This window comes from Ascaphus truei, chromosome 2 (genome assembly GCF_040206685.1).
Source record: "Ascaphus truei isolate aAscTru1 chromosome 2, aAscTru1.hap1, whole genome shotgun sequence".
Lineage (NCBI taxonomy): Eukaryota > Metazoa > Chordata > Amphibia > Anura > Ascaphidae > Ascaphus > Ascaphus truei.
In genome coordinates, this window is record NC_134484.1 from 373,821,739 (window position 1) to 373,893,827 (window position 72,089).

Genomic DNA, 72,089 nt, shown 5'->3' on the forward strand with positions numbered 1-72,089 from the left:
TGTGTACACACAGTGATATCACACAAAAGGACGCACAGACTCTTCCGGATTCCGTCTTTACAAACCCATGTTTACAAACAATGGGGTGAGGGGGACTGCACCTCTGCATTGGTGACCCCTCTAACAACAACAAAAAGTTAAGGTAGGTATATTTTAATTTGCACTTGGTGCACTAAAGATAAGAACGTCATAAGTGCATTTACATACCTTGCACAGATCTCTAAAGCTTGCTTCACCCAATTCTCACACAACATTCAGTGATTAAACTTGCAGGCAAGGATTGTTGGGTGATTCAATGTGCTCCCGAGTGGATGACCGCAGAAAAGTCTTATTGACTTGAATGGGAGTTTCTGCATCGGAGCATATTGAATAACACGCTAACTTTTTGTTTGCTCTCCATTTCGACATGGATTTTTCCCTAGGACAAGCATGCTCAACTTCAGTCCTCAAGCCCCCCCCCCCACCAGGTCAGGTGTTCAGGATATCCCAGCTTCAGCACAGGTGACTCAATTAGAGGCTCAATCGAAGACAGCCTGTGCTGAAACAGGTACTGATTGAGCCACCTGTGCAGAAGCAGGGATATCCTGAAAACCTGCCCTGCTAGGGAGGCTTTAGGACTGGAGTTGAGCACTCCTACCCTAGAACTAGAGCAGGTGTTGTAGACCCATGGAAAAATTGTAATTGCACATACAAGGTTTCTTGTCAATTTTGTACTCTGAAGGATTTTTTTGTCACCTACACTAATTAGTGACCATTTCCAAAGAGATCCTGAAATTCCGCTGCTCCTTTCTATCGATGGCTTCCTCAGTCTGTTTGACCCGGCCCCCACAGTGGTATCAACTGAGTCATGTGTACCAGTGAGATGGCCGAACAGGAGAAGGTAAGTGTAACAGGAAGGACAGATTGTCCTGAGGAAGGAAAGGGCACGCCCTTCTCAACAGTATATAGTGATATCCAGATGTGTGCTATCTAAACAATCTGATATATATGTAGCCCCCTGTAAACAGCACGGGCTATACCTATCTTCCTCCTACTGTGGTAAGTCCTGTTAAGGGCAGGCACCAGTAGTCATCATGGGTTTTCCCCCTTCAAAGCCCTGCCCTGAGTGGTAGACGCAGGCCCCTGACTCTGCTGCAGGCGTGAGACAGAGGGGAGGCTCTGCTGACATGTGGCTGTCTGTTCTGTCCGAGGAGTTGGAGGAGACAGTGCGGTCTCACCTGTGCAGTCGTACAGGAGCCGAGAGAGGAGAGACTCAACCACGTTGAGTAGAGCGGATAGCACAATAGGCCCGGTGGACCAATGCCCCTCACCCCAGTGCCGGGGTGATGGGGAGAATCCATTCCCCACCCAGAGGCTAACCTCTGCGGTGGGCCGCGGGGTATTGCCGCCCCAGCCCAGACCATCCTGTCGGAGGAGAGACTTGGAGGGAAGGAGAGGAGGAGAGATCTGTAAAGGGAGGAAAGTGGAGTGCTAGCAGGACATTGCTGTTGTTGTTGTGGCTGCTGGTCGCCACTACATTTGGAGTCGCTGATCTGACCAATAAAGAGACTATACTTTTATACCAAAGACTGTGTGTACTTCTGGAGCATTCAACCCTGGACCAGGGAGGTTCTTCTATACAGGTCCTATCCCATATCCCTGGGAGTATAGAAGATGGAGGCGCTGCACCACTAAAAGCATGGAGGCTACCACCCCAGAAGCCTGGTCCTGTCTCCCCAATAACAACGCGGGAAGCTCAGGCCCTCCTGTTCCTCACAGGTATGCACCACCACTACGCATGTAATCTGCCCTCACGCACCCTAGACACCACCGATGAGTCTGGGGGGGGGGGGGGGAACAAGGGTTACATATAAAAGACATCATTCGGCAGAATTTAAGATCATTATATTTAAAGGTGTCAACTCTGTTTCATTTAGATGATTAGACAGAGATAAGAGCAGTAACCTCCACCCTAAACTTCAGGTCTCCAAATGTTTACAACCATTGTCAGGATAAGTTGTAAAATTCAGTGTGATCTAAAAGTAATTAGGGGGTAATACGCTAAGGCCCATCGCGGGATTACGCACATGATCCAGCGTTTACTGGCATTGATTTGAATGACAGTACACCCCAAGGTGCGTTAACCCGCACCAGACCCTAGTGAATAACACCCTTAATTTTTGTTTGATATTGCTTTTATTTTAAAAAGCCATTAACTGCCTAGTTTTCGCCTATTAAACAGACGAGCGCCATTAGTTTATAGAAGAAGTCCCGCATTTTTTTAAAAATCTACTGCTGCGGCCAAGTTTATTCGAGCATTTGCCCGTTCTTGGCCGCAGCAGTAGCCTGGCGCGCGCCCGAGAGTGACGGGCGCGCGCCGAAGCAGCGGAAGAGCGCCCTCCGATCGGGGCGCTCTCCCTACCGCTGCCGGGTCCGCCGGGTCCCCCGGAACCCCCTGCCGCTGTCCCGCGATCGCGGGACACCAGGGCTCCCTCGGGGAGCCCCTGGACGCGCGTGCAGGGGGCGCACGCTCCCGAAGACGCGTGACCGCGCGTCTATGACGCGCGGCACGCCGAGGGGCGGCCACTAGCAAGCCGGGAAATCTCCCGGCTTGCGGTACCGGCCACACTCTAATAAAGTGTGTCGGTAGTGTATTCTTTTGTTTTTGCATTAGGGTTCTAAGGAGCTAATCCACGTTATTATTCTGAGCTCCGGGGACTCCCCAATTCCTGAGATACTTACTGGTCTAGTTACCGGTGTTCAATATGGCGGCCAAACCTTGCCGGGTTCAGCGGACCAGTAGGAAGCTATGAAGTCCTCATTTGCAACTTCCTGTTGAATGGCTATTTAAATGTGCATAGCAAATACCGGTAACTACACCGTTATGTATCTCGTGGTCCGCGAGGCTAAAATAGCAGTTCAGTTCCAGAAGACACCCTGCCCGGGTTCCAATGCTGTAACAACTGCACCTTTAACTCCTTTGCCGACAGAGCAAAGAGTGGCTGCCCCCCCCCGCCCCCACCCCTGGCAGCAAATGGGTTAAGAAGGTGACTGCCGTCTCTATGCCGTCTTTTACAGAGCTGCAGAATAGTGTCACACAGCTCACATCAGGCATTTGAAGGGTTAGCACAGCTGGAAATTATATTCTTTAAGGCTAGGGCCATAGAAGGGGAAGCAGGGCTGGACCGCGCTGACGCTGAGGCTCGCCTGCTGAAATCTGCGCGATTTCATGCTCATGTAGGCGAGCCAGCGGGTGCGATCGGAGGCGGGGGGAGACTGAAAACTTTTGAAAACCACAAACACCTATCCCTTTTCAAGGGCTGACTCACTTCTTGAACCCTGACTATGGCTGGAAGGCAAAACCCCTATTTCAATGACCGAATTACACTTTGTGATAGGCAATTAAAGGTTTACCTGCTTCAGCATTCGCTTGGGATTGGGGAAAAGAGTCCATCCGTGGTTTTTGTAAGTCTCAGTGCAGTGTAAGTTTCAGTGGTATGTACCCCTTTAACTCTGCCTCTGCTGCATGAGAGGTTTTTTTTTTCTCAGACTGTTTGTAGGCAAAAAGCATTAAAAAAAATTCACATAAAAATCTCCGGTCCTTTTTAACTACAAAGACACCTCTTGTCCCACCTTGGACACCAAATGTAGACGGACGTTCACAGAGGTACACAATTGGAGTCGTTATATTGTGAAATTATAATAGGCTTTATTGTGCCTTGTCCTTTTCATCAGGACATTATCCAAACAAAGGGGGGAACAAAGCTTCCATTCACTTGGGAGTATTTCTAGTGAAATCCTTGCAATTAGTTTACATCTCCATTAGTTAAGCATTTCTCCCATCCCAAACACATAGCATGAAAATAAGCAGATATAAGCAGTCTCTTAATAATGAAAGTCTTATCTGTTTATCAGCTCTAGAGTAAGCTTCTCTGCTCTCCTGGAACCGCACAGAAAAATATCAGCATCCAGGTTTAGAAGTCTTATTGGGTGTCTTGCAATCAGCTCTGCTGTGTGGCTGGCAGAACTCAAGACATTGTGGTGTCTCCAAAGGTCAGCTCTCAGTCAGAGCTAAAGAGAGTCACTTCCTGTCTCAAAGGCAGGCTTTTTGTAAACAATCTAATCAGGCAGGTAATTAACTACCACACTGCTAGATTAAAGGAACATTACTGAACAGGGATAAGTCCCCTGTTACAGTAATGTTACTGCCCTCAGCGGCAGCGTGAACTCAGCCTAATTTTGCAAGAGCGAGCTGTTGAAGTATGTAAGTATTTAGGCTGCGCTTATAGTGCCGGCGACGCGACGTCGCCCGAAAACAAATGCATTGTCACCGCCGCGTGCGCTTATAGTAAGCGTGACGTGGCAACGCGATTTTTTGAAGCCGGCAATATTTGATTTTTTAGGGGCTGTCGCCTCATGTGACAGCCCCTGAACCAATCAATGGCCTGTTCGCCCACGCCGCCGCAAAGCGAAATACAACTTTTGCTAGCGGTGACGTTGCCGTCGCGGGCACTATACGCGCGGCCTTAGACATATTTGTATTTACATTGTATACCGTTTAATAAAGGGTTTTTTTTCATGTGATTTTGATTACAGCAGGCAGGGGGGGCCCGGGAAATTTCATGGATAAAAAGGGGGGCTCGGCATAAAAAGTTTGCTCACCCCTGCTATAACCCTTGAGTCACCTGTTCCTTTAGTAGTTAGGTAAATAAAACAGACGTGGCTCATAAATATTATCATTACTACTGGCCTCCTCTTAAAGGGGCCATCCAAGGGAGGGATTAAAAAAAAATATATATATATAGGTTTGAAGCAGGGGGGTGTCCGGAATTGAACCCCATTAATTTCAGTTTTGGGGCCCCCTGCTTCCAAGATACTTACCTCCGAAGGGGTGCTGGTATCTCAGCAAAGTTTAAAGCCCCGGGCACATGGGCCAATAAGCCTCACCGGATGATATCACGGCTTCCTATTTGCCACAGGATGGGGGAGCATTAAAACTCCACCATTACCTGATCCCTGCTAGCCAAGCAGAGCGGCTACAGCCACCCCCTATGGTGGTATCTCCAGAAGCAGGGGTCCCCAAAGTTGAAATGAATAGGGTTCGGCTTTGGAGACCCCCTGGTTCAATCCCATGTTAAAAAAATAGTGAAAAAAATTGTCGGCTTGGATTGCCTCTTTAAGCTCTCTTCTAAATGATGTCTGTATTGATGACTAGAACTCAGGGCCGCCAACAGAAATCGTGGGGCCCAGGACAAACATTTTAAGCAGGCTCCCCCACCTGTGTCGGTGGTATTGTGAGCCGTCACTCATTTCACACCTCGCAAGCCCCCTCTCTTTCCCCTTTCGTCTTCCCATGTATTTCTCTCCCTCCTGTCTCACCCCCTCTAACTCTCCCGCCTCGCATGTATTTCTCTCCCCTGCATCTCACTCTTACTCCCTCTTTTCCTCACTCACCCCCTCTCCCTCCGTTAATTACCCCACGCTCACTCATTCCCTCCCCCCTCACACAATTCCCCCCACAATATATACACCAAAAATCTTCCCACCCACCAATGCAAAAAACTTCACATCCCCAAATACTTACAACCCCCCCCAATGCATACAAAAACCCACCTACCCAATACATATTAAAAAACCAATACATATAACCCCCCATACATACATACATACATACATACATACATACATACATACATACATACATACATATACACACACATCATACAAACAAAACAACCCTCCCCAATACATATAAAAAATACTTCAAAGTGAACAACACAAAATCAGAGGCTATAGGCCTGCACATACCTCCAGAACTAGAAAGCGCACTAAAGAAAAAATTCCCAATAAAATGGATGCCAGATAAGATGAGATATCAAGGAATATATATAACGAGAACATACGATGAAATGTACAGAGCAAACTACCCGTATCTTATCAAAAACTTGAAAAAAGACCTGGAATCTTGGTCAAGATACCAGATATCGTGGACGGGTAAAATAATATCAGTGAAAATGAACCTACTACCTAGAATACTTTATCTATTCCAAGTGCTCCCCGTTACGGTTCCAACCTATGTAATAAGAGATTTGGAAAAAGAGATAACCAAATTTATATGGAACGGCAGAAAACCTAGGATAAAGAAAAAACTGATGGCTCTCTCCCAGGCAAGAGGAGGCCTAGGCCAACCAGACTTAACAAAGTACTATGAAGCGGCTAGACTAAGGGCCTCATGCAGTAAGCGACGATTATGTGAAATCGGCAAGCTTATCGATTAGTCATGTTATTGGCGTTTTTCCCTCTCCGTATGCAGTAAGTGCCGAATACATTCAAAATCAACCAGAAAACAAATCCGCCCACTCTCACGATGATGAGCCGATCACACACAGGTGTATCGGCGTGCGTGGCGGGGTGCTGTTAGGTTGCACAATCACAAATCTTGCTGAATCAGGCGAAACAAGCATGTTTTTGATTGCGCGCCATATTTAAAGGCAACGTGTACTGCTAATCATTCTCTGTGTTGTTGGGAGTGAGAGAGAGAGAGAGACGCACAGAGCTGGACGATTGAAGATTTGCATATTGACTGAGAGACTTGTTGTGTATTGGGTGAGCTTTGTCCTTTGTTGTTTTGTTTACATCTTTGTCTTGTTTTATATGTGGAAGTGGGTCGTGTGATTGCCTGTACATTTCTTGTCTGTTTTTTGTGAGTGCTGGAAGTATGCCCGCAAAGCGTGGGAAGAGTGATGCTGGTGGGAGTGGGAGTGCTACTCGTGGGAGTACGCGTCGGAGTGAACGTTCTGTTCAGGGGAGTGATGTTGCTGGTGCACCGAGTGGTGTTGCTGGGAGTGGGAGTGCTGTTGTTGGGAGTGGGAGTGCTGGTGCTGCGAGTGGTGTTGCTGGGAGTGGGAGTGCTGTTGTTGGGAGTGGGAGTGCTGTTGTTGGGAGTGGGAGTGCTGTTGCTGTGAGTGGGAGTGCTGGTGCTGGGAGTGGGAGTGCTGTTGCTGTGAGTGGGAGTGCTGGTGCTGGGAGTGCTGGTGCTAGGAGTGTGAGTGCTGGTGCTAGGAGTGTGAGTGCTGGTGCTAGGAGTGTGAGTGCTGGTGCTAGGAGTGGGAGTGCTGGTGCTGGGAGTGCTGCTGGTGGCGCAGTTGCTGATGGGGTGTCTGGTGGTGGCGTGCTTGCTGGTGGCCAGCTTTTGGAGGCTCTTCCATTGGAAGAAGGAGAGTCCAGTCAGCACCAGCCAAGCTCTGACCCTAAACCTGCTCGGAAAAAACGTGTGGAGAAGCCACGTAATCCTCGCTTCAATGACCAGGAAAATAGGGCTCTTGTCACTGGCATTCTGGAGCACTATGACAGTCTCTATGGACATTTAGTAGGTAAGTGTAACTTTACATTTATTATTCAAATACATGTGATCCTAGGTCATCTGAGTTTTGTTCATATGCAAATATGGGTACACAATATCTTTCTATGTTCATTAGTGTGGAAACACAGCTTTTTATCATGCCTTACAAGGACAAATAAACACAGGCGGTCAATTTGCCAGAACTGCATACAATATGAATGCAACCTTGCTTACATGTATAGGTTTAGTAGTGAATGCTCATGTGCTGCACATATTACACATAAAACAGCATGTTTGCTATCTCTTGGAACAGCTAGCAGTGTAGGAAACTGGTGCTTATATTATTATTAATTTACCTCATATCTTTTATATGTTTTTCAAGGGCGGACAAGTGCAGCAAGCAAAAAAGAAATGTGGGACACAATAGTCATTGGTGTCAATGCCTGTGGGAATAGTGTCAGGGACAAGTATCATTGTCGGAAAAGATTTGATGATATTAGGTCCAAATTGAAAAAGAAAATACAAGACCAACGCGTGCATGCTACTGGCACTGGAGGTGGGCCCACACCACAACGTCTCATATTGACTCCATTGGAGGAGCTGCTTCGGCCAAAATTACTTACCGTCGTCGTGGAAGGCTTGGCTGGTGACCGTGACATTGGAATTTATCCGTCACAATTTCCAGCAGGTGATAAATATTACTGTACTAGGCGTGTCGTTGCTTACAGTTATTTTGCATATTTACACTGCTTTTTATACTGTCTTCACAATATAAGCATACCTGCATCTATATATGTATATGTCTGATTCTGTATATATATATCTCAAAATAGACATATATGTAGTAGTCCTACTAAAAGCAGTAACTAATATAGCACGTGCCATTGCGTGCTCATTTACATGTGAATTCCCAAAATGCATAGCTGCAGTGGAAGCAATTGATGGTGGGCGAAGATGGGGAACAACAGGGTAGTACACATGTGTAACACATGTTCATGAGAAATTATTAGTAGCTACAGGTACAGAACAGAAATATGTATCATATTATTGTGTATTTTATTGATTTTACTCCGACAAACATGACATTACTGCCTATTTTAAGCATGCATCAAAGAAATTGCATGTAACGGCCTACAAACATCACTGGCACTAACACATCTATAGTTGCTTATGAAAAGGTCCATTTTTGCTTTATGTCATATACAGACAGCATAATGAGGCACACGTATCATATGTTATGTCATTGTTTTCATAACTTAAACACTGCAGATGACTACTTAGCTCATCTACCATTGTGTTAAAGCAGCTGCAATTAATATCTCATCACAGCATACACTTCAACAGAGGGGGTGGGGTTCAGCACACACACTAATTACAGCCTCATTTCACGGTCAACTTAGTTCACACCATTTGCACCTGTTTCAAGTCATTGAAAGGTGTGGCTGATTAGGCTTTTTGGGGAAGGGAATACCTTTCTTACAACCTGAATAGCACAACTGAAGTTAATCACACTCATTTGAAAGCTTAACTCTAGCTACTAAATGCCCCAACAACTCATTACTTATCAAACCGTACGTCACACATTAGTTCACTCATATCTATAGTTGAACTACTATGAAAGACACATTATCACACACTGCATGTGTTGTCTTGTTGAGTCACAGCCACATTCAGGTGTGCCACATCTTCGATTAATGTACCACACATATCCTCTACCAAAAACAACACTTTTTGCAATATGACCACCTTCATGATAACCATTGTGAATGGTCATCTCATGATAGTTATGTACATTATGATACTGATATCACTACACAACATATGATTTTTATGTACTCATTTAATCTATTTATCCTCACGCATTACTGCAGAAACATAGTATGTTGTATGTTAGGGAACTCAAAAATTCTAAGTACACAGGCATGTACAGTGTTATTACAACTATTTATGTTCACTTTCACACACATTTTCGGTTAAGGAACTGATGTTGTTAGTTAATCATAAATACAGAACATACAATAAGTGTTTGTTCAATATTTACACATGTAAATGTAAAACTTATGTTATTGTTATATATAGTTGCCCCTGGAGGACATGTGTCACCTGAGATGGAACAAGTGTCTTCACCTGGGTCAGCCAGCTCAACACTACTAGAAGGTGAGTGTATCATTTGCTGGCCATATAATATGTGCTCTTCTATATGTTATGTTGTCATGTGCATTATTTGTTTTGCACATCTTCTTTAAATAGGATTACTTAGTGTCAGTGAAAATTAAGTGTAAGGCAACATGTATTGTGTTAGTGATGTTAATTATCATGTAGGACTTCTGAGTTTAGAGCAACTTTTCATTCATTCATATTTCATACTGAGTCCAAACATTATTCGTAAGTCAAGGTAGTTTTTAATGAGGTTATAAAACGTATGCTAACATGTTAGGTGTTACTTAGGACACAGTACAATTACATAGTAACACAGCATACATTAACATGCCATTTAATAATGTGTACATTTCTTTTTAGAACATCATGGTGATGAGGATGATGAGTATGATGAGGATGACGCCACAGAAGAGACTGAAATACAATCATGTGACCATGAAGAGGTGCCAATAGAAACTGTTGTACCGCCAAATCGTCCATCAACTTCCACATACGATGCAATTGTAGCTTCAGAGGGAAAAATAGTGGACGCAGAAAATCGTCGCCATTCAGACATGATGACAGTGCTGGAAAGGATGATTGGACTGCAGGAAGAAACAGTATCACAATTGGCACATCTCCACAGAGTCTTCATTGAAGTGCCTAAACAGTTGCAAAAAATCAACACCTCATTCGAAGCATTAGTTGTTCAGCAAACACAAGCTAATTACTGGAGAATGACTAATGTACCACAATTCAACACCTCCCAGCCAGGATCTGTTCATGCAGGTCAGTTTTCACCACATTCATCTGATATTCATTCACCAGGCCCAAATGTTACCGGTCAAGTAGCAGACATTGCTGTGCAGGTTCCTGATGACTTCCTACCGCTGCCATCTGTACAAATTCAGCAGCAGACACCTACAAAGGAGGCGACAAAAACAAAACAAGACACACATGAAACAGACCAACCATCACTTGTGCAGTGTCTACCAACTTGCTCACATGTGTCACTGGGCACAAGCCCTGTCCGTGAACAGTCACTACCCAAAAGCCCTGTAGGTGAATCGCTGCCCAAAAGCCCTGTAGGTGAGTCGCTGCCCAAAAGCCCTGTAGGTGAATCGCTGCCCAAAAGCCCTGTAGGTGAATCGCTGCCCAAAAGCCCTGTAGGTGAATCACTGCCCAAAAGCCCTGTAGGTGAGTCACTGGCCACAAGCCCTGTAGGTGAGTCACTGGCCACAAGCCCCGTAGGTGAACAGTCACTGGCCACAAGCCCTGCCCGTGAAGTGCCAGAGGCCACTCAAAGTGGCTCTGTTGTGCCTAAAGTTGGTGGCAAAAGAAAAAGGAAAATTCAAGAGACAACAAGCAGGCCTGTTACTCGCTCGCAAAAGGAACAAAAAAAATAAATGTTATAATTCAGAAAATATGTCTTTGGCCTTGTTTTGTTGACTTCAGATTATCTAATTACTATTGTATGTATGCTGAAGACTGTGTTGTTTCCAAACTTTCAACTATGTTCTTGTACACGTGAAGTTTTGGAAATGTTAACACTCATAATTAATTGTGTTATAAATATTTATGTTGTAATCGTCTGTTCAGTAATGGTCCACCAGGAGCCAGTTGCTAAGTTTAGAGAAGCTGCCATTGACTTTGCAGCAAAACATTGCATTTGGGTGTGTTAATTGATGTAAGAATTGCATATGCATATTAGTCACATGCAATTATTAAAACACCTAAGTAAGTGCAAACATCTTTCTTGTACGTGTACAGCAGGATTATGTGTAAATTATTACTTACCTTTGCCTTGCTTGGCCATTGTAATTTTGTCCTTTAATCAGTTGTGTGTTCGTTTCTATAACATCTCAGAATGTATAATAATATATATACACACACACACACACACACACACACACACACACACACACACACACACACACACACTGAGTGAGTGTGAGTGTGAGTGTGTGAGTGTGTATATATATATATGTATATGTGTATATATATATGTATATATGTGTATATATATGTGTATATATATATGTATATATGTGTATATATATATGTATATATGTGTATATATATATGTATATATGTGTATATATATATGTATATATGTGTATATATATATGTATATATGTGTATATATATATGTATATATGTGTGTATATATATATATATATATATATATATATATATATATATATATATAGTACTATATAAACTGGTATACACAAACTAATACACTTCATGCTTCCTTGTGAAAGCACACTATTTTAATAATACAGGCCTAATGTTTGAGAAATATCCTAAGTATGAGACTCTAACAGTATTGTGCTTAAACAAATGTTTATTACTTCATTCAATCATGTTTCTCACCATTTAAATAGGTTTCATACAAGGTATACTTAATGCCATTAATGTTGTGTGTACTCCTGCAATATAAAAAAAAATAAAATATTATATATAAATATATATATATTTTTATAAGAGATATATTTATATATATATATATATATATATATATATATATATATATATATATATATATATACACACGTATTTAAACTCATGCAGACAGGGAGTTAACCAGACTTTCACATACACACAGAAATGTAAGCGGGGAAAAAACATTTCTTTTTGCAGGTGTGTTTTTACTGATATGCCTGGCTAAGAAATATTTTCACACACTGGTCTTTGTTAGTTTTCAAAAAAACACTATGTGAACGCATTCACAGTCTAGGGATGTTTTTCACAAACGAGATAAAAGAAGGAGAAATGTTTCTCCCACAGTCCCATATCACGAACCACAACTGTTAACCCAATTAGACAAACAAATCCAATTGGCGTTTGAAATAAGGAGTCAAAGTAGTTACTTTTGTTGACCTTGACAAGGAAAAACAGGAGTTTGTTAGCCATTCAGCACATTCATTTTGATGAGCAAATAACACAGACCTGCACACAGCTTTTGTGCTCAGACATGGCTGATGAATTCATTAACAATATTAATCCCCTTTTAGGGTATAAGTACATGATCTGTGAAGCCATCTTGAACAGTCGCGGACAGAAAGCAAGCACACGCCAAATCGATGATTTCATTCGAGCAAAATATCCTTATTACCAAGACCGTAAGCATGCACGGAATTTTAATTCCTCAATAAGATTCACTTTATCAAGTAATGACTTTTTTGAACGTGACCAGGATAAGCTACAACACACCTATGGTTTCTGGAAGATTGCCCCGGAAAAACAATTTATCCTGAAAGACGGCACTTATATTGTCGTGAAAGGCATATTTATTCCTAATGGCAATAGCAATGTATCCGCTACTACTGATCCGTTTGAATCGATACGTGCTGCAATATCTGCAGCCTCCATTCCTGAAACCCACATTGTACAAGAACAAAAGTACTATGATTATGTACCAAGCCTTTCAGCTGAAATTGCATTGGAATGGGAACCGGAAGAAATGAACCTACCTCCCGACCAATTATTTGAAGAAAGCAGTGGCGATTCCTATGAGCGCATCCTGGAGGAGATATGTGCCATACTGGATTCAGCGGTTGGGTTAAGCGTGGATGAAAATGGCTTGCATTTCTGGAGCGACCAGTTGCAGCCAGGCGAAGAGTTAATTCTAGAAGAATGGTAAATATAACAATCGTTATGCGTTGACTCTGCGTTTAAATTTTTTTTTTTTTTGTAACCACCATTTTCACTTTCAATGCGTGGATACAGCGTAACATTGCAGACTGCATAACATGTAGCGATCACAAACAAATTGTTTCCTAATACAATATAGTAGGACCTGAAAGAGTAGTACACATTGCTGACGGAATAAATATACGTACTTTCCTATCCCTTTAAACATATTAGCAACATTTTACCATTACTCTAACACATACCTGTTTTGTTATCATGCAACATCTACAACATTGAAAACCGGGTCCACCACGTATGACGTGGGACCCTTGTCATGGGCCAAGGCGTCCTTAAAAAGGATTAGTGATGTAAGTCCCGCCCCCAAGCGACGTGCGCGCCTCAAAGCCTATTGGCTGTCATGTTTTGTTATAGTAACGGTAACTGCAGTGTGTGATGCGTGCGGCTCAGTGTTTGTAGGCGTACCCTGGGCGTTAGCCGAATGTTAATTGAGTGGGAGGAGTGTTAGCGTGCGTTTCACGCTGGCTTAACATGACGTCACACGTATTGCATTTGCGCATTGTGTTATCGGCCGTGCTTTCTGTTCAAACACGTCTGTTTAAAAAGAATACAGATGTACTCGTTTAGAACGAATGTAGTTTCGTCTTCATTGTATTTGAAATAAAGATGTTATGTTTACTGGTATTTTCAACATGTATTGAACGCACAACGTACGCTTTGTTTTGCGCATGCGCTAACAGTTAGTGGAGCCAAGCGTGAAGTGCGTGCGCACACAAAGATGTGCGCGCACATCTTTCAGTATACAGGCAACGTTCACTTCTTATACATAGTTATGCCTGCTACAAATTTAAAGAAACATTACATACTGATGAACAGTTTTACTTCTAACATATAAGTGAGTGACGTGTGTATCTACACAATCATATAGAGCTGCGTAACGCGTTGTCACGGATGCATATCTAGTAAGGTGCCATCTTTGACCATCATGTGTTTGCTGTATTTCAGAGATGTCGGGGAAGATACAATCGGATCAATGTATGATTTCAGAAGAGTCTACCTTTATATGAGATGATTGTGAGGAGGAGCCACCGACTACTATACTACATATGGAACTAATTTTATATTGCTTGCAGCGCTTATTAACAAACAATTAAAAATGTGATACCCTTATGCCTATATTGCATAAGCACTTAATTAACATAATGATGTTGCAAAAGAGTGCCTCATGAATTTTTATTGAGTGTTCTTTAATGACTACTAACATTTTATGACATGGTGTGTTTTATATATAACAACCATTCCCACTCTGCTAACACATTTGTGTATTCTAATATGTAATGGAACGTATGACTGTCGAAACTATGTAACAATAATAATAATAATATGAGCATGTTCATGTATAGGGCTGCTAGTTGTACGCAGCGATTTACAGACACATGTTTCAGCCTGAGGTCCCTGGCCCGTGGAACGTACAAATGTTTTTTTGCCGCATGAGGCACAGGGAGATAAAGTGACTTGGCCAAGGTCACAAGGAGCCCACACCGGGAATTGAACCAGACTCCCCTGCTTCAAACTATCAGTGCCAGTGTGTGTCTTTACTCAGTGAGCCACTCCTTCTCCCAATGTAAAGGACACTTACAACCAAGTAGCCATTTATTTTTAAAATCTCTTGTTACATGGGTATGTAGATAAAATGGTTTGGGACTGTAGCAAATAATGTTACTGGCCAGATGTTATGGTCCCCTCCAATGCATGATGTTCTGAATATGACATCACCATCATGTTATGAAGTACGTTTCTGTGTATATTTCATTAACCTAACTAACTATAGTTTACTGTGTTTATTAATCGTTTAGAAATACATAGTATAGTCAATATGATGATATAAGCTACCATAATAAAGCTGGTGTTATCATTTGTCGGTGTTATACATGGATCCTACACCAATTGATAGAGACACAAACAGTTGTCTTAAAAAGTGTGTCTATGCTAGTGATGAATGTGCTCCCGTAAGTAAACAAATAAGTACAGTTATCCCCTTTTCTCCAACCACCTCTATATTACATTAATGGAAATTATAAGGAAACATACATAAAATGTGATGAAATGTGAGTAATCATTTTGTAATACAATGCACATGAAAGCTCAAGAGTAGCTAAATGCATATACATGATACAGAAAGTACATATATGTAACATTTGTGTTTAAACCAATATGTTGGGTTTTTAGTTCCAATAATTATAGGAAGATTGAGGTAGCCACATCTTATGAGAGATGTCAGCAAATATACATACCATGATCAGTCATACTGGAGATATACCTATAATGCAAAGGAACAATATATAAATTGCAAACATTGACATGCCATCTTCAGTACCGTAAACAACACAGCAAAGTGTGTATTTGGTGTTAAATGTACAACACCATGTATATTTCATGACATTCAAAATGTAAATCAGCCTGGTGTACACATCATATGGATGTACATGTTACACTGCACCAATAACATTGTATGTAAGCATACTAGAAGCATGAATGATTATGGGCATAATATGTGTTTTGTCTTAGCATAAGGAATAACACAATGCTAAAATATTATTGCTTTGTTACCCAAGTTGTATTCACATACACACAACTAAAGTACAATTGAAGAGGGATTATATAACCTGTGCAACAATAACATACCGGTGCCACATCCCTTTGTGCACACAGCAGAGAAAAGAAAGGTGTGCAACCCATATTCATCTGTGTCCTAACAGAAGGTTATATAAAGAAACATTATTGTTAATATAACATAATTAAACTATAAAAGTAGTACTAGGAACATATGAGTTTGTACTTACAAGAAAAAAATGAATTGATGAGATTCTGTCGTGTCTGGCCACCACTGGCTGTTTGTTCATTTTCAGCAGCTACATGGGTGGGATGCTCGTCTACCAAAGCCTCAGCTAGGTCTGACTGTACATTGTGCCTGAGTGCAACATTGTGCAAAATGCAACAGGCAAGGATAATATCAGACACTTTTTGAGGCTTGTATAGAAGAGCCCCACCAGTTCTGTCCAGACACCTAAACCTGGTCTTGAGTAGGCCAAATGTCCTCTCTATAACAGATCTTGTAGATATATGGGCTGCATTGTACCTGTCCTCTGCTTCAGTTTGAGGGTTTAGCACCGGAGTCAAGAGCCACGGCCTAATTCCGTATCCTGAGTCACCTATAATGAATGGAGCACACATAAGCTGACATTAGTGATCAAATTGTACAATGCCAACATTCCTAAATCAACATGTGTTTTGTGTTAGAACATGTAAATATGTACTCACCCAGCAGCCAACCAGGTTCAAAATGTCCCTCTTCGAACGCATGGAAGACTGAAGAGTTCCTCAGGATAGAGGAATCGTGACTGGAACCAGGGAACTTGGGTACCACATGCATTATCCTCATCGTGGCATCACATACCACCTGTACATTGAGTGAATGGTAGTGCTTCCGATTGCGGTACACATGCTCACTCTGACTAGGTGCAATCAAAGCAACATGTGTGCAATCGATTGCACCCAGCACACATGGTATCCCTGCTATATTATAAAAGCCAGTCCTGACTTCCAGCCACTCTGTCGCCTCTGTAGGAAAATGAATATAATTCCTAGCGCGTCTATTGAGTGCATAGAGAAACTGGGTCAAGGCCCGCGAGAATGTAGATTGCGAGACCCCGCCCACTATGCCCACAGTTGTCTGGTATGACGCGGAAGCAAGATAATGTAATGAGCACAGCATTTTAACAAGCCCAGGGACTGCACGACCTCTGGCTGTGAAAAAATCTAAATCCCCCCTTATCTCCTCATAAAGAGCTAAGATTGCTGCTGAACTCAAACGATAGCGACTTACAATCTCCTCCTCACTCATCCCATCTAACAGGGTTCTCTCCCTGTACAGACGCGGACGAGGCACAAGTTGTCTCCTCTGTCTTCTCCTCTGATCTCCTGTCCCTCTACCTGTCCCTCGGCCTGTCCCTCTCCCTGTCCCTGTCGTATCCGCGTCACTGTCACTGTCCCTCGGTGTGTCCCTCCCTTGCCCTATATGATTGTCTTCATCATCAAGCATGTCATAGAAAAGAATGTTCCTCCGTCTCCTAAACAATCTCAACATTTTGAAATGAGTAGCTGTGAATGAGCAGGTAATGTGCGTCCTTTAAATAGGTATGTGATGATGTCAGGTGACATAGTAAAATGCAAGGTGTTACATTAACATAATAAAGTACTTCTGTGGCAAGCTGTGTGCACTTGTTGTTCTAAGTATTTGTTGTGTGTATTCTGCAGGGAATGATGATATTTGGCAATGATGTGACGTGAAGCTTTGTACAAAGATTGCTTGCAAATAAATAGTTGCATGTGCAATGCATGTAACACTTGTGAACGCAAGAGTCAGTCATGTAATGAGACAAAAAGGCTGAGATTGACGTGGGAAAAGTTTTGTGCAACATGTGTAATTATCCATGTTATTGTGACATGTTGGCAACAATGAATAGTCGTGTGCATATGCATGCATTTGTGTAAGGAGGATAGTTGGTATAGAATGAGTTTACAAGGTGTCCCAATGATGAATTACTGTACATGTGTGTATAAGTTAGGTTGAAGTGCTTGTAATGCAACGGTTACAATGTAAACATGCAATGTGATTGAGCGTCCAATAAGTGACGTCATGAAAATAGGGAGGACCCAAAAGTATATGTAAACATGAGAAGACAGATGTACATGAACGTTTAAAGATGCGTGTCACATTACAAGCATTGTGTAATGTAAAGGAAGATGAATATACTGTGTATGAGTGACATGTGTGACATGTGTGACATCATGTAAATAATTGTCGCTGAGTTGAGTAAAATGTGTGATATGATGTGAGGTTCTCCTTTAAGAGTGTAGTATAGTATTTTCCCTTGCCACATCATCACATGATGAGTAATGTGACCCGCAAATGCTGAAAACATGTAAAAGTCGAATGTTATGCAAATAAGACACATCAGCTGTGACACAATGCAGGGAATGCCCCCACACTGTAATGCAAATCCCCCTTGTATTGTGAGCAATGAAACGTAAACAGTACTATACTGTTATACGTCCCCGCTCCATTGACTTCCATTGATGTACAGAAGATGTTTTTTTTCTAAGTGCCGTTCCGGCAGCCTTAGCGATCGTTCTCCCGTCCAAACTGCCAACTTTAGTTGGCGGGAGAAATCGGCCATAACATCTCAATTTCGTAGTGCCGATCAGCCCCGATAAGCTGTTTTTTTTTGTTGAATCCAGCCGATTTAAAAAAGTGGCGATCAGTGTCGAAAACAGGCTTATCGGCAGGCGACTGGCCATAACCAAATTATCGGCTCCGAAACCTGGCGATATGAAGCACTTATCGGCGCTTACTGAATCTCAAACCCAATTTTGGCTATAACATGGCCATATTTCCCTTATCAACGCTTACTGCATGAGGCCCTAAGTCCGCTAATCTATTGGTCCGCAGCCCCAGGGAAAAAGCCGTGGGTGGATATAGAGAGAGTGGAAGCAGGGACAAAGGAGTTAGCGTCTCTTCTATGGGTAAAAAAGGGGAACAGACAAACAGCCTATAGAGCCCACCCAGTTTTACTGCACTCTCTAGACATCTGGGATAAGAACTGCAAACACAGGCAAATCTCCTCCATCCCCTCACCCCTAACACCCATTGGAGCCAATCCCGAATTTACACCAGCTCACAACTCAAATATTTTTAAGCAATGGGATGAGAAAGGGCTCTCTAGGTTAGGAGACATGCAACGGGGAGGGAAAGTTAAATCATTCATGGGAATAAGAGAGGAATATAACATCCCAACCACACAAATATACCAATACATACAACTGGCCCACTATGTTTCCTCAATCCAACCAAGCGACACTTGGAATAGGCCACTCACCAACTTTGAGAGCCTATACCAAAGAGGTCACTACAATAAAGGAACAATTGCCCAACTCTATCAGGTACTTTTAAAACAATATGACGACCAAACAAGCAAAAACATTCTAGACTGGGAACACGACATAGGAAACCCCCTGGAGGAAGAGGACTGGGCAGAAATCCACGAAAGGACAGCTAAAGCTTCCCGATGCTCCCTAATCAGGGAAACCAACCTGAAAGTCCTACACAGATGGTATTACACACCAGCCCGCCTCCATTCCTTTCTCCCGCTAACCTCCCCCATGTGCTGGCGCAACTGCGGCCAAATAGGCACATTTAAACATATATGGTGGACCTGCCCCAAAATTATTCTATTCTGGGGAAGAGTTAGACGCCTAATAGAAGAAGCAACAGGGGTAGAGCTAACATGGGACATAGAAACAGTGCTCTTATTAAAACCGACAGACGGACTTGAGAGAAAAATAGATTTCTTGATAACGCAGATCCTCTCCGCAGCCAAAAACCTAATAGCAAGACATTGGAAAAAGAACGACCCACCCCCGATCAATGAGGTACTGCACAAAATAAACTACATAATGACGATGGAGAGACTTACAAGCCTAATACACGACAGACACAACTCCTTCCTGACAATATGGGACCCCTGGGAGACCTACATATGGCAGAACCCAATAGGAACCATAAGATAGTAAGGAAACCAGTAATAACTACTAAAGGTTAGGTAGAACTAGACCTAGCATAGGATGTGACAAGTATCATAGAATGTTTGCTTCTTGCATGAAGCCAGTGATGGATGCTACCCCACTGCCCTACCCCCCCCCCCCCCACCCCATAACCCTTTTATTTTCTGTACCCCCCTCCCCCCCACTCCCTTCCCCCCCTTATATGTTACTATGTTTTCTGAAAAAATAAAAATATATACGTTAAAAAAAAAAAAAATACCCCAAGCCCCCAATACATATAAAAATTCCCCCAAACCCTCAATATATATAAACATTCTCCCAAGCCCCCAATACATATAAAAAATTTCCCACGCCCCCAATACATATAAAAAAATACCCCCATGCCCTCCAATACATATTAAGCTACTTGAGATCACTTTTCCAGTAGCGCTCCAATTGACACGAACAAATATATACATATATAATGCAATGGATTTGGGGTTTGAGATTGCTAAGACTGTGTATGTCTTGATGATAAATAACCCTTTGGCTGCAAAGCAATACTGGCCCATCAGGCAGTAAAAGTGTTAAAGCAGCAACTCACGAATATGTAACTTGTTTTCTTATTTTACCTGAACTGTACCAACAGATCTGATGGCATCTCACTGCAGTGGACCCCTCGTTTCCTAAATATGCAACCGTATTTTGAGGCCCATTAGGACACATGCAAATTGTGTTGCTAGAATTTGGTCTGTGATATAATTTGTTCATGTTTTGGTCATTTTTCTCTGAAAGAATACAATCCATTGCCAAATAAATAAAAAGAACAGGTCTAAGTAGTTATAACCACTGTTTATTTCCGCAATTCATAGCGATTTATCTGATGAGTGATCAGAATACAGTTGAGAAGATATTTCCATAATAAGGGAGCCTTTTCTTGCTGTTCAATAAACAGTCAAATTCATCTTTGCAAAAGTAACACACAAACAAATAGGGTTCAAAGGTCTTTTTGTTGTTGAGGGTCCAGGAACACATTGTGTACCTACTATAACTATTTTAAAAATCAGTTGTTCTGCACAAGATTCAAGGGGAAGACACAGTTATTACAGAATCAGAGTACTAAATAATAACTCAGCATCTACCTTTAACTAGGCAGCACAGCAGCCTGTGCACAGTATAATCCTTATGCGTTCATTCAGTTGCCTTTCCTTTACTCATTAACTTCCACTTATAGCTGCCCTGCTTCAAGCAAAAAAGAACTAAAAAAGTTAAAGCATTTACCTATATAGTACTTTCTTGCATTTTTAATGTTGTTTAAAATAGCTTTAATAGATGGTCTAATTTAGCACTGTAAGCCATATTATATGAACAGATGCCAGAACATGTACAATATATGCTGTCATTGCCTGGGGTGCTTGTGTAACTAAGCAATTATTGTGATGCGGTGCAAAAAGATGTAAAGTACATGAATTAAATAGTGATTTGATGTCAGATTGATAATGGAAAAAACCTTATACATTGTTACAATGATTTTACCAGGAAATTAACAAACGCGGTGAGGTTTCACAATGGCATACGCCGTACAGTGTGCAATCAGGATGAAAGAAGCACACTAGTGGTGGGTTTGAGTGTTTCAATAGACTTAGCAAGACTTTGCTTTAACCCAACCTGTGTGCCAAGACTGCAGGCCACATTCTCTATCCCAATGTATGAAGAATATACCTATGAGAATCAAATCGTACAAAGTCATATGGCTCGAGCCACAAAAATAACAATTTGTTCCACTGGGGCTGTGTTATACTGTTCATCACAGCTGCTTTGTTTTACTTATCTTAGCTTCATTGCTTAGCTTCCATATTTGAACATAATACTGGCTCAAGTTTTCATAATCCCATGTCCATAATACTTTTGTTTTAGCTTGTGTCCCTGAGATGAACCAGTACAGTTAAGCTTGGCACTAAGAAACCTGTCTTTGACACATAACACTGCCTTGACATTTCGTACAGGTACAACGCTTTACAACAAATGGCACTCTAGATGGTGGATCTTAGAAGATTCTGTGTAAGAACCAAGAAGATGCAGGTCCATCTTCAGCTTGTCCACGACTACAATGCTTGAAGCTTTTAGTCTTACCAAGCACGGATTAGTAAAATAACAAGGAAAATTAGACACAGTACAGATATTGCAGTGAACAAGAACAGAAGTCCAGCAAACACTGAAGGACTCATGGGGAGCTGGATCTTGGGACTCTCTGCGGGGATCATGTTGGTGAGGTTCAGCATGTAACCGAGGGACCACGCTAAGCTGCTGTTACCAACCTGCCAAGCAAAAAGAAGAGTTCAGACCAGTATTCACGAGATAGGGGAAATAGCATTAAAGCATGGAGAATCTAAGAAGATGCTTGTCTTTATCAGTTTCATTATCTCAAAAAGGAACAGTGCTAATGGAGCAAAGCTTCTTGCTCAAACCGCAAGCAATGCAAAATAATGAAAGGTGCAATTTATGAAAGGACATAAACCCTTTTAGTTTGAACATTAACTAGATTACACTCAATACAATGAGTGCCATATTCAATACTTATACATTTTACCTATTAATAGCCTTTCTCTGAATGTAGTCCACCTTTTGGAAAAGTTCAAAGTTCTAGAAGCCGTATTGGTCCCGAATGTACATATCATAACTTACATTAAATTTAGATATGGAAACAAATCTTGCAGCAGTGATTTAAATGTATAAAAGAGTAAATGCAATGTGATTAAACAAATAGAAAGACATCTTCCCAATGACTGACAGATTACCCACACTGTTTATGTGATATTTGTCTTGCCAACCACCCAAACACAGACCTACTAATTATTTATATCATTCTTTCTTAAACCATGCCTTGAGGACCAATGCATTTGCCAACAAGTGCACATTCTTTGCATAGAAATATAATGTCTCAGAATCCTGGTGTGGAGATTTTCTTGGAGAACCACTGCATTGCATCTTACAAACACTTCCAAAGGTTCATCAAATAACAAACAATCAATGGAGACTTACACAAATAATCGTACATGGTAACAAAAAATCTAAGTGCAGGAGAAATACAAAGTGAAACAAATGTCAGCTCCAATCTTGGCTCTAGTGAAAGGCCTACTTACAAACTGTAAGGATATCAACAGCAGTGTGTAATCAAAGCTTTAGGCAGTCTATCCAAGGTGAGTGTCAACTCAGCACGGATTGAGGGAGAAGCAGCTCCAGTACTCAAGAAGATGTAGCCCCAATATATAGAGAGGAAAAAGCTACATAGCATAGTTCAACCAGGTTTAAAAGGTTTTAATCTAAGTGTAAAAATCGCACTTACAATATATCAATAAAAACCGGGCATATCACACTGCAATAGTGTATTGAAGAGACAGCTTGGCACACACCAGCTCACCGTCCTGCAGCCACCATAAGATCTCTGTCTCCAGCCTTTACACCATCATGTCTCCGCGGGTCTAGGCGTCTGACGTCAGATCCGGTTTTTCTCAGGTAGTAACTTCGCGGCCTGCGGCTCCTCTCCAAGAATGCTCCGTATGGTGAAAGGACACCCACTAGAGTGGGAGAGGAGCCACAGGCCGCGAGGTTGCTACCTGAGAAAAACCGGATCTGACGCTGGAGTACTGGAGCTGCTTCTCCCTCAAACCGGGCTGAGCTGACACTCACCTTGGATAGACTGCCTAAAGCCTTGATTACACACTGCTGTTGATATTCTTACAGTTTGTAAGTAGGCCTTTCACTAGAGCCAAGATTGGAGCTGACATTGTTTCACTTTGTATTTCTCCTGCACTTAGATTTTTTGTGCGTTTGTGTTTTTTCCTCTATGCTCCCCCTGGAATCTGTGAATCTACTGCAACACTGAGGGACAAGTGAAAACATATCCCACCAGAGGGTTCGAGCAGGGGGTTAAACCTTATTATTCTTTTCACCACATTTTTTGTTTTTTATATCTTCACAATATTTATGTGTAATATACTATACGTGCACTTTAATTAATTAATTTAAAGAGTGTTGTATTCACTTCACTGAATTTACAGTGATCACCTATTAATTTTTTTGCGCCGTTTTATCACTTTTCACCAGTATGTTTATATATATATATATATATATATATATACAGTGTTCGACAATCCTATACATTTACACGCCCGGGGCGGGTGGATGTAACCTCCGGGCGAGTAAATATTGACCCAAGCAGCACACGTGTTTGTTTTTTTAAATTTTCCCTGCTCGCGCTGAAATTTCCCTGCTCGCGCTGAAAAAAAACCAAAAAAAACCTCCCCCTGCCTGACAGCTGATTGGCGCGCGCTCCCAGGCTTTGTGGGCGTGCGGCCAGGCTCTATATGAGCCAGCCCCCAACGAGCAGCCATTCTTTTTCCAGATCGTTGGACACGGTAAGTATCCTCTGCCTCCATCCTGCTGCCTCTCCATGCCCCCTGCACTCACCCCCGCGGCCCCTCTGCCTCCGTCCTGCTGCCTCTCCATGCCCCCTGCACTCACACATGCGGCCCCTCTGCCTCCGTCCTGCTGCCTCTCCATGCCCCCTGCACTCACCCCCGCGGCCCCTCTGCCTCCGTCCTGCTGCCTCTCCATGCCCCCTGCACTCACCCCCGCGGCCCCTCTGCCTCCGTCCTGCTGCCTCTCCATGCCCCCTGCACTCACACCCGTGGCCCCTCTGCCTCCATCCTGCTGCCTCTCCATGCCCCCTGCACTCACCCCCGCGGCCCCTCTGCCTCCATCCTGCTGCCTCTCCATGCCCCCTGCACTCACCCCCGCGGCCCCTCTGCCTCCGTCCTGCTGCCTCTCCATGCCCCCTGCACTCACCCCCGCGGCCCCACTGCCTCCGTCCTGCTGCCTCTCCATGCCCCTTGCACTCACACCCGCGGCCCCTCTGCCTCCGTCCTGCTGCCTCTCCATGCCCCCTGCACTCACACCCGCGGCCCCTCTGCCTCCATCCTGCTGCCTCTCCATGCCCCCTGCACTCACCCCCATGGCCCCTCTGCCTCCGTCCTGCTGCCTCTCCATGCCCCCTGCACTCACCCCCATGGCCCCTCTGCCTCCGTCCTGCTGCCTCTCCATGCCCCCTGCACTCACACCCGCGGCCCCTCTGCCTCCGTCCTGCTGCCTCTCCATGCCCCCTGCACACACACCCGCGGCCCCTCTGCCTCCGTCCTGCTGCCTCTCCATGCCCCCTGCACTCACCCCCGTGGCCCCTCTGCCTCTGTCCTACTGCCTCTCCATGCCCCATGCACTCACACCCGCGGCCCCTCTGCCTCCCGAACACACACCTGCGGCCCCCTCTGCCTCCCGAACACACGCCCGCGGCCTCCTCTGCCTCCCGAACACACACCCGTGGCCCCTCTGCCTCCCGAACACACACCCGCGGCCCCCTCTGCCTCCCGAACACACACCCGCGGACCCCTCTGCCTCCCGAACATACACCCGCGGCCCCCTCTGCCTCCCGAACTCACACCCGCGGCCTCCTCTGCCTCCCGAACTCACACCCGCGACCCCTCTGATTCCCAAACTCACACCCGCGGCCCCCTCTGCCTCCAGCCACTCTGGTGCTCCACTGTCCCCTCAGGTCCCCGCTTCCCGTGTCAGACTGCGTGGCGGGAGATGGGCGAGAGTGTGTGTGTGTGTGTGTGTGTGTGTGTGTATGGGAGTATGTGTGTGACACCAGAGGTCCCCCCCCAGTCAGTCAGTCACCCCCCCCCCAGTCAGTCAGTCACCCCCCCAGTCAGTCAGTCACCCCTGCCCCAGTCAGTCACCCAACCAGTCAGTCACCCCTGCCCCAGTAAGTCAGCCACCCACCCAGTCAGTCAGTCACCCACCCAGTCAGTCACCCACCCAGTCAGTCACCCACCCGGTCAGTCACCCACCCAGTCAGTCACCCACCCAGTCAGTCACCCACCCAGTCAGTCACCCACCCAGTCAGTCACCCACCCAGTCAGTCACCCACCCAGTCAGTCACCCACCCAGTCAGTCACCCACCCAGTCAGTCACCCACCCAGTCAGTCAGTCAGTCACCCACCCAGTCAGTCACCCACCCAGTCAGTCAGTCACCCAGGTGTAATGTCAGAAACAAGGATCAGTCTCAATAAAGCCAGTAAAGTTGTGCTAAAATTATTTTCATATTTATGTTGCTAATGTTGTTTATCACTGAGTGTTTTTATAATCATGATTGTTGAATGTTCAGTTTCCATGGAATTCTTTAGTAACACCACTAAGGACAGACTGCACTCACTAGGTGACACTGTTTCATTCATTTGAAGGCCCCCTTCAGTTTTGTAATTATATCCATTTTCATGCATAATTAAGAACTGCAAACATCTCTTAAACGAAATGATTACTGTGTAATCTTCCTAAAATTACTTACAAGGTAAAAATTACATAAACACATTACAAAAATAAAGTGTGTGTGGGCTGAGCACACACATTTTAAGTGAGACTTCTTTGTTTTTTGTCACTGAAATTGTATTTGTGATGGTGATGTTTTTAAGTAAAAATCAAAACAGAATTTCAGTGCTAAAGCGCAAAGAAGTTTGACTTAGAACGTGCGTGGTACACACCCCCTGTTTCACCTATTTGTACTTCTATATGTATAGTAACTGTGAATTCCTCGTGTGCGTGTGTGTCTCTGTGTATATATGTGTCTCTGTCTCTGTGCGACTCTCTGTGTGTATGTGCTGGCGTCTCTCTGTGTGTTTGTGCCTTTGTGTGTGTGTGCACGTCTGTGTGTGTGCGTGTGTATCTCTCTGTGTGTGTATCTCTCTGTGTGTGCGTTGCACCTGTACCTGTTGTGAGGATCCGCGAGTCACGCCGCCCTCGGCGCGCTCCCTGCTTAACCCGGCCTGCGACCGTGTGCCTTGCTTTCTCCGCCTCCTGCAACATGTCATCTGGGCCATTCACCACCAGCCGCCCCACTACGGGCGCGATGGCGTCATGCGTGCTCAACGCGCATGTACCGCGTAATCAATATTCGTCAGCAATCCTTCCCACGCCTGTCTCCTGCACCACTACAGCCAATCACAGCCTGCACTGAGGACCCGCCTCCACTCTGTCTGCCTATTCATTGGTTTCTCTCCCCTATATATGCACAGCCGGCCCACTGGCAAATCGGCTGAGCATAAACCTTTGTTGTTTGGAAGTGTTCACTGCTACCCTTGCCTCCACAGTCTTGTCTTGATTCTTGGTTCCTAGCAACTTTGTTCCTGACCCCGGCTATCTCTTGGACTCCGCTCTTGTATACTCCTGACCCCGGCTACCAACGACGATCTGTACCTCTCCAACCCCGACCTCAGCTACGTACCACGACTATCCTCATCTCTCCAATCCTGACCATGGCGAAAGTACCTGCAACGATCCGCACCTCTCCAACCCCGACTTTGGCAAGTATCTTGTCTATCCTTACCTCTCCAACCCCGACCCGGCTACCTCAACCAATCTGTGGTGCGTGCGCACAGCGCCAGCGGCTACTGTGCAGGCACGCCTACTACACAAATGGCTCCCGCGGCACCTACTATGCAGGCGCACCCAGTAGGCGCGTCCCACAGCACCTATTGCGCAAATGCGGCCTGGACACAGCACATACTATGCAGGTGCGCCCAGACGCGGTACCTACTGTGCAGGCGCGGCCGGATGCGATGCCAACTGTGCAGGCGTGCACAGGCGCACCGGGATATCGGGAACGTGTCCTGTGCATGCACGCAGAGCGTGGGAGGACTCCGCATGGCAGGACTCTGCATGCACGCCAGGTCCACCCCACGGCACCTACTGCTCAGGTGTGCCCGGACGTGGCACCTACTGCGCCGGCACGACCAGACGTAGGGAACGGCTCCTGTGCATGCGCGTAGAGCGTGGGAGGCCAGACACGCAGGACTTTGCATGCTCGCCGGGTGCCATAATGGCCTCTTCTGCCAGCAGTGACTTACTGGACTGCACTTCCGTCTCCAACAAGGAGATTTACTTTGAGGAAAATGTTTCATTTGGTAGGTGCCAGCATAGAAGTTTCACTTCAAAAGTACATTTCTTCTTTGAGATTTCAGTTCCAGCCTCTTTAGCTGAGAAAATATGGTAGGTGTAACACATCCCACACTAGGAATCTCAAAGGATTTAAGCAGTAACCTGTACTGCAACAATTATTGTTACCTTTCTATCATCTAACGCAGGAGCTTTCAAATTGCATGAACTGGACAAGCAGTGAGAACCCCTCCCCCCAATTGTGAGATATATTTAAGGTTAACCCCTTCCTATCTTAAGGATTTCTATTTAGTTGACATAAATTTCAGGATTCAGAATTTAAGAAAAATAAAACAAAAATATAAGACGATACATTTCAAAAAAAGGTTGGCTACAAAGAAGCATGAAAAGAGCAAAGGTGTCACGTGTATTTAAAAAAAGAGTTATGGGTGTCACCATTCTAAAAGGGTGAGAATCTGTGATTTTTTTTTAATTGGCTCACCTGCAAGGAAGATGCCATCAGCCATTTTCCATATCTCTCTGAAACTGGGTATGCTCTATTCCCCAGTTCCAAAGTTATGTCATATTACAAGAAATACAAAATGGCAAATAGAATTTTCCTCACAGGTGTTATAATAATTTAATGAGCACTTAAGTATTAGGTGATACCTTTTGTATTTGGACTAACAATAGATATTATAAGACAAGCATTCAAGCAATTTCTCTCTCTTCCTCAGGTCGGCAATACTGATTTACAAAGATTCCATCAGCTTAACACATGTAAAAAAACAAGATAACAATATAGAAAGCAGATATACTCATTTACTCTGCACTATCGCAACTGGACTAATACGACTATTTCTACTTAATTCATAATAATTAGAAAAACCCTACCCCCTGATGACATTATTTTTGTGGTTGGAATTGCTCATTTGGATGTGTTATACACTTACCTCTTTTTGAAAATGAATTTGAGGCCAAGATTCAGTGTCAAATTTATACCCATGAACCAAGAGGTAATAAATGTAATTAGCAGAAAAGCAATAGGACCGTGCATATTTTTCTTCAAACCTGAGTAGGATTTGTGGAAGCTGCAAGAAAAGAATCAGCAATAATCAACAGCTAAAACTATTCAACTTTATTATATTCATAAACAGGGCCGTCTTAACAGCATTATACTGTAGGCCCCCGGGCAAAGCAGTGCACTCGCGAATGCAGACATGCCAACTTTCCGCTACAAGTCGTAAGTTTTCTCCTTCTACAGAGTTAGCGGGAGATTTGAATGGTGAGGTGGGTGATTGGAAAATTAGTGTTAAATTCTGGTCTGTGCATAGATTAGCATGGGGGCCCCTATGCTCGTTGGGCCCCCGGGCAACTGCCCAGCGTGCCCATGCGTTAAGGCGGCACTCTTCGTAAATAGTGCTGACATTGAACTCAGCAATGTACAATACAAAACACACGAATCCAAAAATATACAGACATACTTCTGGCAAACAGAATATTTTATTTTTTTGAAGCACGTTTGTCTTCAGTGGCATTTTTCTAATGTCTTCAGTAACCATTGTATTTGTTGAAAATGTGCCTGTATTTTTTGCACTTCTACCTTAGGTATTCATTGTGGTAACCAGAGGGTCTATTTATCGAGGCAAATGTGGAACTATTCTGGACCAAAAAACTGCAGAAGATGTACCGGTCTTAAAGGAAACAATTCTATTGATTTCAATGAAACTTTGTTCTTTGATGCCAGCCTTAGTGCAAGGCGTGCAATGTCATTGCCTTGGACCCCGCGCCTTTGGGGGGGACCCACGCGCCCTATACTCACCCAACCTGTCAGCGCCGGGATACAACTTCTGCCCAACCAGGGGAGGTAGCGCGGGGCCTCCAGACTGGCAGGACAGTTTCTCACCCCAAAATTAAAGAGCGAGAAGTGTGTGATGAGATCTTACCATCTCCAGAGTGGTCCTCCTCCTGCAGCGTTGCCTTCTCATGGTGACCCGATGTCAAATGACATTGCAACGTCACAATGTTGTGTTGTCACCTGACGTCATAATGCCGCTACACTGCAGCAGGAGGTCCGCACTTCAAGGCATCGCCCGGGACAGTGGGTAAGTACCCTTACCTACCTCTACCAGGGGGCGGGGGCTTTGAGCACCACACAGGCTAAGGCCGGCCTGTGCTTATATGGTACCATTAATTTGCCCCAGAATGGCTCCACTTTTTCCTTGATGGAGGTATCAGTACACCTTCTAGTTTCTTTACTCAGATGGAGAGCTTTCCTTTGGCTATACAATAACCATAAATGAAAACAGCAAGGGAGGCAAATCATTTGCCTCAAGATGTTAAGAGCACATTTTTTCATTGGCTCTGTCTTCATGCTGCATATCTGGGGCAAATATACCCGATCATAGATCAATCTACTCTATTCTCTGAATTTGAACATGTTCATATCGGACCAAACATTTTGGACATTTATATATTTTTAAGTATTACGTCATAAAATAAAAAAGATAATGGAAAGATAATTTTATGAATATAATAATAATAATTACAAGATCTTCTTGAATGTTACAATTTATACGGACCTTGCTCCAGTCTTGCGTACAGAAAGACCACATGCTTGCGTTGAATTCGTTTAATGAGAAGTATCCAGTCAGATTTAAAGCATTGGCTGTATAATAAAACCCTGAGAATGCCTGTCAGAAATGATGAAGGAACATTAGTGGTCTTGACATGTCATGCACAACATTTATCACAAATGGTCATGAGAGTTAAATAGATACTATAAACAATCTGAAAGCCTACATCCAGGGGTATGAAGGGAAATGATAAAAAGCAATTGAAGTAGATGTACTGCGTAATCTTACCGAAAACTTCCCTTTCACCTTGGGCTGGTGAACTCCATCAAATGAACAGTCTTTGTCACCATAACATGCTGTGAAATTAAACAGGGAGGCCACCTTCTGACGGCACAGGACTGGATCTCCAGTTCCTCTAAAACTGATGAGGTGATCTGGGTTGTAATTTGCTGGTCGAAATGGAGCAGAACACAAGCTTCCAAACGTGTGTTTCATGGTTAAGTTCACCATATAATTGTGAGGGTAGCATGGATTTTCAACATGGAGTTTAACGGGAGGATTCTGAAGAAGGTAAATAAAGACACATGGGTTAAATCAAGTGCATTTTTAAGTGCATTGTGGTAATATAAATATAATGTCCCCACTGCTGACTAAGATTGCTTGGTAGGGATGAAGGGAGTGGTATTACAGTGCCACATGTTCACAGAGCGAGTTCTGCAAGTGAGTTCTGCAAGTGGCCATGAAGCATGGTGAGATATACATGTATATATGTATGTATATTTTTATCTATATAAAGGGGCAACAATGTACCCAGAACTTTACAAACATACATTAGAATACAGGGAAATATTATAAGTGCATTAAACATATAATGAGACAACAGGAAAATAAATCCCTGTTTGGACACTTCAGTCTTACGCCCAGATCCACAAAAGGGTGCTAAGCGTTAGCACGCCTTTACTCTCAGTCATGTGAATGGGAGTAAAGCCTTTGCTAAAGCTTAGCACCCTTTTGTGAATCTGGGCCTTAGTGGTATGTTGGGAGTCCTACGCAGACAGTAGGGCAATGAGTAAATGCAATGGATGACAGTGCCTGGCCAAGAGTATTGTTAGTGCATTGTCCGTATGGGAAGAAGTAGTCATGACTCTAGGTGATTAAAAAGGTATCATTCAGAAGGTGTGTGTTTAAGTTTTACTTCAGGGTGCACCTGAGAGAATTTTTTGTGCCCTGAAATGTCCACCCCATGTCTTATTAATAAATAATAATTTGCCCCACAGGACACTCGTCACTAGATGTGTGCATTTGCTGTCACTAGTTTATGTGATATAGTGTTTGTGACAGTTTCTGGGGATCCTGCCTCTAAGAAGACCACATAACACCATCAAAACGACGTGAGGACACATTGGAAACGGAAGGAGTGCGGGTCAAGTACCATTTTCTGGACTTTTTCACTGGGTGAGAGAAGATATGGGGGGGGTGAGAGGATGAGTGGAGGTGGGGTGAGAGAGGATGAGGTGAGGGTGAGAGGATGGGGGGTGTGGGGTGTGGAAGGATGAGGGTAGGGTGAGAGGATGAGGGGGGGTGAGAAGATAAGGGGAGGGTGAGAGGATAAGGGGTGGGTGAGAGAGGATGAGGGGAGGGGGTGAGAGGATGAGGGGTGGATGAGAGGATATGGGGAGGGTGAGAGGATAAGGGGAGGGTGACAGAGGGTGAGAGGATGAGGGTAGGGTAAGAGGATAAGGGGAGGGTGACAGAGGATGAGGGTAGGTGAGAGGAAGGGGAGGGTGAGAGGATAAGGGGAGGGTGAGAGGATGAGGGGAGGGTGAGAGGATACGGGGAGGGTGAGTGAGGGTGAGGGTAGGGTGACAGAGGATGAGGGGAGGGCGAGAGGATGAGGGGAGGGCGAGAGGATGAGGGGAGGGTGAGAGAGGATGAGGGGAGGGGTGAGAGGATAAGAGAAGGGTGAGAGAGGATGAAGGTAGGGTGAGAGAGGATGAGGGTAGGGTGAGAGGATAAGGGGAGGGTGACAGGATAAAGGGAGGGTGAGAGAGGATGAGGGGAGGGTGAGAGGATGAAGTACAACAATCCTGGAATTTGCAGAAGAGGAGCATTAAGATCTGTATAGCTCGCCATGTATAACTGCAGGTATGTTATTTATAAATTATGAGACTATTACATCATTTTTTCTAAATTTCACTCCAAGTATGCATGAATTTGCACCATTTCATATTCTATTTTGTAAAAAAAAAAAAAAAGAATATGAAATGGTGTCAATTGGTGCATACTTGGTGTGAAAAAAATTACAACGCTTAGATAATTTTGAAATAACATACCTCCTCACGGACTTTTCTCGAGCACGTCGCACCCTTCAGCTTCATGTCTAGTATTTTTCGACAGGCCACCTGGCGACCCTTGGCTTGCGTCTAAAAACCTGCATTTCTAACACTGCAGCATTAGCTAATAAAAAAATTGTTCTGTCTTGATTGGGCTTAATTATAAAGTTACATCAGAGACAGTGCAAACAGTCCTTAGATTATGTGCGTTATGCATATGCCGCGCCAACACGCCAGAGGGAGCTATAACGTCCGTTGGATATGTGCACGCTCATAGTATCCCTTACAGTAGTTTATGAGCAGTACTCCAAACGTACTTGATTCCTTATTCAAGGCTAACCCATAATCCGTTTCAGTCTTGTATTTTTATTATATGTTAGCTGTTTGTGTTTTATCCCATCACTAAAGAGTCACTTATTCAGGGTCTTTACCACAATACTTTCTCTATGAACCACATACAGTAGTCTAGTCGTGGTCTGGTAGTATTTCAGTCATGCTTTTCAATATGCTCTCTTCTAAAGCCCATTCATTGTGTCATTATGGCTACAAGTATCAGGATTTTCAGGATAGGAACATCTACGTATATCTTCTTCATTCTGCTATTAGCAATCTATTCTCCATCTGCCCTCCCTGTTTTGTACAATTTTAATTTCCTATTTCATTAGTATTTCCAGGGCGGAAAAAAAAGTTGATGCGTCTGTTACCTTCCACCATTTTTGTTGGCTAAGGAAAATGTTTGTGTTAATAATTGCAAAACACTAGTGGAAAAACACTATATATATATATATATATATATATATATATATATATACAGTGGTCGACAAATCACCAAAAAATCTACTCGCCACACAAAAAAATCTACTCGCCACCTAGTACCAAACGTGTGCTGCTTGGGCCAATAGGAGCTCGCCACGATGTTAAATCCACTCGCCCGGGGCGAGCAAATGTATAGGTTTGTCGAACACTGTATATATATATATATATATATATATATATATATATATATATATATATATATATATATAACAATGGCTTTCTGTTATTATTGCTTTCACCGATTGGTCCAGTGCAGTTTAACCACCTACATTGTACCAGTTTTGCATCTGAAACTGTGATATATCTGTAAAGAGTTTAAAATGTTCACTAGTAATGTAATTCCCCATGTCAGTCATACAGAGGCCTCTCAGATGTGATGCTAGTCATGTAGAGGTCGCTCCTGTTTTTGTACCTGGGCTATTGATGCCAAAAGCCGTTTCTCTGCTTCGTCTCTGCCATAGCACTGGAAGCTGTGGGTGTACACATTGTACTGATAACCATACAACGTTACTTCCACTGTGCTGTTGGGGTTCTGTTCTGACTTCTCTGGGATAAAAGATATCTGAGTAGAAGCACCTCCCAGATCCAAAGCTCCGGTGGTCTCCGCTCCATGGGGACGGACCCAAGCTCTCCAAATATTTTTCTAATCGAGACGCACGCACAAACAGAAAAGAGAAATAGGTTGCATTAGTTTGCTTAATTGTCTTTATTTTGCAACAGAGCCACATGTCATCTGAACCAGTACCATGTACACATGTCTGTCCTTGTCTAAAAAGCTTTAAAATGCATTCAAGGTTAGGTTTAAATTAGCATTCTCAGGATATGTTTTAGTCCTATTTTGTGTGTGTCGTGAGATTTAGGAATCCTACCTGATTCTTGTAACATAATCTTTTCACCCCACATTTTGGCTCAACTTAAAGCTGCAGTTCAAGCAATATCCTTCATGTGTTTTTTTTTTTTTTTTTTTTTTTTAAATAAATCAGTTCTGTACTATAAGAAAATACTTGTCGCATTAACAATTATTTTGTTAAAACATATAATGTATTCTAATGTAACAAGCATTTTTGTTCCTATAGCAACCATTTACAAAGTCACATCCCCTATCTCTTCAGAAACAGCATCACATTTTTGAGCCCTGCCCTCTCTAGCAGTGAACCAATTGAATCTAGTGCCTGCCTGGTCACATGATCTTCCTCACAGAACTTTGGCTGTCAGTGCAGCAGAAGAGGACCCAAGATGCATTTAGTGACCCCCAAGCCGAATCTTCAACAATCAATCACATGAGAACGGATCAATCAGCAACTTAGCTAATCACTTGTCCGTGTGTACTGTAAATTGTATTGATGCACATATTGAATTAATTTATTTTTTTAAACGACAGCTTGAACTGCAGCTTTAACAACCCTGGTATCATGTAAAACAAAATGACAGAAAGTCAGAGAGCGGGAAATTGCTCTGCCACGCAAACGGATTTAGGGTCTGGGGCATTTCCAATGAACATATCAGAAACTGGGGGTTCCCAGTAGGGCCAGTGCAATCATTAGGAGCGGCACATTTTGGGGGGCGGCAGAGGCCACGGGAGTCCGGGAGCAGAGCAGGCTGCTTACCTGTGTAACGCACCCCACTGCAGCAGGAACTATGGCGAGGCTTGCCAGGGCAATAGTAAGCTGCAGCTTGCCTTCGCTGTGATCCTGCTGCAGCAACTATGTGTCAATAGTCAGTGCACTATTCACGGTAAGAGAGGAGGAATTAAAGACGAAGGGGGTGGAAAAACAGAGGTGGATGTAAAAACGGGGGAGGGGGGGAAAGGAGAAGGGTGGGAGGCGCTCTGACCTCGGAGACCTGGAAGAAAGTGAGGACTTCAGGTACCAAGCAGGACCTCCACAGCCAGGTGAGGAAGTTTAACTGGGAGAGGATGAGAAGGTGAGAGAGGGATGAGAGAGGGGTGAGAGAATGAAGAGGGGGTGAGAGGATATAAGGAGGTGAGGGAAAGAGAATGAGTAGGGGCAGAGAGAGAGCTGAAGGTTTGTCTAGGGCTCCAAATACCCTTGTACCGGCCCCGGTTCCCAGTGATAATAAACAGATGGATTTAATCCATAACATTCCTGGTTCAGTTTACACCCAAGAAATATAGACATGGCAAATTGTGGGAATTGCTGTACATATGGAATATACTTAACAACATTTTCTACAATTATTCATTTCATATTAACTTATTTATATTTATTTATTTTAACCTCAAACTTTATTAAAAGCATTTCAAGGGAATAGGGATGGGAAGAGAACATAGAAAGTTGAGGGGGTGGGGAGGGGGTGGGGCGGGGGGTAATATCCCATCAACAACATACATCTCAGCCGGGTTAAAATGGGTACATTTAGGAGTTATATCTTAATTTCATATTTTAAAGAAATACATGCGCAACAAAGTATTACCCCACACTATGCTCAATATAAATCAATATATTTACATGTGCACATTTACTGCACAGTGTCTATGTAAAAGTTAGCTCGTCTGTTTATTGACAAGAAAATGGAAGGTAAAGGTTTTCGCCAACCAAAATGAACGCAAACTTGTATTGTTACAAATATCTGGGGAAACGGATGGAACAGGTTCAGATGTTTGTTACGCTGTGATACTGGTGCTTATCTTGGTTTAGTGTTGTGAAAGACTGTCTAACAGAATAGTTTAGCAGTTGTGGACGTTGTTTGTAACAGTTCGAAATAATGTTTCTAGCTAAATAAAAGTTAGGCAACTGGTGAAGCAAATTTCAGCAGAGATAATATAATGAAAACTTTGTAATTAATAAGGTCTGTTGTATCTAAGGTATTTACATATACAGATACAGCAGCCATTATTGCACCCGCGTACGGATAAGATGGCGCGCTAGTCCCGCTCCCTTCTCGCATCCGGCTAATTAAAAACAATGGCCGCTTCTCTCGCTGGTACGTTGTGTATGTTCACTGCCATGTGCCAGCGGGCATTATAATGTCTGCTACGCCTCCACACTGGCATAAATTGTAACCTGGTGGGTTACAAAAATTTCAAAATCGGATTGATGTCCCACACTTGGTGGGATTGGCCCCTGAGTCTTTGTTCTTTGGTCTAAAGTTTTTACTCTCATTACTGATATTATGGGTCTGTCCCTCACTCCCGATCCTTGGGTGGCTCTTCCCAACGTCTCTTGTCCTGCGAGAAATATGATTAACCACATTTCCGAAGCTGGTATCAATTCTTCTGTGTAATTTCTTGGTCTAATCTTTGTATTTTCAATCACTCCCCCTCTCTTTGTTTCTGTATCCAAGATTTTATGATTGCATAAAAACATCTAAAATGATCAGGTTTTTTTTTTTTTTAAACAAATTTGTATAAAAAGTGACAATAAAGACTGTATATCTGCATGTCTCCCTCAGATCTGCTTGAATTACCCATCGTCACATATCATGCTAAAATAAACTGCAGACAAGGATTCTGGTTAATGATTGAGCCTCTCTAAAATTCACTTATAAACTCCTTATCATTCTCAAGTTGGGTGATTTCCCCAGATATTTTGCCTTCTGCATTACACAGCTCGTGGAACACATCAATTTCAGGTTGGTGACTGCACTCCTAGCTTCTTCGTATTCACTGATAAGAAGATAACATAGATGAAAAATAAATGACCTCATAAATATCTATCAATAAATCACCATACGGGTGATATTTGGGGATTTCTAAGCCATTTGCATCCCCCGTGCACCCCTCCCCCTCAACATTATAATAATATAGAATGATATTTGTTCTATATGGTACACAACTATTGCTCTAAAAGATTGTTCAGCGTAATGCATTACAAGATGGTTATATCCGTTATCCAGAGAAATGAAAAGCTAGGAGAGAAAGAGGAGTAAAACCTACTCATTTATAAATAGCATCTCATCTTTAACACACGACTCTGTTAACCAAACGTCCTTCCTTCTCTAAACACAATTTTGAAACACTCAATTTGCAAAGGTCAGTTTTCTGAATACCTCATCTCGCATCTTAATCAGGTTTCCTCAACTCTCTTCCTAGGAAGGCGGAAAAGAAATATTGATATCTGCACTGAATTATACTGCTAATATGCTAAACTCATTGTTTTTGTAAATGTTCCTGCGGGAGAATATCTCATTTCTCTATCCTAATGCTAATGCTTCTATTAATCGTTTCTTTATTATTGATTATCTGTATGCTATTTTTTCAGGGCCTTTTTTTTTTTTTTAATGTAAGCGTACTTTTCTCTCATTTACCCGTCTTTCGGGCAGTGAAGGTGTTAAACCGGTTTATTTTTCAGAATAGGACTGTAAGGGATGGAGAAGGAGAAAACCATATAGGAATGTGGGTGGATTTTCAAAGGCAAACCAACTATTAATAGAATCCAGATATTCATCCGCATGTGATAATTAAAACCAGAGCAACAGCAATGCTAATTGGTAGAAAAATGTTGGCGAGCTTTTTATTATTAAAGCTGCAATCCCCTTTAACTAACCCCCCACTCCCCCTTTTTTTAAACAGGACTGGAACCAAGGGTGGGGGTGGGGGAGAAGGGGTGCTCCTGAGTTGAACCACTCTATTTTCAGCTCCAGTGACCATACGTAATCCGGTGTGGCTTCCCGCAGGCCCAGGGATTTTAACGGTGACACCTTCTCCAGTAAGTATCTCAGGACCTGGGGTCCCTGGGGCTGAAATAAACTAGGTTCCCCCTCGTTTGTTTCAGAGATGTTAAATAATTTGGGGGTAATTGTACAAATTACCATCCTCATACATTTTCTATGAAGTGGTTTAAAGCAGAAATTATCCCCATTTTTTTTAAATCGTGGTTCGACCAGAACTTTGGGTACTCCCCCATTTCCCGAGACCCTTACCATTTAAATTATCTGTATCTGATCTAATCAGGTGCCGAGATCCGGATCCTGTGCAGACACCGCGAGTCTGCTGACTGTCTCAGTGTGAGTGTCCGTTTCCCCTTGCCAGTGCCCAACCCTATGGCGGTTTCTATACAAATCTGTTGATAGGTTGTTTTCATGTTTGTTTTTTTCTTTCATGTTTTTTATATAAATTTTACTGTATTTGTATACTGTGCAGCTTAGGGTTTAGTCTCCATTAGGTGTTCTCCTTGGTAGTACTTAGCCGTCCAACTGCACAGCTGTTCTGAGGTGGGGTTGGATCCCCTCAGTTTTTGTGTATTTTTAATAAATTACCTTCCACTAATCCCTGGTGCGCATTTGTGCATTTTTTATTATCTTGTATTTCAGGGTGCCTTCCCCCCTTTCTAAGGGGGGCTCACCTAGATTTGAGAGTTTCTGGGGAGACGCTTTATGTACATGCTGCAAAGGGATCATCCACACCATCACACAGCACGAGCGCTGAATATCCTGTTTTTTCTACCTTCAAGACTTCAAGATGTCGCTGCAACATGTAATCTGATGCAGTCTGTGACGCATTCAATGTGAGTGAGTGACACGCTGCAGACGAGTAAAACTTCATATGATCTGAGGATATTGCAGTTTTATAAACATGTAATAAAATAGAAAGACAAGGCAGAGATCAGAACAGGTCCACGGATTATCTCTACAGATCTTCTATCTACATAGCTATATGAAATGTTTGAGGAGACCTCTCGAGAAAAAAAGCCCACTTTTTCAGAACGTGTTGATGAAATAATAACCGAACACGAACATACAAGATGTTGGTAGGGATATCAGATGAAAAAGCATGCACTTTTTTTGCACACACCTCCAAGAAATTTCCCATTAAGTAGTTGGCTGTAATCCATCCGTACACCCCTTCTTCCTGCCCAGTTATGATGTGAGCTCCTCTAAAATCAAAGGGCTGGGTTTGGAAGTAGTTCCGAATGCTGGAAAGAACTCCATATGCAGCACTGTCATTTTGCAACCTAAGAAGTTCACAGGAGACAAAATGCTGAGAAACTGGAAAAGAAAGATTCAATACCAGCCGCCTAAACCCACAACTCAGCACTTACATGTTTGCTACAAACCTCCACCAGGAGGGAAACTGTTCTCATACAGTAAGATGATCCTTAAAAGGTTTAAAAACAATGTGCTTTTTGAAGTCCGTGCATGAGCATGTTTTAACATGACTGAAGTTCTTCAAAGGGCACTGTCAGAAGTGTGGGCTGACATACATCCAATTAATCCCTAACCTGAGTAGTCTCATTCCTGCAGTAGCTCCCAGATAGGCAGGGGTGCTGTTTTGCTGATGAACGGGAATCTTTTCCCTCACTTTCTTCATGCAAACATCAATGTAACTTGCAGCTTTTTCAGGGTCGCCGGCATAGCTGGATATTCCCTGCCCTAAAATCACAGGACAAGTTATGCATCTCTTCTATGCTTCGTAATCTTCGTGAGCAGACATATTGGCCATATTTACTAAGCGGTGCTAAACCCATAGGACACCTCATGGTCTATTTACACATGAGTGAGCTGTACAGTGCCTTATGGTTTAGCCCTGCTTAGTAAATATAGCTCATTATATTGAACTTCATTTTCATTGAGTATATTATTTTATTATTGCTGTATAGTAACTTAATAGATATGACCATTTCGTCATCAGAGTAGGTTCCATAGATACACAATTATATATTTATATATACATACAGCTATATTTGCATATTTGCTTTCCTGTGGAGGGTTTTTGTCACTTTTTTTACTCACCATAACTTAACTCAGTATTATGGTTTAGCCTATCCCATAGCCTCTCTTGCATTCCCAGTAAAATCAACCCCACACTGATGAGACCCATCAAGGTCGAAACAGCTGTCTGTGGGTGGTTTTCTGGGTATGCACCTTAACCCTGGCTGTGCTCAAAGCTGTGACCATGCAGCAAGCTTAAGCCTATAGGGAACCATGTTAAAAATGGTTATTGAGGCAAAAAGTGACACTGTGTGCTCATTTGCATGTCATTTCCCAGAATCCCTTGCTGCAGTGGAAGTGCTGTATGCTGGGTGATAATGGGGAAAGGCGGGGTTGCAGACCTGCCTAAGACATGCAGATGAGCATACAGCTATATTTGCATATATATATATATATATGTATATATATATATATATATACATACATACATACACACATACACACACATATATATTATATGGTTCCTTTAAACTAAACATATGAAAAGCCAAGTGCATTAAACTTTTAAGGGCTAGTCTCCCTCGTCCCCTGATCCAAACATAAGCCAAATATAAAATGAAGTGCTGCGTCTCTTTGTCTATATACAGTACATATGTTGGAATTAGATAGGCAATGGGAACCATCTTGTATACACCATCACTATCAGAACAGAATCCCAGGCTGACTAGGTCCCTGCAGAGATCACCATTATCTGAACTTCCCAAGATGCTGAGGAAAGCTAAAGGCTTACATAAAACTGAAAATAGACAAACAACTGTTACAAAGGAGCCGATAACCAAGGATGTCCAAGGACTTGTGAAATGGGAAGGTACCTAATGGTGAAAAGGGTATCAATTCTTCAAACATAAAGAAATATATATATACAAAGTGCTTGACAAATCACCCAAAAATCTACTCGCCGAACCAAAAAATCTACTTGCCACCTAGCCCCACTCCTAGCCCCACCCCCACCTAAAAAATTGAATAAGAAGAAGTGCGTGTGTGAGTGTGTGACTAGTTTGGATGGGTGGGTGACTGACTGGGTGCATGACTGACTGACTGGGTGGGTGACTGACTGACTGACTGACTGGGTGGGTGACTGACTGACTGGGTGGGTGAGTGACTGACTGGGTGGGTGGGTGACTGACCGGGTGGGTGGGTGACTGACTGGGTGACTTGACTGGGTGGGTGACTGACTGGTTAGGTGACTGACACTTGACTGCCTAGGTGGGTGACTGCCTGAGTGGGTGGGTGACTGACTGGGTGACTTGACTGGGTGGTGGGTGACTGACTGGGTGGGTGACTGACTGGTTAGGTGACTGACACTTGACTGTCTAGGTGGGTGACTGTCTGAGTGGGTGGGTGACTGTCTGGGTGGGTGACTGCCTGAGTGGGTGACTGACTGGGTGGGTGCATGGAGGTTGACTGACTGGATGGGTGGATGACTGACTGGGTGGGTGACTGACTTGGGTGGGTGACTGACCTTGACCAGGTGGGTGCTGCTTCCTGCTTCCCTGTGTAGGTTGCTGCTTCAATGTTTGCTGCCTACCACGTTCGGAGCAGGGGGGAGTGGGTCCACAGGCAGCATTTGTGGCAACATTTGAAGCGCTCCCTCCCCCCCTCTTCCCCCAGTCCCTGTGGCTGCTGCATGGGGCGGGAGGTAAGTGCGGGGGGAACAAGGTTGGTGTGCGATCGCCGCGGCGCGTACCCCTCAAGTTCTTGTTCCCCTCGGGTGCCCATCCTTGTGGGGAGACAGGACCGGGGGGGAGTGAAGGGATCTGGCGCTTGGCGGGTGAGTGGGAGGGGGCCACCCACTGGATGCCACTCATCCTACCCCTGCAGGCCAGACACCCTGCTTCCCTGCGCATGCTCACTGAGACCTGTGCGCATGCACAACGGGATCTACGGCTGGAGTATTCTTTTGCACATGCGCAAAGCCCTAGACCCCGGTTACGCCACCGCAGCACCCCGCCGCCGCCATACCCCGCTTCCGCCATACACCTGCAGCAGCACCTCGCCAGTGGGCAAAATCCAATCACCCGTGGTGACAGGATTTGTCGAGCACTGTATATATACCCTCTAATCTAAAGCCCCAGACTTATAACTGATGCGGATGTGGGGGCCTGAGTCCTTTATGGATACTTAATGTGTCACACGTGGTATTCAGTCAGAAGGCGAGAAATAAGGACACAGTATGTGTATGATACCACTGCTTTAATGTACTCACTGTCCACTCTCAATAACCCTGTGATTCTCAGGAAAGGATCACTACACTCAGCATACAACATACATATAATATTACAATTAACATTAATGCTGCGCGGGTGTGTATCTGTCAGTTGAGAGTGAGCCATCCAATCCTGTGTATATTGGCTTTCTGATGGTGCCGACACACCATGGGAGCTCATAGTGCACTAAAGTGTTGCAGGCCTGTACTTCACAGAAGGTGCTTCGGTACCACTGTAATTGTAGCCATTGAGATTCCCCTCCAATGGCGCTTGATGCTCCTTGCAACTTCCTGACTTGGATCCACTGGTCCTCTCGCCACGTGTACTGCTATCTCTTCTGCAACTCTCGATCAAGCCTGACAGTACTCAGGCTTATGCAGATCTGACATCTATCATGGCTTCCCCATTTTAAAGGCCTCAGTCACTCTTAGTCCCACCTCTTGTTACTGGTTGCTCTTATGTCCATCAACAGTCACATATCCATAGCACATTGGGGAGCATCCTGCCAGGGGGTAGTGTGAATGTGTTGATTACATCGTACAGGGGTTTTATATATATATATATATATATATATATATATATATATATATATATATATATATATATATATATATATACCATCGCTCTATCACTCCAAAATTGGATTTTGTTAAACAGATTTTTGCATGCATTGGCATAAATACATGTAAAATAATTTTTTGTACTAGATCTTCAAATGTTTGGACAAAAACGTATGCTATTCGGAGACACTCAATACTCACAATTTAGCCCAGATTTCGTCAATTATAATGATGATGATGATGACTAAACTTTAAAGCACATTCCTATACAGGCATACCCCGCATTAACGTACGCAATGGGTCCAGAGCATGTATGTAACGCGAAAATGTACTTAAAGTGAAGAACTACCTTTTTTACACTTTTCGATGCCTGTACTGCAATCATCCTATATGTGCATAACTGATGTAAATAACGCATGTGTAACAGGCTCTATAGTCTCCCCGCTTGCGCACAGCTTCGGTACAGGTAGGGAGCCGGTATTGCTGTTCAGGACGTGCTGACAGGTGCATGCGTGAGCTGCCATTTGCCTATTGGGCGATATGTCCTTACTCGCGAGTGTACTTAAAGTGAGTGTCCTTAAAGCGGGGTATGCCTATACAGTAGCTCATGCAATTGAATGGGCCTTAAAGAGTGCCAAGGCGAGTATTATGTAATAAATCTGGGCCTTTGTCCACAGTACTGTATGCATAGAGATGATAGAATAATTTTGTTCTTACCATTAACATTACAGTTGAAGGTCTGGCTCACTATTCCAGTGTTGTTTTCTTTTTCTGCAGGCCACTGGTACACATAGACTGTGGTCCGAGAGGATCCAGCATCCAGCACTATCCCATACTGCACAAATATTACATTTAACATTAAAGCTCTTCGACTTAACATTAGCTGTTTACGTGGAATCCTGTAAGATGTCATAATAACAAAACATTGTGCAAAACAACAAAACACGGATTCTGCCCAGTTAAACGTGATTCTGTTTACAAGAACTCCTTGGAAAAAACATCACTTTGGAGAGTTTAATGCTAATTGCTCATTACATTATTATTAACCCTTTGGGTGCCCACGGGCATAGCTACTACGTCATAGGATCTGGTACTCTGGTGCCGCGGCCCCTCTGGCACTCAAAGGGTTCATATAATTACACGTGTCCAATTTTTCTAGAGTACTTAGTGATGAATAGACTGAAACAAGACAAGTAAACCCAGTTATGGGCACTCAGTCTCCCTGATGGGTGTATGTGACATCATAAAAATGCTCTCTCTGTGCTACGATACTTTGCTCACTGTATATCTATGCAGCAGCTAATTGATTCTAGACCAGCACTGAAGCGACCATTCTAACAATTGCAACATTGAAACCACTCTGATTGTGGTAACTGTGTTGCCAAGTGTAGTATACGGATAGCGCAAGCAAGTGTTATAAAACACCCCTATATATCTGATTTGGGTTACCATACCTTTCCTGGTTGGGCACCATAGCCCTGGGAGCCTGGACTTTATTTACAGCCCAGAACTCTCCTATACTGTACATATTCATTATCCTAATGCCTAGTGTTACTAGAGGGATCCTTTCTGCGTCATTGCTTTATTTTATTACCCTTTATTTTATATGAATATGCTAATAAAATGTGTGTTTTTATGATGTCACATACACCCATCAGGGGGACTGAGTGCCCATAACTGAGTTTACTTGTCTTGTTTCAGTCTATTCTATACCCCTCTACCCAGAGGTGCACCTTCTCCCTATACTTACTATTTAGCTGAGCGGGGGTCGCTCTTTCCTGTGTAGTACTTAGTGATGTCTATGATTTAACCCATTATACATATCACTTAGATTGTAAGCTCTTCGGGGCAGGGACTCCTTTTCCTATTGTTTTATGTCTGAAGCACTTATTCCCATTGTGTTATAAAATTATCTCACGTGAATTGTAAAGTGCTATGTACATGGGTGGCGCTATATAAATAAAGATATACATGCATACATCACTACCATCAATATGCTTTGGACCTGCTCTTTCACTCCTGCAATAGACAGGAATGTGCACAGACTCCTCAAACAGTGACCAGTTGGGAGAGGAGGAGTGGGGGTGGGGCAGGCGGGGAGGGGGGAATTATGTGAGTGAAGAGGAGGAGGACAAAAATTGTTCCATATTATTGGCACACCTGGGAAAAAAAGCTTGGCCACCCCGATATAAACTGATCAGGTATCATTAAAGTACGGAGTATTTCACACGTACCTTTAAACCAGGAGAGAGAGCCTGTTCATTGTGAATCTGAACATAGGCAATAGCAATGATAACAGACAGACTGATGAGAAGAAATATTACAGCAATGATGATAGTGACTTTCGGAGGCATCTCAGCACCTACATGAAAGAATGAACAAGTTAGAACTCGCTGCTTTCCTGCACAAAACAGAGGTTTGCTCTCTCTACCAAAATGAAAGTAAAAAATAAGCCTTATTGAAATCACTGTTTTCCATGCTTAAACATACAGTTTGACAGTGATACCTTTTTATTAAGGTAAAACTGGGTGACGGAGACCAAGGTAAAACTGGGTGACGGAGACCAAGGTAAAACTGGGTGACGGAGACCCTTAAAAAGAGAAGAAAAAAAAACTTCAGGCTAAAATGTTTTTAAAAAATGCCAGAATACCTTTTAAGGGTACAAACAAAATACATTTTTCAATATTTCACACATGGCTTCTCCATTTGGCTTTATTTTTTGTTAAATAAATCATGACACGGTGTCAAGACTGCATGCTCTAGCAGTGCGGCACTTCCGGTGCCCGCTGCTTGCGAGCGCGCGCAGTCCTGCCTGCTCTCCGCCGTGATCTGAGGTGCAGGGGGCTGCAGGGGGGTGAGGGGGGGTGAGGGTGCAGGGGAGTGCAGTGAGGTGCAGGGGAGTGAGGTGAGCTGCAGGGGAGTGAGGTGAGCTGCAGGGGGGTGAGGTGAGGTGCAGGGGTGAGGTGAGGTGCAGGAGAGTGATGTGAGGTGCAGGGGGGTGAGGTGCAGGGGGGTGAGGTGCAGGGGGGTGAGGTGCAGGGGGGATGTGAGATGCAGGGGGGGTGGAATGTGTGTGGTCTGCGGGGGGAGATTATGTGTGATGTGGAGGGTGAGTATTGTGTGTGATTTGGAGGGTGAGTATTGTGTATGGGTGAGGGGGAGAGATGGGGGTGTGAGAGATGGGGAGTCACAAACGTTGATGATGAGGGGTGCAGGGGGAGATATATGAAGATGATGAGGAGTGCTGGGGAAGATATGAGGATGAAGATTATGAGGGGTGCTGGGGGGGGATATGACAATGAGGGGTGCTGGGGGAGATATGAGGATGTTGATGAGGGATGCTGGGGAAATGTATATCAGGATGAGGGTTGCTGGGGCATATATGAGGATGATGAGGGGTGCTGGGAGGGATTGAGGGGTGCTGGAGATATGAGGAAGATGATGAGGTGGTGGGGGAGAGATGATGATGATGATGATGATGATGATTTACCCATGCGGCCCGAATCTGTATTCCTTGGAGCAGTTCGGCCCTTCTCACTTGACAAGTTGTGCAGGCCTGTACTAGAGTTTCACGGACAATACCTATCTCCGAGGAGATTTGCTAAGCTAGGAATACGGTTCCGTTAGACCATTATAAGGGTTACTTTGACCTGTATCTGGCTCAGATTTATATCCGCACAGTAACCTCTCCACTGGGGATTTTTAATAATAAACACTGTAAATACTAGTGCACTTAGCGTCAACATTCATGTGAAATAAAACGTTATTGTTTTTATTAATTAATCAGTGGTACAAACGAGAATAATTATATTATAATAGATATTCTCTATGCGGGAATATTTTTATTCTCTGAGATTACTATATCTCCTACATTATTTATGTACTTAGAGTGCAAGTTATAGGGACACTTGAGTGAGAATCTTATCTCATTAACTGGTTCATGTATCTATTAATCTGTCCCATTGCACCAGAGTAAATGTAATATAATTTCATTTTGGCACCTGGGATTGAGCAGTCAGTTCACATTTTAGTTGGTTACTGTATTGTTTAACTATCATATTGTTATTATAGGGTTATTTTCCTATCTTGTTTTCAAATTTTTTACTTTAATTAAAACATATTCAGAGTATGGGTAAGACAGACTTAACACCATGTTATTTGAAGCTAATGCAAGGAAGTGCTAACGTAACATGGCGTTATACTTAGTCTAACGAGATAATAAACGGCTGTTGTTTTTGCATATGTTTAGCTTAGTGGATACTCGTTAAACTCAGGGGAAATAACGCCCGTTGCCCATTTAGGTAATGTCATGTTATTTGCCTTAATTTAACAGAGCTCTATGGATCTGTGCCAAAGGGAACTGTCACTTGTTCCATTCATTTCCATTCCATATATTGTTACCAGGAACCAGGCCCAATACCTAAACATCACTATGGAAATGCAATAGCAATTCCAAAACAAACAATGCCTAATGTCATGCAGATGCCTAATCGGTGCTTGGTGCCCAAATTAAACAATATCTAAATACCTTAATGAATCCTACAATGGTGTGGGTTGACAAGACAATGACGTGTGCCTACTGAGTGAATTCCAAAAGGTGGTAAAGCTGGGGTAATACTGGTGAAAAATAACAGCGTCATTTAAAAAATAATAATTTTATTCTCTTTAATACTAGAATTAGTCATCTTTTCCATTGCAGATTTGAAACTGATAAAGGTGCCCTCTTTAACCTGATCAATATTTCCACTTTCAGTGAGTGAGGCTGCACCCCCCACCCCAGTCACTGAGACTCACACACCAAATTATAGTGACATCCACCCTCTTCATTGACCTTCCCCCTCAGTGACACCCACACCCCCTCAGTGACCTTCCTCTTACACCACCACCTCTCCCCCTCCCTCTATTACACCCACACCTCTCCCTCGGTCCTCTCTTTTACCCCCACCTCTTTGCCCTCCCTCTCTTATACATAACAAACTGCATTCCGGTTTTAGCACAAAAAAGAAACGTTTATTCACGAAGATATTTACTAACGTTCAGAAAAGATAGATAAATGGCAATGACATCAAATAAATTATGTTTCTTTCCAAAGAGATAATTGCCTTTTCTTGGGTGGAAACCTTTCTTTCTCAGCTTGAAGTGTTATGTCCTGTTAGGTGCCTCTCCTGGTGTTATGCTATCTGCCATATCTAACTAGTCTGTCAATCATTTATACAGGAATGTAAGGGAGTGAAGGAGTTAACTCCCTTTACAAGGCACGAAACTACACTGGTGTCAGGTTTTCTACCTGAGCTATTAGGATTATGGAATGAATTCCTGATTAAACAGGATTTAAAAGACAGGAAGTGAGCACCTGTCAACGTCCCTGTTGGAGGCTCTGTTAGGCTTTCGGTTCCTGGTCTGCAGGAGAGGAGGGTCACAGAGGATCGCCTGTGACCCAGCTCGGATTTACACCCAGCTATAACGGAGCTCCAGCCCGCAGGGATCCAGGCGTGTTCACCAGAGAGATTTGCCTGGGAACAGTGGGGAACCCAAAGCCCCACACAGCAGAGAAGCCTGCACAGAGATAGGGTAAGTGACTTCCTGGGAGCAGCAAGACTTCAACACCTGCATCTAGGGAAACCGGAGATGCTGGGCCAGCACAGTCAGATTTCATATAAATTGCTCCCTGAAATTGTTATGTTTTTGAGACTGTGAACTGGCCTATCCAGCCAGTCATGTAGTTAGGGACTGTCCAGTATAGTAAGTCTCCAAAATGGAGTAGGCTTTGATTTTATGCTTCATGTTTGGCTTAAAGGGACAGTATCCAATACTTTATGTTGCCTGGTGTGGTAAATAAACCCTTCCGAGGGCTTGTTTAAGCACAAGATCTAAGTGTATGTGTTTCTACGACCTCGCCTACAGCCCGCTGCGTCACAAGGAAATACCCCTTAGTTAGTTCACCCTACTGCTTATATTATGACAGAATATGGTATTATTATGTGAATTTCTGGAACAATCTTATAGCTCCAGTCAATCCAACATGATACCATACCTTCTTATGTACATACAAGGAACTCAAACTAATTATCAGAAATTGTTACGTCAGCTTCAAATGTCACTCGCTGGCCCTTCTTCAGATATCCCAATACAGCTGTATGTCATAAATTAGTCACACCCCTTTCCTTCTTAAGATATCTCCCAACAGCTGTATGGCCTCCCTGTATATCTATAGGTTCTGACCTTATCCTATGTAACAAGTGTGACAATAGGGGTAAAAATGGCTGGTGTTAATAAAAGTTAAGTCTGCCATTACCCCTACCTGTCAATAATACAGTGTATTATGCTATGTGTGTTATATGTTATGCATAGCTGTATTGTAAACCTGGTTCCACCACCTCAGGAACCAGGGGGGTAACTGTTTTGCAGGAGAATTGTTGCAAATTGGTATGTGACCTTTCCCTATACCCTTGTTATGTTGTGTTTTTACCCACCAATCAGGGCCTCTGCATGTAGGCAGCACCTGGCCCTGCCTGTTGCAAATTGGTGGGTATAGTGTATAAAAAGGTGGGGAGGGAGACCCCTATGAGACAGAGCCTGCAGAGAGTTAGGGGTGTTTCTCTGACAGGGAAAAACTGCAGTGTCCACTGCAGTGCTGGTTTCCGGCCTGAAAACCAGTCCTGTAGGCACTGGGCAAGAAGAAAAAACAGGGGAAATCTCTGCAAGGAAGTCCCTGCAACTAGACCTACAGGGTATCCCCCGTTTCCCCGGTTACGTATGTGTGTTGTCTGTGTATGTGTACTGTTGTGGATATATTTTTCCAATAAATGTATTTTATAAACTCTCTGGTTCTGTCTGGCGATATTGATCCCTGGTATAAGTCCTGGTCTACCGTGACAGGCTATTTTCAAGTGGCAGAGGTGGGATCGCCAGGCTCAGCACCGATATTCTTCAGAGAATATCTGTCCTGAGTGAGGTCTCCGTTTTGAAGACCACAGAACACAGAGTTACAACTGTACAGTACTCAGACACACACCCTTACCAGTCTCTGTAGCTTAGTCAATGTACAGACAAGACTACAAGGATGCCAGCCAAGTATCATCCTGGACCAAGGACCGGATCATACTCCAGTGTGAGGAGTGCGGGATACCGACTGGGAACCGCAAGAAGATGCAGCTGATCGCCGACTTGCTAGCGTATTGTAAGGATTCTGCTCGATCCGTGCCGGGTTTTCACTTCGGTCCAGGTTTTCTGTCTCTCCTACCCTTTCTGCTCTCTGTGGCCATTTTGGGTACTGGCAACCTGCTTTATAAGGCTGCAGTTACCATAGGGAGTCGCCGAGCAAAGTTCTGTGTGTTTGCAGCTCCTGTCGGTCTTTGCATTTACGCCTTGCCTGTTTTGAATTCCTGTTGCTGACCCCAGACCGTGACCCCGACCTCACTGCCTTCCGCCTGCCCTGACCTCTGCCTGTCCACTGGACTTGGCAACTCTGCCACCAGGCCTGACCCCTGCTTCCATACCGACTATGGATACTCTTATAGGACTCTGTCCCTGGGTTGTGGTTGGTTTATTTGTATCCCTACCTCAGCCCTGCGGGTCTGCCTCCTGATTTGAGACAAGCACCGTCACACGTATGAGGCGCAGCACTCAAGGGTTAAAGCTGAAGCATTGGCCAGCCCTGAGGCAGTTCCGGGCCCCTCCGAACTTCAGGAATCACCAGCTAACTCCGGAGATGATAACATCTGAAAGTTCTTTCTTATAGTTCGAGAAAGCCATCTGTGGTTTAGCCTGGCTGTTGAGCCCTTTAACATTATGGGATATTATTTTAAGGGTACTCATCATTATGGTGGTTTGAAAGCTAATAGCTTATTCCTTTCTGGTACCTTGAGTCTAACTGATGTAGGAACTGGGAAGTACATGTCATCAAGAACTTTATGTTGGAACCATATAGCCTTAGTGTTTTTGAAGGTGAAGGGAAACACATAGGGGAAGAGAGAACAATAATAACTATACAAAACTAACACATTTAAGAGAACAAAATTTGGGCTCACTGGGTGGCCCAAACAGTCAGGACTGATACTTTGCCAACTTACTGGCATGTGTCAAACAATAACTCGGGTCAAACGCCCGTGGTGTATCACCTGCAGCCGCCCATCCGCAGCCCCAGGAACTTGTGTATTAAACATGTGTCAACCTCTATTACTCATGTTATTCCAGCTACTACCCCCCTCATTTAGTAAAATAACCCATATTTTAGTGATGGTGGGGTCTGGCTCACTACTCGTTTACATGGTTACAAGAGCATAAAAGCAATCTATATTATTCTGGTCAACAGTGGCAACACCTTATAGCACTACCCCAATATGTCCGTGTTCTCGATTCACTGAGGCCCAAGGTGCCTTGCATAGAGCCAGCTAATAAGCTGAGTCATGAATTGCTCTTTATCTATTGTACTAACAGTCCATGTATAGTTGTATGTATGTATGTCTTTATTTATATAGCGCCATAAATATACATAGCGCTTCACAGTAGTAATCATATAAATAACAAATAATATAAATAACAGGTCATGGAAATAAGTGCTTCAGACATAAGAGTGACATTAAGGAAGAGGAGTCCCTGCTCCGAGGAGCTTACAATCTAATTGATTCTAATAGTTCCACTTATCTTATGGGTTGTGTTTTTCCTTTTATTTTCTCCTTATGGGGAAGAGGAGACCCTCTCCTGGCAATCAACTCTTCTGCCCCTCCGCCGGGTACTGTGTGCCTTTCTGGGATCCCACCTTGACCCATTTCAGCTGGTCTCTTTTTGAGGCTGGTCCCTCTTCTTGCGTTTCTGAGGGCTGCGCCTGGAGCCCAAATTTTGCCAGAAAGTTGGGAGCTTTCCCGGGATCTTTGATTGAGACATGGGTGCCTCCTTTGAGCACCATGAGGTTAAAGGGGAAACCCCACCGGTATCAGATTCCAGCGTTCTGTAGTGTTTCTGTGTCTCTCCTTAAATTTCTGCGTTTCTGCAGTGTAATTGCCGCCAGATCTGGGAAAAACTGTAGTTTTATGGAGTCAAATTCAATAACCTCACGGTTTCTAGCTGTCATCATAATTTATTCCTTTGTGCGGTAATGATGGAGGCGCAGGATCACATCCCATGGTTTGTCTTGATTAGGGGTCCTAGGCCTTGGGGCTCTGTGTGCTCTGTCCTTTAGCATTTGGGGCATAGTATGGAGCAGTTAACTCGGGGCATAGCATGGTAAATACTTTTATCAGAAAGGTCATCTACCTCCTCCGGTATACCCCGGACTCTGATGTTAGTCCTCCGAGAGCGGTTGTCCTGGTCTTCCTGTAACTCGCTAAGTTCTACCATCTGGTTCTTCATAGTGGCCATTTCTTGCACAAGAGAGTCCTCAATATCCCCAATCTCTGTGACCCAGGCCTCCAATTCTGTGGTATGCTCCTCCACGTGGGCTAGATCTCCGCGGAGCTCCTTAACTGCCCTCTGGATTTCTGACTCAAATGCTGATTTTAGTTTCACATACTGTAGAGTTCGTCTATATCTTGTTTAGTGGAGTGTAAAGGAGCGGGGCTCTCCTCTGTTTCTGACTCCCACTCGCCTTGTGTTCCGGCACCTTCTTGGGCTGTTTGAGACTGTCCGCATCATCAATGTTAGAAGTTGGATGCGCCGTCGCGGAGCGGGGCTTTCTTAACCTTGGAAGACAAGTTCTTGGGTGCTGAGTTGCGCAGCATTATTGCAGGTGAGATGAATTATTCCAGGTGAGATTGAGGTTGGAGAGTTTCCGGTATATCGCTGAATAGTGGTGATATGTGGAGTCCTGGGGCAGAGTTACAGGATTAGGTGACCATCGTGCTGCACGCCATGCGCGTGTCCCCCATTTGGATTTTTAATGGTATGAGATTGTCAAATACAGTCTTTGTATTGCATGTTCCCACTTCATCTTTTCTTGCAAGTGAGATTTGGCTTAAGTTGTGGGTACCGCCTGGCAGGAGAGGCAGATCCAGCCAACTCAGCAGCTCGCCCAATCAAAATCCGACTGAGCATTTATTTATTGGGTGTTTTTTTTATTTTGTTTTTTTTGGGTGGGGAGGTGATTCTGGATGTTTGGTGCAAACAGTCTTCCTCTCCCCACCCACTCACAGTCACCCCTTACTTTCTCAGAGGCCTGCGGCGGCCATCTTGTCCAGCTTTTTTATTTGTAATTTTTTTATCATTGGTGTCAGTCCCCTTTTATTGTGGGGGGCACCATCGGAGGGATGCTTTCGTCTCTGGATCTCCGCAGGACCCTCAGGGCTCCACTGTTCACCCCTGGGGGCCAATATGCGCGCATTGACGGCGCTTCCCCTTCAAGCCCGCCAACAGCCACGGTCGATCGGCCAGTGGGAGGCAGGTCCCCATGTCCGGTAGTACACCAGCACGAATGCAGGCCCGAGAGCAAGTCACACCACTCACTGTCCCCACGTCTCCCCCCGCTCACTTGCTACTTAGATTTCTCATACTCCTTAATAAATGCCAGTCACTTTTGTTATCTTTATCCTTAAAGGTTCAGAGATAAAAAAAAAAAAAACTTTTGATGATGTAGAATTAGTCATTCAAATCATGAGTGTAATTTATTTGCCAAATTTTGAACAGCTTTCCTTATTCTCTATGCCGGGGCTACTCAGTTCATTCTTACTGTGGTCCAGTTTCAGCAACTCTGCAACAAAAGCAAACCATGCATACAGTATGGAACGAATGTCGCCTCCTTCCAGGCTGAGCTTAGGAGCAGAGGTAGAAGAGAGAGGACAGCCGGGACCATCTTTTTGGGAACCAGATTCTATCATTTTAGTAGTCACGTGATAACTGAAGCGTTATTAACATATGGTTGAAGCTTATAATAGCAAGCTTTGTTATCTATTTATCAGTCACAAATAAAGCAAATTTTTACATCTATAGTATGTTGAGAAAGAGAGCAATTTGGGGAATTGCAAATATACAGAGGTATTGTAATGGTATCTATTGTATTCTACATCTGCAGATTCCTTTTTACTTCCTATTAAACATCAACATTTCATATACTGTATGTGGTGGCAGAAATCTCTCTGCTTAACAGCTCCAGCCCCCATCATATGCATATTAAACATCATTAACCTATTTTCTACATTTGATGCAGATACAGGGAGACATAATAGCAAATTAGAGAAGCGCTTCAATTCATTACATGAGTCATAATGATAGAACTCACACTGCCCCTGCAGATATATAAAGCCAATGTGTTAGGCTTTGCTATGCACAGGGCTGTCATCACATCCCAAACATAAATATAATGTACAATACAACAAAAGCAAATATTGGTACAAAAGATCAAAAGTCCTCCTCCTTTTTTTAAATGAAGTCAAAATTGCGTTGCTTCTAATCAGCATTCTTTCCCCCGTGCACACATGGCAGAGAGAGAGAGAGGCGGTCAGTGCATTGCTCAGCAATGTATAGGACAATCCCAGCAAACCCTTCACTGTACAGTACTTGCACAGGCAGAGAACAAACATCCAGCTGTTAGAATTCTTACCGTTCTCCCAGCTCAATGAACTGGAACCAGTCTTGACCTGCCACAGCTTCAATGCACACAGCTTTGCGGCTTATTCATACATTTCCCACTCAAATAAAATAACATTAAGAAAAGCAGTTCACTGAACAGAGAAAAAAAAGGACGAGGGGTGTACCGGTATCCTGCTATGGAAGTGCAAATGACAGTGATGGCATTGATGTTTTACAGAAAGTCAGGGCTTTGTAACCACTCCCCTTGCAGGGGAGTATCCAAGATACAATGGGGAAGAGTTTACATTCATTCCAGAACAGGTAAAGTATGTTGTGTAATACTGTTTTATACACATGTTCCCCTCTGTTGCCTGTGTTTATTTGCCAAGCAACACTGCTCATATTGTCAATTTTACAAAACTGGGGTCTCAATCCATTCTTTTGGGGGGAAATGTGATGGGGCAGAGTATTTCCCATATTACACTTACATTTATAAATATATATATATATATATATGTATATATATATATATACACACACACACACACACACACACACACACACACACACACACACATATATATATAATCAAAAAATAAATAGATGATACCATTCTGTGGCTAACGAAATGCTTTTATTTGTGCGAGCTTTCGAGATACACTGATCTCTTCTTCCGGCGATGTTACAATGAATGAAGCAAGCAAAAGGTATACTTAACAACAGTGTCTATTGGAATGTTATCTGTGCTGGTCCTTCCCCCGGTGTGGATGTGTTTTATGGCTGGAGGTGTCAAAAGGTTTCTGAAAGCAAGTGATGTAAGAGTGTGTGTGTATCTGTGTGAATATAAATGAATGGAGAGCCCACAGTATATACAGTGCTTTACACAAGGTGTGTGTGGAGTGGGAGTGGATATAAATGGTGTGGGTGGGTGTGGAAATGTGAGAGATTGTAGCACAACTAAAAGTGTGTGTGGATACTATGTAGTCCCTATTATATAATCTACAATCTCGGCGTTTTGGCTTCTTCCTTGTTGGAAGGACTGCTCCTTTCGTGGCACTTGGCGGTTGCGCATGGAGGGGCCGTAGTTTCCCCGGTGTTCCAATCTCCCTCTTTGGCTGGAGAAGTTGGATCTGTCGGGTCCAGGGCACTCGCCTGATCCTCGGCCCCAAGGAAGTTCTCAACGAGTCGGACCACCAAAGCTAGGGTTTTAGCAGCATGGCATTTTACCCACGAGCCTGCGGAAGGGGGTATTATCTGTAGGAATTTTTCCAAAACCACTTGCTCAAGAATTGCCTCCTTAGTGCACTCCTCAGGTTGTATCCAGCGAGTACACAAGTCCAATAACCGCTGAGCGAGGACCCGGGGTTTCATCTTAGCGGTGTACTTCAGCGGAACTGCTGCCGGTAGGTCTCTGGGGTCAGACCTAAGCGATCCAGTATGGCGGCTTTTACTTGTTGGTAGTCCATTGCCTGATCTGCTGGGAGGCCCTGATATGAGGCCTGGGCTTCTCCTATGAGGAGCGGGGCCAAAGCAGTTGCCCAGCGATCTGCAGCCCAGCCCTGAGCTTCGGCAACCCTTTCAAATGTCAGTAGAAAAGCCTCTGGATCCTCGTTTGGAGCCATTTTCCTCAGGAGGACCGGGGGTTTGTTCGCAAGTTCTGGACTGGCAGACCCCTGGAATTGGGTCAGCAGCTTGGCCATCCGCTCATCCTGTGCTGTCTGCTGCTGGGTTAGGTGCTGGGTTTGCTGCTGCAATAGTAGTTGGGCCTGCTCCTGCATTAACAGTCCCTGCTGTTTGGTCTGCTCCTGCATTAACAGTCCCTGCTGTTTGGTCTGCTCGCACAGAAACTCTTTTAAAAATTCTTCCATTTTTCTCATTTTTGTGTGTGTGTGTTTCCCTTCAACTGCAGGGGCCTCTCAAACTCCTGACACTTCTGACACCATATGTTGCAGGGTACATGCAACCACACACGCGGGTTCTCTTGATAAGGCTTCTTTATTGAGCCTTAAAAACATACAGCACACAAAACAAAATAGCTTCTCTTCAGCATACAAAAACAAAATAGCTTCTCTTCAGCATAAAAAACAAGGCAGCTTCTCTTCAGCATGCAGGACACAGACAATTCATCACATGTACCTTGAAAAACAGACCTTATAGCAGTAATCTCTTCAGAATTTCAGTCCTGTCTCCTGACCAGCTAGCTTGCATGTGTGTACAGCCTGGTGGTTTTAAAACACCTTGATTATGCAGCTGGGGTCAGACTAATTAAGCAACCCTTCTCAACTGAAACTTAACCTCGTCACTGCTGCACTGCAAGCCTAAACATAGATTTGCCAGGTATATGGCTGGTGACGTTCATTCACCCTGTCACAGGGATGAACAGGATAGGCTTCTGGGGTTGTGCCCCAATCTTACTTACAGGTGCAGCACCTCCATCTCATGCAGCCCCTAGTTGTAAGGGGTGAAGTATCTGCAAAATAACTCGTTCCCCTCCTCCCAATATACTTCAATCTCAGGCAGGAGGTATAGGTAAAATGCAGTGGCTCTTAATCTGATCTTCCTCTATTCAGCAGCACAGATCACACAGCAAGCTGTCTCCCTTAGGATGTCCCTGAACCCAACTCCCAGCCAACGGCACCGAGAGGGGTTCCAGCTCTTCCCCTATCCTCTGGTAGAATAGGAGATATGGGTATACCCTCACTCCCCATAGGGAGGCCTCAAGCCTGCCGGAGCCCTGGCAGCTTGGTCTGGGTAACCTTGCCCCTCTCACGGTAGGGACAGACTGACTAAATAGGAAATGGCAGTACCTTAAGCAAGCTCCAGCAGGCACCACCCCCGTGTTTCTAATTGGACACAGAGCCTGATGACACTGCCTTCACTGACTCACGGCAATGCATGAAGTGGGGAAAACCCATAATTGCTCCTGGCAAACCTGCCCTTACGCAGGTATTGCTGCCAGGAGGAGGGCAGACCTATAGCCCAAACCACACAGGGCTACACTCTCCCTCTGGTGGAATCCAATGGTCCCCACTTGGACCAAATTTACTGGGCCATCCTGCAGGTAAACAACCTGTACCAATACAAATGACAGTTGATTATCACACAGTGTTCATACATAACAGGCTGTACATCCACCCACCTTGGATGGCGAAATAACACAGGGAAATTCCCAACATGGAGAATCTACAACTAATAGTAATGGCGGGGATCACGCTTTCTTACTTCCCGTCCATTATGGTCTATGACCTTCAAAAAATACGAGTGAAGAGGCCCATTCTCCGGCCTGTACACAATTTTATGCATGTATATATTCCTTAGTGAAAAATTAACATTTTGATTCTAGAGCAGCACTAACATTTACTTTATATACCAATTTTGTGTGTTCACATGTATTATTGATCACATCTAATATTGTTTATATTAATTAATTCACATTTATTATGGAAACATCACCACCTACATCTAACACTATTTTTTCAAGACGTAAAAATAGAAGCTTGAATCTAGATAGCATATTTGATAAAAAAAGATGAAGAATATTTGCAAGATAAAGAAGATCTTTATTCAATGTTTGGTCAATTGGAAAAATATCTAATTGCTGACAAAAAAAGATTATGGGATAAAGTAACTTTAGAGAGTTATCTTTTATATAAACGGGTTCCCAGAAGTTTGAGAATTTTAAAGTAGCCAACTTCAAATACAGACGTTACAGTATTTATGACAGCATGGGATAAAATCACTGACATTTGTGAGTCAGATCTAATGAAGCTTCTTATTGCACAACATAAGGCTAAGCTATAACAGTTGGATAAATTAATTAAAGAACTAGAAGTGAAGTTGGCTCCTTTTGAATCCTCATCTGATTATGCAAAATTAGATATCGAATTACAAGAAAAATTAGATTTGCTGGAGAGCAATCTTATCTCTGTGAACAAATCAAAATTTTACAGAGATAAAAAAGACTATGCCACCGGTAAAATAAAAACTTGGGCCAAACAAGAGGCTAAACAGGGGGTACCGCAACAAAAAGTACAGGTAAAAACTAAAACAAGAGATCACTCTAAGGAATGGGTCAAAGTCCCACAAAATAAAAAAGGATCAAACTCATCCTATAGGAAAAAAGAACAATCACCACCTAGATACTATAGGAAAGAAAGTCCGACCCATTATAGGGAAAGATATGTAGAGAAAAGAAGGAGCCCTCCAAGGAGGGAAAAAAGTCATGAAAAGAGGGATTATAAACCTTATGTTAAATATCAATCAAGAGAGGATGATGGTGAGGTCCCTACCACTTCTGCTTTGGCTCATTTTTTAGAGCTAGACCGTTATCCCCCACAAGAGGGGAGAAGTCAGAATTGGGAGAGACCACTAACATCATGGTCACACCAGAACAGATTCTCCCCATTGAGGGAAGATTACAGGCCTCAAACACCCAGGGAAAGGAGAAAACGGGAAGAATTTGTAGAAGAGGAACAAGAGGAGGGATTAATACAATCAAAGAGAGCAAAATAAATAGTACACAGGGTATTTTAAAAAACTGTTCTATCTAAAGATGAACAATCAGTTTTGGCAAAAGGCTTAAAATTTGCCCGACTGTTCCTTTAATGCATTTATTGATGCAAACAATTTTTTTTTTTTTTAATCTGTTTTTTTCTTTATTGGCATCTTACAAGGTACATACATGTGGAAAATAAAGATGACATTCACAGCATGAAAAATCATTTTGGTACATAGGCATATGACAGTGAAGTACTCTGAGACACACAATAAACCATTTTTTTCTACTTTTTGTAGTGAAAAGATAGGGGACGACGAGGGTCGGGTGGATAGCTGGGAACGACATGGGGATGAAGAGGGGGGTGGGGCGGGGAGAGGGGGCGGGGAGAGGGGGCGGGGATTGTGGCGGGTAGGGCGCTCGGGCTCTCGAGCCCAGGGGTATCAGAGTTGGACCAGGGCTTGCAATAGTGTCGGAGCGCCTGAGCCTGGCCAGGGTTCCCAGGTTTTATAGAATTGAGGCATTCTCTGCTTCAGCATGGCTGTTAATCTCTCCATGTTCATGACCACATCTATTCTTTTTATTACTGTTCTCCTGGAGGGGGCCTTTACTTGTTTCCAGGCCGCCGCGATACAGCATCTGGCGGCCGTTAGGATCGCTGAGGTTAATTTGGCTATAGGGGCGGGGAGGTCTTCAATTGGTTTTCCCAGCATGTACGTCAGGGGGACCTCCAGTCCTAGGGTTTCAATCAAGAGACTCTGGATCCTGGTCCAGAATCTCTGGATCTCTGGGCATGCCCACCAAATATGGGGCATGTCCCCCCTTTGACCACATCCTCTCCAGCACACATCTGTAGTGCCTGGGAAGATCTGGCTCAGTCTACTCGGGGTTAGGTACCATTGGAATAAGATTTTATATATTTTTTATTTTGTGATTGAACAAATTGATGTTTTGGTGGCAGCTTCCCAGATATCCTCCCAGTCTTCCGGATCGATTGGAATGTTTAGGTCAGCACTCCATTTTTGCATATATGAATGCGAGGGGGGGGGTGGGATGCCTCTAATGTTCTGTAAATTTCGGAGACTAATCCTCTCTGGTATTTCCCCTTTAGGCAGAGGGTTTCGAATCTAGTGCACGCTGGGAATTTGAGGTTTGGGGATTGGGCTCTCAGGAAGTGCCTTATCTGAAGGTATTTGAAGATGGGGAGGTCTGGGGAGGAGAGTTTGTTTTTGAGCTCTTGGAAGGACAGAACCTCATCGCCTTCCAGCATATCTGCAACCACTCTGATGTTTAGGTCCTGGAATTGACCAAATTGGGTACGGGAGCACCCGGGTGGGAAGTCCAGATTCCCGAAGATGGGGGTGAGTTGTGAGGGGGATGAAGCTAGGCTATGTTTCCCTTTGGTTTTAATCCAAGTAGACCACGTGTACCTCATCGCCCCAAGATCAAGTCTCAGGGGCCTTCTTCCCTTGTAAGCCAGAGACCATAGTAAGGCCGGGAGGGGGGAGGGGGCCGCGTGGTGGGTTTCTATCGCCAACCAGCAGTTGGAGGTCGGGGATTATTCCAGACTGCAGCCTGCCTCAGCTGAGCTGCCTGGTAGTACCTGACCATGTCCGGGGCTCCCAAGCCCCCCCTCGTCCTGGAAGCCCGCAGCACCGATCTCGGCACCCTTGGTCTGCGCTGCCTCCATATGAAGCGGAGGATATGAGCCTGCATATTCCGTAGTTCTACTAGTGGGACTGGGACTAGGAGGGTTTGAAAATAATAGAGTAAGCGGAGGAGGATGTTCATTTTGGTGGACACAATTCTTCCAAACCAGGAGATCTGGTGGGTATGCCAGGTCTCCAGTTCTCTTTTGATCTAGCAGAACAGGGGGGGTAATTAGCATGATATAAAGAGCTGTATGAGCATGCTATTTTTATTCCTAAGTATTTAATGTGGGAGTTATTCCATTTATATTTAAAGTTGGTTTGTAGGAGTTTCCATGTAGGGTCTGAGAGAGAAATGTTGAGCGCCTCGGACTTGTCCGTATTTATTTTATAGTCGGACACTAGACTAAATTGGTCCAACAGTTTCTGCAGATTGGGAAGGGAGGTGTGCGGGTCGGCTAGGGTCAGAATTACGTCATCAGCAAAGAGGGAGATTTTATACTCCCTATCTGCGATTGGGATGCCCTTTATGCTGGGTTCGGCTCTGATCCGGGCCTCTGATTCGGCTCTGATCCGGGTTCTATCGATATGGCAAATAGTAGAGGGGATAGGGGGCAACCTTGCCTGGTTCCATTTTTGATTGTTATTGGATTGGAGTGCCCTCCCAGGAGTTTTAGGAGGGCGGTGGGGTTGTTATAGAGGGCTCATACCCCCTTGAGGAACAGACCCGAGAAGCCAAACCGAAGCATGGTTTGGTCGAGAAAGGACCATTTGATTCGGTCAAATGCCTTTTCGGCATCAAGGCTTAGGATCATGGCCTGAGACTTGGTGAGGTGGACGTGGTCTATGATATCGATAATTTTGCGGGTGTTGTCAGAGGCCTGTCTTTCTGACACAAAGCCCACTTGGTCTATATGAATCAATCTGGGGAGAATAGGGTTCAGCCTGTTTGCTAGGATCTTGCTGAAAAGCTTGAGGTCTGTGTTGAGTAGGTAGATCGGTCTATAGCTACTGCATTGTAGCGGATCTCTTCCTTCCTTGTGGATGATGGCAAGGTTGGCAGCCGAAATTGTACCTCGGATTGGTTCCCCATCTAAGAAGGAATTGAACATGTCCAATACAGGCATACCCCAGTTTAAGGACACTCACTTTAAGTACACTCACGAGTAAGTACATATCGCTCAATAGGAAAACGGCAGCTCACGCATGCGCCTGTCAGCACGTCCTGAACAGCAATACTGGCTCCCTTCCTGTATCGAAGTTGTGCGCAAGCAGGGAGACTATAGAGCCTGTTACAAATGTGTTATTTACATCAGTTATGCACGTATATGAAGATTGCAGTACAGTACATGCATCGATAAGTGGGGAAAAGGTAGTGTTTCACTTTAAGTACATTTTCGCTTTACATACATGCTCCGGTCCCATTGCGTACGTTAATGCGGGGTATGCCTGTAGATACGGGGAGAGGGATGCTGCGAACTTTTTATAGTATGCATTAGAGAACCCGTCTGGTCCGGGTGTCTTTGCTATTTTGAGAGAGGTAATGGCTTGGGACAGCTCTTCTTGGGTTATTTTTTGATTAAGGAACTCAAGCTCTTCCGCTGAAAGGGATGGGAGGTTGCATTGAGTTAGGTAGTCTGCGGCTATTTTGGCACTGTCCTGGTCCTGGCCGGGGGGGTGGAGGTTGTAAAGTTCTTTGTAGAACTCTGCAAATTCCTGCGCTATTTCTTTCTCGTTATACACTGGCGACACACTTTATTCGAGCTTGGCTAGTCCCACGAATTCGGATATACCCGGGTGTATTGAGGTTTGTGACTGTTTTCTGCCCGAGTACATTGAGTTATTTTCCAAGCAGGGATTGAAGCATTTTATTCCCGCTGGCTGCAATACTGCACAGTATATATATATAAACTGCATTACAATTCATGAATTTATGCCATCTGGTAGACACGCGAAGCATTGCAGCCTATTAAATCCTAATCATTATCATTTAACAGATCAGCCGCCCATCACCCAGGCATGAACCCAGGCTGGGAAGGCAAATGCAACGGGGCTTGTCAGAGGTTAGGAGTGGCGCATTCCAGGTATCTGCCAGGTACATACCGGGTATTTGCTCGAATAAAGTGTGTCGGTGCAGTATGTTAGCTGCCCGTTTTTGGTGCGGATTTTTGTGATCTGGGCTTTGGCCTTTACGCCTCTAAGTTTCGAGGCCAGGAGTTTATCTGCTTTATTGCCCCTGTCGTAGAACTTTTGGTTAGTCCATTTCAGCGCTCTCTCTACCTCGTCAAGCTGCAGTAATTTAAGTTCTGTTCTTGCTTTATCTAGGGTTCTGAACACTTTTTTTGATGGGGTCTGCTTATGTTGGAGTTCTAGGGCCAGGATCTTCTCAGTGAGTTCTTTTTGTGCTTTGAGTTTCATTTTCTTCTTATGGGAGGCTAATAAAATAAGGTCTCCCCTGATGGTAGCTTTGTGCGCTTCCCAGAGCATTGCTGCTGCTGAGACCGAACCGCTATTTATTTGAAAAAAAGTGTTTTGTTTTTGTTTGATTGGATTGGAGGGGGCGAGGCGAGGGGGGGGGGATACCGTGGCAGAAGACAAAGTCACAGGCATATACAGTGTCTAAACAGTGCTCCTAAAGCATATGTCAACTGACCAGCAGGTCTAGGGACACATATGCGTTCTGGGAGCTCTTGGTCCTGAGTGGACACCATTGCATGGGTATACATAGATCAGGTAAACCTTTTCCTTGGAACATTGCTGGGGAGGGGGGAAGGGGGAGGGGGTGAAGGGGCTGCAGGTAGGTAGCCAGCACAAGGTCTCAGTAGGAGAAGAAGGGCTAGTGGTAGCCGGGGAGGAAAAGCAGCAGGTATGGCAGCTAGAGTTCCCCATTACCCTGGCAGAGCCTCAGGGGGTCTCTCAGATCAGCAACCCCCTGTTGCAGCCTGGCTATGGGCTGGAGGTATCATGGGCAGTGGCAAGCTTGTGCCACCCCAGGGATACCTGCCAGCCAAGAGCTAAGGCGGTTGCATCTGGAGAGATGCCCCTGAGCTCATCCCTGGTAAGGGGGAGACAAGGTCAGGGAGGTAGGTGCACTCAGGTAGTCCCTGAGTCTGGGTTAGGATTGCCTAGGGAGGAGCAGACTGAATGTGGGCTGCAGGGAGGTAAGCAGCAGGAGTCATCAGCAGTGGCTGAGGTGCTGAGCCTAGGGGAGGCTAGGCAGGGAGGCACTTGGGAGCAGGGGGAGATAGGAGGTCAGTGGGGTATCAGGCAGCTGGTAGAATCTAGGGATGGGCTAGGAAGGCAGGAGGTCCCTTGTTCTGACTTGCCAGAAGAGACCCCATGACAGATTTCCCAGGGTTCCCAGAGGTAGGGCTGTGGGTAGGTAGGCAGCCAGGAGCAGTAGCCAAGGCTAGGGGGGTACAGCAGAGGGTTCTGTCCCCAGGACAGCCAAGGGTAGCTACAGGGAGGAAGGGCAGCACAGTGGAGGGGAGAGGAGTGATGCTGGCCCTAGCAGCAGTGGTGGTAGCAGGTGCTTATTTCCTGGCCTTCCGTTTTGAGAGGGTATGAGCCAAGCATCTGGGTACCAGGAACCCCAGTACAGGGTACTGGGGGATTGCCTTGTCCTAGGAGGCACAGAAGAGGGTAGAAGTCAGCATCCCAGGTGGTTTCTGGAATCCAGAAGTGATGCCACTCGGGGTGGGGACTGCCCTAGAGCCAGGGAGGAGAGGCATAGGTATAGCGGAGCAGCTACAGGTGGGCACAGGGCAAGGGCAGGTAGGGTCCTTACAGGATAGTGACAAAGCTCTTTCCCAGACTTGTTTGACGGAGAAGCGACCGTCTGTGCTTGGTAGCTGGTCTCTCGCTGGTACAGAGACATGCCAGTCTCTGAGCAACATGCAGCCTGGTCTGCAGAGGTGCCCCTTCACGGTGGTCTTGGCTCACCAGGCACTGGGTGGGGGGCAGAGGGTGGCAAAGGAGAATGCCCGGCAGCCACGTTGGAGCCTTGCTCAGCAGAATCTGGACTTCACAATCCAATGTGGCCAGGACAGTGTACTGGACAATGTCGGAGGACAATTTTGCCAGGCCAACCCCTCAGGACTTATCAAGTGCTTCAAGGATGCCAGTGGTGTCCCAGTGCCAGGATGGGCAGTTGGGTAACAAGGCACCCATTGAGCAGGGGAGGTGTCATGGGAGAGGGGGTTTGGCCCGGTATTAAAGGGGTTACACCCCATTTGGCCACCCCCTGCTCTCACTTGGGAAGCAAGGGGTTAACTGGACTGCGGTCCAGTAATGTGTTTTTACCCTGCTTCAGTCCCAAAATGTGTATTCCCCTGTAAATATGTATTGTTCCCATTCCAGTGTCTGCACCAACACATACACTGGGATTGATGCGGGAGGGAAAGGGTTAATAGTTAAGGAGTGATTATAGCCCTTTGTTCCATTTTCCCGCCTTTGCAGGCTCCATTTTGTAGCTCTCTATAGGTCACCATTGCAGCTCAATGCGATCCTATGGGGAAACTGGCGATTTCGGTCCATTTTCACCAGAAGACCTGCAGGTGGCGCCCGAGAGGAGGAGTGGCGGTTCCCCATTGTAAGTCAATGGAGCCATTCATTTCAATGGGGATTCCTCGACGCCGACCTCCAGGAACGGGTTGGCAGCCATCCAAACTGCAGACCGCAGAAGCGGATACAATATCTGAAAAAGAGCTTTTCGTCACATTAGTTCATGTTGAAACACAATTGGCGTGGGAAACTTAGGTTCTAGGGCACCCAGGAATAAAATTATTTTTGCCGCTAGACCTTAGTGTGGCGGTAGGGAGGGTTTGGCCCGGGGTTAACGGGGTTACCCCCAAGGGCCCCCCTCTAACGTCGCCAGGGAGACAAGGGGTTAACTGGGCTGAGGCCCAGAAATGTGATTTTACCCTTGTTATAACCTGTAAATGTATTCTTCCCTGTTCCATTGTAATGTCTGGGTTAATCAGTACCTGCATAACACACACACTGGGTCATCAGGGGTTAATTGTGTAAGCCCAGTGGGCTAGTTAATGCGTTATCTGTGTATTCCCTTTGCCTCATGGGCCTGCAACTGCCTGTGCCCGCAAGGTATTCTGAGCCTTGGGGTACAGCCTCCGGGTCACCCCCCAAGTACACACATATTAAAAATATAACTTTGTCATAAGAGGGACATATATTTTGGATAAAGTGACTTTTTGCAGTTTTTGAAATACACCGGCAGAATGCTAATGGTGTGCTAATGTACAGGCAGAATGCCTGTCTGTAATGCGTAAGGAACCAAATGGTGCCTCATATGAGTATTCACGTGAGTCTATTCACTGGAAGTGTATATCAACAGAGAGGTGTGATACATCGCCCTGATCAATAGGTAACTGACCTAATTGGTTATGCGAAAAGCAAAAGCCCACTTCAAAAGGTTTTATTGATGGGGCCAGGGGGGGGGGGGCTACCCCCAACAGGATATCAAAAGTGAGTAACTTTATTAAATATAAGAATACTATGAGATGTCCTTGGCTGAAAAGGATAAGAATTACATATGTGTATCCGTTGGATGTAGCCCATCGTTTTGAGGCTAAACATTGTACATTTACCTGTTACGAAATGCCAGATATTAATATCTCTATTAATGTTCATATTACAATGTAATTTTTGGTCTTCCTGCGAGCGTCAGGTGCCACCGGCCGTATTAATATATCTCACCTGACTGTGTGTATTACGGAACGGAAGTTATGCAATGATTTGCAGTAAATATGAAATTTTGGTTGAAGTTCTCAGAAACTGCAGCCCCCCTGCTATGATAATGAGCAGGGAAGAGGATGCCTTTGTAAACGTGGTAACTCACATTTACACACCAAGGTTTCCTGCAGGAGTGAACATGACAAATGTCCACCCTGCTTCAAAGGGTTTATTGATGGGGGGGCTACCCCAAGCTGGAAGTCCCAAAATGAGCTTCAAAAGCTTCCAAGGGACATTTGCTAGCCGTCTCGGCACCTAAGGTTACAGATAGAGGGACAAACGGTATATAAACTAGCTGTCCACCCTCTATCAATGTGTTCATGTTGTTCATGCTGTTCATTGTTCTTCATGCAAATGATCTTCATGCATGCATGTGACCTGCCTGTTTTGCTGTGATGTCAACACAAATATGGAAGAAGTGGCAGTCTGTGATCCTGCTGGCTTTCTTGCCATAATCTTTACGTAAGTGTCTATATTTTGCCTGTTATTGTATAATCTGTTGTGTTCACCTTTATCAAGGAATAAATTCTATTTATCATATCTAAGTCTCGTCCCAGTTCAAATCCAGGTATATATATATTTATATATATGGTTTTGGTGTAAATTACAGCCTGTCGCAAGCTCTCGTGACACTTAGGAACCCCCACACTCGACCACCACCAGGTCCGAGAATGACGGACCCCTGTAAAGGGTCGCGCTCGCCACAAGGGTCGCGCCATTGACTCCAATGGTAGCGGAGGTCACATTGAATCCTATGGCGGAGCCGGCCCATGCATTTCCTATGGCGGCGCCGGCCATATTGATTCCAATGGGGGAAAGCCGTGTGGCTTTAAAACGGCTAAGTCCGAAAGGGTAAAAAGTGTAAGCCCATATCTCCGGTTCTGTGAGTACCAGAGGGTTGGGATTTTGGTTGCATGTAGTCACTGTTCCGGCATGACTGCATGACCATTTCTAGCCCTCTTCGATCAACCAGACGGAGTATGGGCAAAGGTAAAAAATTGTGGTTTTCCTATAGACTTCAATGGCGGAGTTGCTTCATTGAAAGCCTATAGCGGCGGAGCCCATTGACTTCAACGGCGGAGTTGCTCCATTGAAAGCCTATAGCGGCAGAGCCCGTTGATTTCAATGGGAGAGTGAAAAGCAGAGATTTCTTTTAGCTATAGCGGAGAATCCTGCATTAAAGTTAATAGGGGATTTTAACTATTTTTTTGTATCTCCGGTTCTGGTGGTCGTGGAGGGCTGAAACTTGGCCACTATGGCAAGGGTCCTCCGGCATGAGGACCTGGCAAATTTCAGCTCGTTCAGACCCACAGAACTGATTATTTTAATATAGGTAGATATTAAAGAATATACTGTTTTGCAAGGCTGGTATAAAAGCCCGTGAAAATTATTGGCTCTGCTTTATGTTAATGTTCAGGGGGGAGACAAGAGGTCTACAGTAAACCCTCTGATCAAAGACTGACCACTCTGATTGTTTACAATAGGGCGGGGGAACACAGAGCCTGAGTGGTCTGTAAGTGTCATAATTCACACTTACAGACAGAAGGGTGACCTGACTTCAAAGGAGTCTGCTAGACATTCAGGCGCCCCAAAGTTAAGGTATGGGGGGCTGAAACTCCATATAAACGAGTGTAAGCCCTATACCCATTGTCTTCGTGTCTTTTCGTGATGTCTTCATCTGAACCTGTATTGCTGAATGAATTGCCAATCCTGTATCCTGATTGCTTCATTGTCTAACCCTTAAGTAAGTGTTATTTCTTGTCTGTTATTTGTATCATCTTGTGTGTTCACCTATCTAAGGAATAAACTATATTTATTATATCTAAGTCGTGTTCAATTCAACCCAGATATTTTGGTGTGTATTATAACCTATCACTAGCTACCGTGACAGGGGGTAAGTAAGCATTTGTATGTGTGTGTGGGTAAGTAAGCATTTGTATGTGTGTGACTAAGTAAGCATTTGTATATGTGTGGGTAAGAAAGCATTTGTATGTGTGTGGGTAAGTAAGCATTTATATGTGTGTGGGTAAGTAAGCATTTGTCTGTGTGTGGGTAAGTAAGCATTTGTATGTGTATGTGGGTAAGTAAGCATTTATATGTGTGTGGGTAAGTAAGCATTTGTATGTGTGTGGGTAAGTAAGCCTTTGTGTGTGTGTGTGGGTAAGTAAGCATTTGTATGTGTGTGTGGGTAAGTAAGCCTTTGTGTGTGTGTGTGGGTAAGTAAGCATTTGTATGTGTGTGGGTAAGTAAGCCTTTGTGTGTGTGTGTGGGTAAGTAAGCATTTGTATGTGTGTGGGTAAGTAAGCATTTGTATGTGTGTGTGGGTAAGTAAGCATTTGTATGTGTGTGTGTGGGTAAGTAATCATTTGTATGTGTGTGTGGGTAGGTAATCATTTGTATGTGTGTGTGTGTGGGTAGGTAATCATTTGTATGTGTGTGTGGGTAAGTAAACATTTGTGTGTGTGGGTAAGTAAACATTTGTGTGTGTGTGTGTGTGTGGGTAAGTAAACCTTTGTGTGTGTGTGTGGGTACGTAAGCCGTTGTATGTGTGTGTGGGTAAGTAAGCCTTTGTGTGTATGTGTGTGTGGTAAGTAAGCCTTTGTGTGTATTTGTGTGTGGGTACGTAAGCCTTTGTGTGTATGTGTGTGTGGGTAAGTAAGCCTTTGTGTGTATGTGTGTGTGGGTACGTAAGCCTTTGTATATGTGTGTGGGTAAGTAAGCAGTTGTATGTGTGTATGTGTGTGTGGGTACGTAAGCCTTTGTGTGTATGTGTGTGTGGTAAGTAAGCCTTTGTATGTGTGTGTTGGTACGTAAGCCTTTGTGTGTATGTGTGTGTGGTAAGTAAGCCTTTGTATGTGTGTGTGGGTACGTAAGCCTTTGTATATGTGTGTGGGTAAGTAAGCAGTTGTATGTGTGTATGTGTGTGTGGGTACGTAAGCCTTTGTGTGTATGTGTGTGTGGTAAGTAAGCCTTTGTATGTGTGTGTGGGTACGTAAGCCTTTGTGTGTATGTGTGTGTGGTAAGTAAGCCTTTGTATGTGTGGGTGGGTACGTAAGCCTTTGTATGTGTGTGTGGGTACATAAGCAGTTGTATGTGTGTATGTGTGTGTGGGTAAGTAAGCCTTTGTGTGTATGTGTGTGTGTGTGTGTGTGTGTTTGTGTGTGGGTACGTAAGCAGTTGTATATGTGTGTGGGTACGTAAGCAGTTGTATGTGTGTATGTGTGTGTGGGTAAGTAAGTGTGTGTGTGTGTGTGTGTGTGTGTGTGTGTGTGTGTGTGTGTGTGTGTGTGTGTGTGTGTGTGTGTGTGTGTGTAAGTAAGCCTTTGTGTGTATGTGTGTGTGGTAAGTAAGCCTTTGTGTGTATGTGTGTGTGGGTACGTAAGCCTTTGTGTGTATGTGTGTGTGGTAAGTAAGCCTTTGTGTGTATGTGTGTGTGGGTAAGTAAGCCTTTGTGTGTATGTGTGTGTGGGTACGTAAGCCTTTGTATATGTGTGTGGGTAAGTAAGCAGTTGTATGTGTGTATGTGTGTGTGGGTACGTAAGCCTTTGTATATGTGTGTGGGTACGTAAGCAGTTGTATGTGTGTATGTGTGTGTGGGTAAGTAAGCCTTTGTGTGTATGTGTGTGTGTGTGTTTGTGTGTGGGTACGTAAGCAGTTGTATATGTGTGTGGGTACGTAAGCAGTTGTATGTGTGTATGTGTGTGTGGGTAAGTAAGCGTGTGTGTGTGTGTGTGTGTGTGTGTGTGTGTGTGTGTGTGTGTGTGTGTGTGTGTGTGTGTGTGTGTGTGTGTGTGTGTGTGTGTGTGTGTGTGTGTGTGTGTGTGTGTGTGTACATAAGCAGTTGTATGTGTGTGTGGGTAAGTGTAAAAGAAACAGGCAGAGTGAGGAGGAACTGGCCACAGAGTAGTGTTGACCCACTGTGAAGATAGCGGCAGTCTGGCCAGCACATTAAAATTAAGCCCGGCAGTTGGCCCTGCCTGTCAAAATGGAGGCCTATCTTATAGGCTGAAAGACCATCTTACTGCAGACAAAATTACTGACCAGTGTGTTTCTGTGTCTCCCCCTGTAAGACAGTTTATTCCCCATGCATATATAATGTAATATAATATGATCTGATTACTCCTTTGTGTGCATGGCTGGTAATTCATTTAGTCAGCCAGCAAACGAATGATGAACTGCTATGTAAATGGGGGTGGGGAGAAATGCTTGGGGCACTTGAGTGGGGAGGGGTGTTTACTCAGGTCTGGGGGACATGTATTTCAAAAGCGGAGCCATTGTTCATCCCAGATTCTGACGGGTATATCTCTGCAGAAAGCTGCCAGCGACCATGAGGCGGGATCCGCACTTTTCTTAGCTAAAGCTGTGATGGGGGCTACTGCTGAGGAGAAATTTTGAATAAATCTGCGGTAATAGTTCGCAAACCCCAGGAAGAGCTGTACAGCCTTGAGGGTAGTGGGACGAGGCCAATTCAGAACCGCCTTTACCTTAGCTGGATCCATGGTGAGACCCGTGTTAGAAATGATATTTCCCAGGAAGGCTGTGGAAGTTTGATGGAAGTTACATATTTCCAGTTTGGCGAACAAATGATTTCCCCATAGGCGTAGAAGTACCTGCTTCACATGGCTGACATGTTCCTGGGGGGATTTAGAAAAGATCATTATGTCGTTCAGTTTAATGACCACAAATTAATTGAGCAGATCTCTGAAAATCTCGTTACAAAGTCTTGGAAGACGGCAAGGGCGTTACAGAGACCGAAGGGCATGACGAAGTATTCATAGTGGCCATCACGGGTAAATTTCCAAAATTATCAAAATCCTTACCAAATTGTAGGCCCCACGAAGATCCAATTTAGTAAAGATGTTGGCTCTTTGGAGGCGATTGAAGAGTTCTGGAATCAATAGCAAGGGATAGCGGTTTTTAATGGTGATCTTGTTAAGACCTCTGAAGTCAATACAGGGTCGTAGTGATCCGTCCTTTTTCTTCACAAAGAAGAAACCTGCACCGGCTGGAGAAGAAGATTTATGAATAAAACCCCTTTGTAAATTTTCATGGATATACACCCTCATGGCTTTTGTCTCGGGGAGAGAAATGGGATATAAAGTTCCCCTGAGAGGTACCGAGCCAGGAAGTAAATCAATTGGACAATCGAACGGACAATGCAGGTGTAAGAACTCAGATCTGGCTTTATCAAATACATTGCGAAATTCGGCGTAGACCTCAGGCAGTTTTACCTTTACTACTTTGGAAGTAGTGACCCCACAGATACTTTTGGAGGACACCGTACAGCAGAAGGAACTCCACAGGACAGGTTCTTTGCCAAACCAATCGATGCATGGATTGTGAAGTTGCAGCCATGGGAGACCAAGAATCAGGTCCACCGAAGGGGAGTGGGTGGCATCCATCTGGATCTCCTCTGTATGATCCACACCAGTAAGAAGACGAAGGAGGATGGCCTTTAGGGAGATAAATCCTGGTTGCAGAGGTCGGCCATCAAAGGCTTCCAATCCCACCGGGCAACTCTTGCGAACAAGGGGGATCTTATTCCTGTCGGCGAAACCTTGATCGTCAAAATTACCTCCCGACCCGGAATCCACAAAGGCTAATGCAGAGACATGGAAGCCCTCGCCGGTGAGCGTAACAGGAAGCAGAATCCTGGTAGATGGTCTCGCAGTGCTAGGGGATAAAGAAAGGGTTCCCAATGTGATTCCCCTGGACCTCATTGGGAGCTGGCATTTCCTGACTTGTGGGGGCAATGAAGCACCAGATGACCGGGATTGCCACAGTACAGACAGAGTCCGCCGTTGCGTTGGAGTTGTTTCTCCGTGGTA

General features: G+C 44.3%; 2 protein-coding genes across 2 annotated transcripts; one reads left to right on the forward strand and one right to left on the reverse strand.

Annotated features, from left to right (window-relative positions):
- Positions 1 to 7,841: 7,841 nt before the first annotated feature.
- Positions 7,842 to 21,835, forward strand: LOC142488253 (uncharacterized). Its single transcript, XM_075588626.1, has 4 exons — positions 7,842 to 8,009; positions 9,401 to 9,478; positions 9,842 to 10,392; positions 21,755 to 21,835. The coding sequence occupies exons 2-4, from the start codon at positions 9,430 to 9,432 to the stop codon at positions 21,833 to 21,835; spliced, it is 681 nt and encodes a 226-aa protein (XP_075444741.1). The 5' UTR covers positions 7,842 to 8,009; positions 9,401 to 9,429.
- Positions 20,127 to 54,584, reverse strand: ENTPD3 (ectonucleoside triphosphate diphosphohydrolase 3). The gene is made up of 10 exons (XM_075587063.1): positions 54,398 to 54,584; positions 45,099 to 45,226; positions 43,582 to 43,699; positions 39,608 to 39,758; positions 39,181 to 39,340; positions 33,841 to 34,071; positions 30,568 to 30,840; positions 30,286 to 30,396; positions 28,657 to 28,794; positions 20,127 to 22,035 (listed from the first exon to the last, which is right to left on the reverse strand). Exons 2-10 carry the CDS (start codon positions 45,216 to 45,218, stop codon positions 21,847 to 21,849), a joined length of 1,491 nt encoding a protein of 496 aa, XP_075443178.1. The 5' UTR covers positions 45,219 to 45,226; positions 54,398 to 54,584; the 3' UTR covers positions 20,127 to 21,846.
- Between the last annotated feature and the right edge of the window lie 17,505 nt (positions 54,585 to 72,089).

Excerpts from the sequence above, each read along its gene's own strand:
- ENTPD3 (XM_075587063.1), bottom strand. The coding sequence starts at position 45,218 with ATGCCTCCGAAAGTCACTATCATCATTGCTGTAATATTTCTTCTCATC. Across the intron at positions 43,700-45,098 it reads CTCTCTCTCCTGGTTTAAAG|TATGGGATAGTGCTGGATGC; the intron begins GTACGTGTGAAA and ends ATATTTGTGCAG. Across the intron at positions 22,036-28,656 it reads AAATTCATTTTCAAAAAGAG|GTTGGTAACAGCAGCTTAGC; the intron begins GTAAGTGTATAA and ends TTTGCTTGGCAG.
- LOC142488253 (XM_075588626.1), top strand. The coding sequence starts at position 9,430 with ATGGAACAAGTGTCTTCACCTGGGTCAGCCAGCTCAACACTACTAGAA. Across the intron at positions 9,479-9,841 it reads CAGCTCAACACTACTAGAAG|AACATCATGGTGATGAGGAT; the intron begins GTGAGTGTATCA and ends ATTTCTTTTTAG. Across the intron at positions 10,393-21,754 it reads AGCAGACACCTACAAAGGAG|ATGGTGGATCTTAGAAGATT; the intron begins GCGACAAAAACA and ends ATGGCACTCTAG.